Source organism: Aricia agestis, chromosome 9 (assembly GCF_905147365.1).
Source record: "Aricia agestis chromosome 9, ilAriAges1.1, whole genome shotgun sequence".
Lineage (NCBI taxonomy): Eukaryota > Metazoa > Arthropoda > Insecta > Lepidoptera > Lycaenidae > Aricia > Aricia agestis.
Window position 1 is genome coordinate 3,927,562 of NC_056414.1, and position 72,089 is coordinate 3,999,650.

The following is a 72,089-nucleotide window of genomic DNA, read 5'->3' on the forward strand; positions in this document are numbered from 1 at the left end:
AATTATTGTTCTTGACGAAAACTCGTTTGTCACGCGAAAACCGTACATTTTTCAAAGACAAAAGTATTGTAGGTCATTTTCCAGCATTCAAATGTATCTCCATACCCAGCATATCCGGTTAGGCGGTTTGGGCGTGAAGGGGTAACAGACAGACAAACTTTCGCATTTAAATTATTAAGTATGGATATTGTAATCCAAAAAAAATGAAACCTATAGCAAAATACAAGTTTAGCGACCAATAATAGTGTACCAACTTAAACGTAATCTAAGACTTTGTTGACTTAGGACTAAATGAGATGTTTGTTTATAGAGGCAAGGTAATTTCTCAAATCGCTGAACTGTTAAAATATTCGCTTACAAAATAACATCTCTGTGATCATACGGAAATGACAATTTTGTCAACCTTTTGTGTTTAAACACATTGTTGTTGGAAAAAGACAGGCATGAATCGAGCTAATTTATAATTTTAAAGCTACTTTTAAAGAGTATGAAATGAATGGTAATAGATTGTCTGGAATTTTAACCAAGATTTTCGTTAACTGCACTTTCGCTATCTAAATATAACATGCGAAATTTTGACTAAAGTTTACCGAGTTTTCCTTGACAAACTTTATAATTTTATTGCTATCGATTGGACACCAACATTATTTAACATAGCAAATTCATTATGCCCCATTTAATACGTGACACCTTATGACAAAATATTCATTTTAATTACAGTTATATAATTTTTATACGTCTTTGAGTGAGGCTGTATAAGACATAAGATCAGTATGTCCATGTTCAAATAATATAATATGAGAGAGTAGAACATGAGCCATGTCAATATCTGGTGATATCTCATTCCTCGCGAACACCGAGGGATCACCATTCAATTCAAGCAAATAATGTGTGGTACAAGTCATAAACTTACGCGTGCGATAAATAAAAGAAATAATCTACACAATATTATCACTAGAAAAACAAAACCCCCAACTTAATGCGCCATTGTGGTGTACTCAGTACAAATCTGCAGACTCCTCTCATTTCAATGTGTCTTTTGGGTCTTAAAACGTGATACAAGTAATGAAAACATTTGACAATTTGACCATTTTGTTCAAAGACAACTTGACCATTTAGGTCAAATTTTCAAGTTATATTGCAATATATTATGAATTACAGGTTAGGTTAGGTTAGGTTAGGCTTTATTATTTAAAAAATCTTTTTGGCAATCAACTCTACTTTACTGCCAAATTTAAGTACAACACTGCCTCAATTTTATGCGTCTCTAAGAAATGTAAACGCCAGCATCTCCAATATTGTACCAAACATATTATGAAGCAGCAACTTACATCGAACATTGAATTCCCGGCCCTGGGAAACACCACCTTTAGCGAAATAACAAACACTCACTGAGTAGCCCTTGCACTTCCATCATCATATTATTAACATCGAAGAAATTGATAAATAGGAATGTTCTTATGAATCAGCGGACCTACGTCATTTGGGCGGGCTACATAAATTAATTTTAGTTTTGACAGCTGTTTTCTACTCTTCTTCAGAGCTGCTACTTTCACAGTATAATAAGGGACACATACATACCCTAAAGTTTTATCAAAACGCCTCCGTGGTCTAGTGGTATAGAGTGCGGCTCTTGACTCGGAGGTCGTGGGTTCGATTCCCGCGTTGAAAACATGTTATTTCCAAGTTTGGTTAGGACCTTATTTTCATGTTCTGAGGTTAGGACAATGCAGGCTGATCACCTGATTGTCTGACAAGTAAGATGATCCATGCGTCGGATGGGCATGTAAAAAGTCGGTCCTGCGCCTGATCTCTCGCCAGTCGTGTCGGTCTTCCGTCCCACTGGGTTATGAGAGTAAAGGAATAGAGAGTGCTCTTGTGTACTGCGCACACACTTGGGCACTATAAAATTACTCCTGCGTAGCTGGCCTGGTTTCAATGAAACCGGCCAAAGTCACCGAAACCGGTGTGGGAGCTATTATTATTATTATAAAGTTTTATTAGTTATCACTTAGTTTTGTTACATCCTGTATAATATTATATAGCTATACAAAATGTCGTTTTTGTCTGGCAAAGCGCTTTTTTAACATATCAGACAAAGAAACAATCGTATGACTATAATAAAGTCATACACTGTGTGGATCTTTTTAAATTATAATTTATTTTTTTCGCCTGAAACTGTGTTGAAAAAAACATTTGCGCTCAAATACTATCGCGTAACTATTCCACCTCGATGAAATTTAAAAACAAACAATCGATACACAGGCGAGTGGACGCAAAAGGCCGAATAGAAGATTGAACAATGCTTTGCGAAATTTCCAAAAAAAAAACATTATCTCGTTGGTGAAAAAATAAACCCCGTTCTACACTGTCACCTCCAATCCACTTTCAATTAACGTGGCCAGAGAAGCGTTAACGCCGCCTCTATACACGCCGCGCCCTGATTCCAGGCGGAGGACACACTGGTGTCTGTTTTATTTTTACATACCTAAAGATATTTCCTAAATTCAGAGTATACCGTCTAGCGTTTTAGTATTGTTTTAAAAGTTTCTTTGGTGGATTGAAAAATAAAACTTTCATGAATCAATAGTTTAATTATGTCTTGGATTGTCTGTATATTAACAAAATTGTGAAATAAGGAAATAAATTATTATTATTATTATTATGTCTTGAATTTGTATAATTGTTGTTTACAATAATTATAATCATTGTAATTTGCGTTAAATTGGACACTACACACACTTGAATTAACGAAATAAATATAATAATATTATAATTTGTAAATTTTACCTTGTATTTGTAATATTACCTAGATTCACTTATAAAGAAGGAGGAAAATGCTCAGGATAAGCAAATTTCTACTTAATATTATAAATACGAAAGGACATTGAATACTTTTATCACGAAAAAATGTATGGTTCCCGTTAACGTTGGTCTGTCAATTGCATAGGAATCAACTTCCTTGATGGTACAATATTTACGCGGAGCCGAAGACCAAATCTAGTTAGTAATTTCTGGCAATCGCACGCATGCGGCTGCGACATTTAATTAGCTCGTGTACACTCCGCCGTACAGCTCCGCCCCGGCGTTATTCAAATATCTCTCAGACAGGGCGCGATGCTAATTACAGGGGTGTCGGCCTATTCAGTACAGTAATGAAGTACTAAATATTATAAATCCTGCAACTTCTACCTTGATGATCTATTTAAAATGATGTTTCAAGTTTTTATGAATCACTTTTTTTTAGGGTTCCGTACCCAAAGGGTAAAAACGGGACCCTATTACTGAGACTTCGATGTCTCTCCGTCTGTCTGTCTGTCCCCAGGCTGTAACTCAAGAACGGTAATTGCTAGACTCAAGGGGGTTGAAATTTTCACAGATTGCCTTATCTGTTGCTGCTATAACAACAAATACTAAGAACAAAATAAAGTATTTAATTAAAATATTTAAGGGGGACTTCCATACAACACTTTTTTTTCACTTTTTTGCTCGTAATCCATAATGGCAACAGGTAGGCACTTGAAATATTCACAAAATCCCTATTTTTATATTTTTTAATTTAATATTTAATAATAAAATTAAAATAAATTAAATAATTAAAGGGGGTTTCATACAAAAAACACTATTTTTTGGTTTATAACGGTACGGGACCCTTCGTGCAAGGGTCCGACTCGCACTTGGCCGATTTTTATAGAATTTAATTTGATTTTAGACAAGTATGAATCTGACATAATCTTATACTAACTGGAGGCACGGTCGTGCCCCGCCCAGACGAGCCAAGCGAAGCGCAAGGTCACTATACCTGCATTTTCTCGAATTTCTGGTTTTCTAGAAATAGAATCAAATCATGAGTGGCGCTTGTGGCGGACAGTACTCGCCCTCGAAATGAGAGTGTTATAGCTACTTCAGTATAAGTGATAAGTTAAAAAACTGACTCGACAATGTAAAAAAATATAAAACTAAGGGCCTGACGTTTCACCACTTTCTGATAAAGTGCCGAATAGGCTATTCACAACTTTTTTGACAGATTCTCCATACTAATTGATCTGTCAAGTTAGTTGGTCGATAGCCTATTCGTCACTTACCAGGAAGTGGTGATACAGGCCCTTAAAAAAATATACCCTACTAGATAACGCCTGCAACCACCATAGCAACCTGCATTGCGCCAAAATTAGTTTATCATGCGAGAACGCTTTCGCATTTATAATATTAGTATAAATAATTACTACTGTAGCCTATGGTATCCTATTTGGTCAGAAGTAGCTCGCAAAAATCATGGCCTTCCTTTTGGCTTGACAGTCGGGTAAAAAAGTCACGCATCATGAACTCTATTTACATGGTAAACGCTCGCTATAAAATCAATATTTCCTCTTTGAATTTGATACCGGATAGGTACGGTAATTGACTTTGCGCTTCGAAAACGAAAGTAATGTTATTATACACAAGCTTTTAGCCCCGGCTCCCCCGTCTAACCTCGTTATAACTGTGAAACGAAGAGCGGACTTAACGTAGCCTTTTTAGCGCTGATATTGTTGTTTTAATTTGATTTTCGGCTTTGGAATAACCTTTTTGGTGCGCGGAATCAAAAAAAGATTAAGTTCTTTTTTTAAACGCGAGGCAAGATGTTTAATTGGTAGAAATGGTAGAATAAAAACATAGATATTAAAATTTAAATCCTCTTTTAGGACTACGCGCTAAAATAATGGATAGATATTTTTCCTTTACTATTTTGGTGGCGGAACCCTTTGAAGCAGCGACTTTTTTGACGGGCCCCCAATGAAAAGAATGTATTCTCTTTGAATGACTTGTCTCCATGCTGGTGTTTGATGACATTTCTAAAAACAATGTAGTTATCGGTCGCGAATCCTCTGAAAAGCCTTTTCGAAGCCCCAGGGCCCGCGGAACACACTTTGAGAATGACTGGTATATTCTAATCGATTAAGGTGATTGTTTCATTAAAAAAGATACGTCTTGATGATGAATCACACTAAACGACATAGCATATTAGTGGCTAGAAACTTTTCCCGTGTACCCCATTATGTTTGTGGCCCTCTATAAATCGCTAGGCCTGACTTTAGTGGCCCACGTTTTATCACTCTTACTTAGCCACTTACGACCGCACTCGCACATTTAATGATGATTAATCTTTAATTGAATGAAGAATTTGACAGTTAATGTTGGTTTTGTCAAAAATATTCGTTTAATTACAGTTAAGTAATTAATATTCGTTGAGTGCGGCAAAATGCCTTACCTCTTTTAGCTAAGCTTTTTATGACGATAATAATATCATCATCTAAATTCTAATCTTATGTTCCACGAAGTCAAGAACGTTTATTCAGCAATCATTTAGGGTGTGTCCGTATTTTTGTCCGTTATAGAGAGTTCACTGTGAAAGTAGCGGCGCTGAAAAAGCTTTTTTGTGATTTGTAGGAGCAATGTAGGAGCAAGCGCCCCAGTGGCCAGTGTCATGACCATTTGCCTATGCAAAAGTTAAAAAAGTTAATACTTTAGTTGTATATGAGAACTCTATATAGAGGACTCATACACAAGCAAATGATGAGTATAAGTACAGGGTGTAACAAAATCGCTTTATTTTGTTACACCCTGTACTTATACTCATCATCTTGGTAACATTGTAAATATTTTCGTTGGGTCTTATTTACAAAACAAACATGGCAACTATTCGATGGAAATTATCCCGAACCGAACCGTGACGGTGACCAATGTGGCGTGGCGGCTGTGGCAATATAAACAAGCCAAGAGTGTTCACAGAATAATATGCCAGAATATTCCATAACTAGACGTTCCGCGTGGCACCGCCCGTAAAAAGGAATTTCACTGGAACAAACAAAACGTAGTCATAGCCGATATTCGATTTAATCCTGGTAACATTTAGAATCATAATTTGCATGCTTTTCTAAGTTCAACCCCATTCACAGACGACGTGGGAGAGCCATGCTTCGGCACGAATGGGTCGGCTCGACCGGAGAAATACCACGGGCTCACAGAAAACCGGCGTGAAACAGCGCTTGCACTGTGTTTCGCTGAGTGAGTGAGTTTACCGGAGGCCCAATCCCCTACCCTTTTCCCTTCCCTACCCTCCCATATTTCCTTCCCTACCCTAAGTAATAAAAATAATAAAAAACTAATTGTAAGCTGTCGCATCGGCCTTGAAGATATAATAATAGGGACATTTTCAGTTAAGCAGGCTACCGTAAACTAAGGTTAGTAGGTTACGGGCCCAGGACAGGTGTTTTCACGGCAAAAATTATTGCGTGTCACGCGATTGTTACATAAATTTTAGCTTAAAGGGTTTATGCTGCCACAGGTAAAATATTGTCCCCAAACTCGATTTACATACTGACGACTTAAACCAATTTATTAAGGGATTTTTTTGTTCTGTGGCTAAATTGTTAGCCTGAACATTAATGTACAGTGAATTTATGTGACGTATTCGATAAGAACTGTATAATAATGGTGTTTATTTTATAATTTCCCTTGTAATTAAAGGATATATGTAGGCTACTGTTCCGGGTGACGATAAAGGAAACGAAATAGCGGGAAAACCGTAGGTATAAATGGTGGAAAATCAATTACATAATACTGTTCTAATTTCAAAAACATTTCTTGAACTTGAATTCGAAATATGAAAATTTCACGCACAGCTACAAAATATTTTGCTCTTTTGAAAATGACATAAAATTAAAAAAAACTAAATTCTAGGTAAGTAAATACAACATTTTAGAAACTTGAAAAAAAATCAACTTACTTAAATTTCAAATATAGTGCGTCAAGAAAGTGAAGAAATTAAAAAGAGGCAACATCGTAGTGTCATCCTTTTTTTCTTAGATTGATTTGAAAGGGATGACACTACGATGTTGCCACTTTTTAATTTCTTCACTTTCTTGACGCACTGTAAATTAATGTTCCATAAAATCTTCCTATTGATATTATTGTCATAAAAAATAATACAATCAATAAAAAAAGTCGTAAATGTTTTACGGGGTTCCCTGATAACGTTTTTCACTACATTTCTTTTGTAACAGGTTGTAAAGCGGTTCCTTTTCCTCCCCCATTTGATAACAGTATTGGCTGCTTATCGGAGCGTCTATAGGGGCGTTGCAACGAGATTGCAATGTCCAAATTTGTATTGGTATTTCGTTTTTTCCGCGCCAATTGCTGGGGACGCCATATTGCTTAGTTTAAGATCTGCAGGTCTAAGACATATTATGACAAGTGAATCGTACAATGTTTTGGAAGAAAGGCCTTGCTGGAATTCTTCTAATTTGCATTGCAGAACTACTTAATATTGTGTTAAATGTGTGTATTGAAATGTACTTTTACAGTAATTGAAATGAATCAATCCATAAGGTCACTGTAGATATTCGACCAATGCCAACGGCTGAATAGCGGCTGGCTAATGGCTGAACAGGGCGAGACAATTCTTCAGTCCGTACCAGCGCCTACAACTCTACAAGGCGCAGGTTTGGCCACATATGGAATATTGTTCTCATCTCTGGGCAGGGGCGCTAAAATACCAGCTGCTCCCTCTGGATCGTATCCAACGAAGGGCCGCTCGAATTGTTGACTGCCATAGTGTTTCAAACAGCTTGGACCCCTTGGAATTACGCCGAGATGTAGCTTCACTCTGCATCCTCTATCGGTTGTATCACGGGGAGTGCTCTGAGGAATTGTTCGGAATCATACCACCAGCAAATTTTCGCCATCGTCCCACGCGAAAAATATACCATCCTCATCACCTTGATGAGTGGCAGTCTTCCACCGTGCGTTTCTTGCGTAACTTTCTGCCGCGCACTGTAAAACTCTGGAACAAACTGTCACCGGGAGTATTTCCGGCCCTATACTGCAAACCTTCAAGAAAAGAGCGTATTCCCTCTTAAAAGGCCGGCGACGCACCTGCAACCTGCACCTCTTCTGATGTTGCGAGTGTCCATGGGCAACGGTAGTTGCTTTCCATCAGGCGACCCGTTTGCTCGTTTGCCCCCATATTTCATAAAAAAAATAAAGCCAGCGCGTTGAGCCAGTACCGTACGTGTAAAGACCTCCTTGGGTCCTAAGTTGGACATTCCGAACTCTACACGTCGAGTTGGCCCAATACCCTGGCTTCACGCATTGGCCCAAAGTGTATAACAGCGGCCTTTATTCAAACACTATGTTTCAAACAAACAGACACTTTATTCCATAGTGTCTGTATGTCTGCTGTCTATTATAGTAGGGGAGGGGAAGATGCTAATTGTGTAGTCACTCGAGCGCCATGGAGACCTAGTAGGTTTTTTACATCAGGTAAAACTGATAAAAAAATAACAAATGCGTTTTTTATTTTAGCGGTGGGTTCAGAACCTGCAGCCATTTTAAATTTAAATTTAAAGATTTGAAAAAGAAAATATTTTCAGAAAATTGCTTATTTAGGTAAATTATAAATATATTTTAGACAAAAAGAACTAAATCATTTAGTTTAGTGCAAAATAAAATATCTGCGAAGCTTAGTTAGGAAAATATGAAGCTTTATTTTTTATATTTTAAAAATATGTCCCTACAGGCTTATCTGACCTTTGAATCGTCAGAGCTTCATATGGAAGCTTCTTGGGGTATACTAAACATCCCCTATCTTAATCTGACAGATCGGATGACATTTCAATTTTTAAAAAAAATAACCCACCACGTGAGAAATCTGATTTCTATACCGTGATATACAAGCTTAATCTGACACGCTCGAGCTTGTTCCGAAATCCCCTCTTCCCCCTCCCCAACTATTACCTCTTGACCATAAATAGATTCAGATGAAATGTGTTATGGAAATATTTTGAGAGATGGGATGGACATAGGATAGTGATATGGAAAAATTTGTCCCCACAACAAACGGATTTCGGTACAAGAGGCATCATTCGGTTTAATATCAAACCAAGTACAAAACACTCACTGTGACCGTTTTTGCCCCACTCTTACTGAAAATCTTACAAAAAAAGATGAAGTTTTCTAAATAAAATAATATATATTTCAAAGCTTGTTCCTGAAACTAAAACATTGTTTGTCGACACAGACGATGATGTGTTCTACCACGTATAACGTAGCTACGTCAAACTGAAACAATATTTGCTTACATGGCTTTTGAGTAAAGTGGTAGGGTGGCCCGACTACGCTGCTAACGAGTGTCATAAGTTGAAATACAACCTAACCTAACATAACCTTGTAGCGTAAAATTTTATGAACCAGTTATTACTTATTAGGTACTAATACAAGTTGCCTCAGTTTTACAGTATAAAAAGTGGAATAAACTATATTATTAAGGGTGGGTTGCACCAAAGGCGTATTTATAGTTAAGGTTAAGGTTATCGTCAAATATGGCCTTTTACTAGGGATTTGACAGTTCATTTGACATTTTGTTATGGTTAAAGTTAAAGTCATAGTTAAAGTAAGTTGGTAAAACCCACCTTTAAATACCTAATGACTCCATTACGCAGAAATTCGTTTGTCGCGCGGAAACCGTACATTTTTTGGGATAAAATGTATCCTATATCCTTTCCCAAGACTCAAAGCACCTATCTCCATACCAAATTTCATAAATATCCGTTCAATGGTTTAAACTTTAACACCTCCATCGTGGGTATCGCAAACACAATAGATTTTCAATAATTGTTATGCGGCAGCCGGCTGCTGCTTGGGGATTGATGGGTTAAGCGTGAAGAGGTAACAGACAGTTCTGTCTGTCTGTCTGTTAACTATTTACGCCCAAGCCGCTGAAATGATTTTGCTGAAATTTGGTATGGAGAAACTTGGAGCCACGGGAAAAGAGTTAGGAGATAGGATACCTTTTACCCGGAAAAATGTACAGTTCGGCGATACTGGAATTTTGTCGCAGCGGAGTTTCAGGCGTCATCTAGTTTACTATTTTCAAATTCGCCTTGTGGGATGAAGACATGTAAATTTGCTGCCTGAATATTAACAACTAATTAACCAACAAAATTAACTAACAAAATGTGGCACACTGTACGCACAAGTAATTTCAAGTTGAAATTGAAAACTTAATTATGAGATGTAGGTAAGTAATTAACTAATTAATGTGCTCCAAACATACTTTGATGATGAATTAATTTGAACACTACCTCATATATGTAAATATGTACCTACGAACCTATATAGTATATATGTAAATATGTACCTACCTGTACCTACGAACTTTGATTGGTAGATACCTAATACCTTATGTGCCTGTCATGACTTACTTCAGTTTAAAAGTTGAGAGTTGCAATTAGTATTTGTTGAATACAACATTAATACTAAAAATCAGCCAAGTGCGCGTTGGACTCGCGCACGAAGGGTTCCGTACCATTATAGAACAAAAATAGGTGAAAAATATTGTGTTTTTTTCTGTAATTTTTAAATTTTATTATTAACTAGCTTGACATTTTCCAAAAATGATTCCTAGCTCTAAGATCGATTTATCGCCCCCGAAACCCTCTATATACCTACTAAATTTCATGAAAATCGCTGGAGCCGATTCCGAGATTCCAATTATATAATATATACAAAAATTGCTCGTTTTAAGATATAATATTATTAAATTATAAATATGACTGAGTATTTTGGGGAATATTTTAAATGCCTGCCTAGTGCCATTATTGATATCGAGCAAAAAATTGCAAAATAATCGGTCAAGTGCGAGTCGGATTCGCGCACGAAGGGTACCGTACCATTATAGAGCAAAATTGGGCTTAAAATTATTGTGTTTCTTGTATGGCAGCCCACCATATTTTTTATTTTAATAATATTATTTATTATAAAATATTAAATTACACAATATATAAATACTAAGGATTTTGTGAAAATTTCAAGTACCTACCTGTTGCCATTATTGATATAAGTAGAGCAAAAAAAGGCCAAAAAAAATAATCACGTTTATTGTATGAGAGCCCCCCTTAAATATTAATTTTATGTTCTTTTTAGTATTTGTTGTTATAGCGGCAACAGCTGATATACACAACCTGTGAAAATTTTAACTCTCTAACTATTACCGTTCTTGAGTTACAGCTTGGAGACATACAGACGGACAGACGGACAGAACGAATTCTTAGTAATAGGGTCCCGTTTTTACCCTTTGGGTACGGAACCCTAAAAATATATTTGTTGTATGGGAGGCCCCCCTTAAATATTTAATTTATTTTATTTATATTTGTTGCTATATCGGCAACAGATACAGTCACAATCTGTGAAAATTTCAGAATTCTAGCTATGGCGGTTCTTGAGACACACAGACGGACAGACAGACATCGAAGTCTTGGTAATAGGGTCCCGTTACCCTTTGGGTACGGAACCCCAAAAATTGGAAATTACTCAAATAAAATATGTTTAAGTGGGGCTCCCATACATCAAACAAAATATTATGTTTTGTTATTTTTAGCTCTGTATCAATTATTATTAATGGTACGCCGTACGGACCCAGCTTCGACCCCCAATTGGAACTTGGCCGGCCGATTTAAAACAATAATTTACAGTTTTAACCCAAAGTTGCACAAGACGTAGAGTTGGCATCTGTACTAAACACGTTTTAACCCAGAGTCGGACAAGTCCCAGTATATTCAGATTAACCTAGGGCAAGTTGGCATCTGTACCGAATAAGGACACACGTACGGAATCACGGCGTGTAAATGTGCCGAACGTGATCAAACACGGCACAAAATACGTGACGTAGAGCACGACGTGACGGTAAGATATTTGGTACAAGGTATGTAGGTACAAGGTGTATTTTTTACAGTCTGCCAGCCATTTTTTTGCCAGGCTCTTAATTATTATGGTTTGTAGTTTGTACATATCACAAAGCATGAGTTAGGTACGCATTTTTTCCTTTATAATGAAAATAGCACCCTCACAAATCATAATGCTTAGTATCAACTATCACGTATATTGTATGTAATATTATAATATAGTACGAGCTTTTGCCCGCGGCTTCGCTCGCGTTAGCAAGTATTATTATCTTCAAACTTTCATCCCCTATCTTGACCCCTTGGGGGTAGAATTGATCAAAATCCTTTCTTAGCGAATGCCTACGTCATAACATCTACCTACATGCCAAATTTCAGCCCGATCCGTCCAGTGGTTTTAATTGTGCGTTGATAGATCACCATGTTAGTCAGTCAGACCTTTGAGTTTTTTAAATATTATGTATAGATTGTACTGTACACAGTAAAAAGCTACTTGCAATACAGCTGTAGACTAGTTTTTCGAGAAAGTCCCCAAAACAAAATCCAATTTATCAGTTTCAAATCCACCATAGCAGTTTCCTTCTTAAACTAAAATATAGAGCGACAAAGAGCGTTTGTTTGCATTAGATAAGAAGAGTCATGCTCGCGGGGGTAATGGAATACCCTTGTCGTAATAAGCGCCTTGTCTCAGTGCTGCCCTCTGTGAAAAATACAATTACACCGCTATATTTACGTCCTGCGGCGATTTGTACTCGTTTCCGATCAAAAGTAATAAAGAGGGAAAGTTTGATGGTTTATTTATTGGAACAAGAGGAATAAATAAAAAAAATATTACAAAAATAAAATATATTTATAGTAAGTAGGTATTTTAATATTGTTACTTTATAGAATAAAATATAGTTCGACCTTAAGTATATTTTTTGTTCTGAATAATATTTAAAAACAAAATAATTACCTAATAAGTTGTATGTACCTACACAATAATAATATTTTACACGTGTCGATGTTTTTATTTTATTATGATTTATGACTATTTTATAATAGTAGGTAGGTACCTACTAAATACTAATATTATTTATTCAAAACGGTTTTACCAAATGTAATTTCAAGTGTTCAATAAAAATATATGAATTGCAAGAAAATGGCCTCTGGCGAACCAATGTAGTAACAATAAAATAAATACCACAACCGGGTCGCGAGTGCCGAGTGCACCGCAAAATCAAAAAAATAGCCTTGCAGTGCCATCTAGTACAGAGCCACTAAACTATTTTAGCCATGTAGTGCTTACAATCTGAGGAGAAGGAGAAGTGATGGGATATTTTGTCAGTGTTATATTTTGTCATTTTGACAATGACAAAATATAACATTTGACAGGTGTTTGACAGCAAACAGCAAACTGGTGAATGTTTACAATTTTAGAATTATTTTGCACATAAATTTCAAATTCAATCAAAAAAGTGTAAATTTACCCTCTAAAAGAAAAACCCACAAACATTTCAAATTTTAAATGTGTCTGCGTGAGATAATAATTATTTTTATAGCTTTAAACCATCTTTGTAGAGACGAAAAAACAAAATTATTTTCCATGGATCTCAGCAAATTTCCTGTACCTTGCTACACTTGAATGACGTTGGTGAAGAGTTATCGATCTCAAAAAAACTATATAAACACTTGTAGCACGACGATAAGCTCCGTCGGCGTTGCGTATGTTATTACCGTGAATATAAAAATTATCGACGTGGTGCTAAAATATATTCTCGGGGGAACAACCGTTGAAAAAGTGTACCAAACGTACAATGATGGCATACAACGCAGTGTACTCCGTGTTTTTCGCATTTTGTGTTTGTGTTTTTAAGGTTTTTGCCTATGAAGTAGACACATACGACTTCTTAATGCCCAATGTTTGGCCACATAAGGTAAATATACATTTTAAATAGCATGCAGAAGAAAAAAGTAAAACTTACATGATCAACTTTAAAGTACCTAATGCAATACTTAAATCCATACTTCCATACTAATATTATAAATGGGAATGTGTGTCTGTCTGCCTGTCTGTCTGTCACCTCTTCACGCCCAAACCACTGAACCGATTTTGCTGAATTTGGCATGGAGATACCTTGAGTCCCGGGAAAGGACATAGGATACTTTTTAGTATGATAGATGATAGATAAACTAAATTTGGCGCACTGGAGTTGCGGGCATTTTAATATTTAATTAATATTTAACCAACACTCTTTCAAAACATACAAGTAGGTAAGTAAGTACATAAATCCTTTAGTTTTTTTTTATATTCAAGCTTGTCCTTGAAGGATGTAGTTCAGATAAAATCATAGATTTGCCATTCATCTTAGTAGCCAATAATGCAGTTGATAATAATGTCATCTACACTGGATAATTAAATTCTAGTTTTTAGTTTCACTGATAGGGTCAGCTATGTGGTGTTATTTATTTGGTTCTCTAGCCTTGGTAAAAATAGTCTATCTCCTGCTTTTCTTTTCAGTGGAATAGATGGCATTAGCCATGTATTACTTAACAATTCTTTATTTCTATATTGTAAACAAAACACACTTTTTCTAGAGACTGGATTCTTAGAATCAATTCTTAAACTGCAAATTTTAAGGGCCACAAAAATAACAGGCTGTTCATGCCAAGCATATGCAAATGATATCAAATAAGAATGAAAAGAAGTAACTTGATTTTTTTCTTACTTTAAAAGCTACCTAGGTTCCTTTTCCATTCCTCAAAAGGAACAAAATATGGTATTTTCTCTGACATTTTAACGTAAAAGAGTACATTAAATGCTAATCAGTATTGATTTTCAATCCACTCGAGATAATCTCTCATGTGGGTGTACTAACATTGAACTTATCTATAGCCCATTGAAAAAATCAATAAGATATAATCAGATGAACTGAATTGCACTTTTTTTTCCTTTTATCTTATAAGAAGAGATAAAAGAAAGACATAGATAGAGTTGCATGGAAAGACTTAACTGTTGTGGCTGTGGGCTTTTGAGAATATTATTAAGTTACACAGTCTGGTAATTAATAGGATATATTAATGCAAGGTTTTCATGCTAGATGGCCTCTGGCACAGACAGTAAACAAAAAGTTTTGTTTCAGGATGAGCTGTATCTGTGCACACCAATAAGGATCTCACCCTATCATGACTATTACATAGGTAAGCAAGTAGCAAGTTGTTGGTTTGAAATGTTTTTACAAAAAATAGTGTCTCAATATAAGTCTTCGAGTCTATAGCTGTATTAAGACATCTTGGCTTCATAAAAAACGATTTGGCTTCATAAAAACCTGGCTTAGCCAAATCTTCTCCCTTTAGATTCTCATAATCCCAAAGATTTTTGTAACAGAAAACTTTTAAACTATGTACATACAAAAATAATTAATAGATAAAATCATTATAAATTATTTGTATGTAATATTCAACTTAATAATTAATATTCTTTCATCTATATATACTGTTTTTTTACCATTTGATATTTGGTTATTATAAATGCAGTGCATTATCATTATTTCTTAGTCTTCCTTAGTTTTATGCAAAATTATACTACTTAATATTTTTATTTTTGCAGTTGGCTTCCAACCGAATGCGACAATGCATACTGCTCATCATATGCTGCTGTATGGATGTTCAGAACCTGGGTCCGACGATCCTGTATGGTATGGAAATTTGTCATGTTATTAATAACTTTCATTCACAAATTAATACTTATTCATTTTGAGCTATATAATTTTTGAGAGTTTGTTTTGGCCTGGGGTAAATAATGTCAGTTACTGATGACTTTCATGTAAATTCCCAAATTAACAAATTTAATTACTAAATAGTTGAGTTAATTTCAGAATAGTCCTCTTGCAAGTTTTTCAAAAAAAAACTAGACAATGAGACTGCAACCTATTGGTTGGTTTCAGACATTGAGATTTTGGTAATGAACATGCAACATTAAAACCCAGTAAAATCTAAAAGCAGTAAAATCATCTCAAATTATTAAATTGTAGATTATCAAAAACATTAACAAGGTAAATAGTGGTGTATAATAATTCGTTATTACAAGTACCTACATAATTATAATATTTTTCTGCAATTACTAGGTAGTAGGTAGTAGGTACATAATTATCATATTTATGTTTATAGTATAAAATTATGTACTAGTGCATGAACAAATTTCATGCTTGTTAACACTGAATAATACTCAATAATAGGGATGTTGACAAGGTCAAAGATTTGCAGAATTTTTAAATAAAGTAAAGATATATTATATGACGATGAAAAATAAGCATTTTTAGAGTCTGTCAAAAAAGTGAAGAAATTAAAAAGTGGCAACATCGTAGTGTCATCTCTTTCAAATCAATCTAAGAAATAAAAAACCGGCCAAGTGCGAGTTGGACTCGCCCATGAATTGCAGCATTAAGGTTTATTTTTATCAAATTAAGAGGTTTTTGATTTATTTTCATATTTCAGTTGATTTAATGAAAGTTAAATTAAGGTTTACCATTTATGACGTATAAAAAAACTACTGGCTAGATCTCGTTCGAACTAATTTTCGTTGGTAGGTTTTGTAGTAATGTACATCATATATTTTTTTTAGACTTATCATGCCCCTTTAGAAGTTAGAGGGGGGGACACACATTTTACCACTTTGGAAGAGTGTCTCTCGCAAACTATTCAGGTTAGAAAAAAAAGATTTTAGAAACCTCAATATGATTTTTGAAGACCTATCCATAGATACCCCACACTCATAGGTTAGATGATTTTTTTTTTTTTGTTTCAGTTGTATCTATGGGGACCCCGAAAATTTTTAATAATTTTTCTATTTTTGTATCAAAATCTTAAAACGGTTCACAGACTACATCTACTTACCAAGTTTCAATTATAGTTTCGGAGAAAAGTGGCTGTGACATACGGACGGAAAGACAGACAGACAGACAGATATGACGAATCTACATTACCGTTTTTTGCCATTTGGCTACGGAACCCTAAAAAGGGATGACACTATATGAACGCGGGGTATATATCACATAGTTCAAGACATAGTGTTTGGTCTACAACAGACTACAAGAAATAAAACCATATTATACGCAATAGTATTTATAGTGCCCAAGTGTGTGCACAGTATGCAACCCTCGAAAGGCATCTGGCGTAGCTACCAAACAGAAAAAGGCATTTTTATTTTGTTTTTTGGTTACACAGTCGAATTCATCATCATCAGCTTTTGAATTTTACTTAAATGTTAATACATATTATAATTTCAGGAGTTGCGGTGAAATGCAGAGTAATGAGATTGACAAAAAGTATAACACAGCCAACCCCTGCAAGTCTGGATCACAGGTATACTTTGTAATTAGATTATTAAGCTGATCGCACATTTATCAGCACCGTACGCGTCGAACGCACTGCACAGTGCACGAAATGCAGCGCGTACGGTGCGGACGAATGTGCGAGGTTTCACATCATAGTCTGGTTAAGCAATAACTCAAGGAAGGGTATAAAGTGCATGAGCAGGAACCTAAGCGATTTCTGCAGGAATTTATTCTGGGTGGTTAGGGACAAAACATACTAAAAGTCCTGATGTCTAGGAGGTGAGTTGGAGGGACAAAGGTCTCATCTCTCAATTTTTGTTTTTTCGCCAATAACCAAAAAACTATGCGTTGTAGCAATAATATTCTATGATGAAATTAAAGCTTATTAAATTCTCTATCATTAAATTATTTACAGTTTTTCCAAATTCTCATCCGTTTTCGAACTACACGCTCAGGAAAAGAATTAAAAAAAGCTTTAAAGAATCAATTCCCGCAGAAATCGCTTAGGTTCCCGCCCACGCATTCCACAACTACATAGTACATACTTTGTTAACTGAACTATCATTTCATACAATAAATTATAAAATGTGGGGCGTTCGGCGCGTGCTTGCTGATAAATGTGTGATCACCTTTACCGCTTAGACATAATTATTATAGCTTTACAAGTACTGTTCGCGCCAAACTTTAGCGCGACGAATGTGGCAGTTGGCAACACTGCGCATGAGTCTGCGCTGTCAGCTGTCGTACGTTTGACGCAAGTTCGACACAGTCCATTACAGGCGCGCGATCGTTACATACGAAAAATATCGGCTAGCCGTTCCCGTGATTCGCGATAAATCCTCAGCTCAGTGAAATAGAAGGTGACAGTGTCGTGTGACTAGGAGCATCAGCACATCAGCACATCAGCCCTATCAGCCCATCTGCCCAGCTGTCTCAGCCACCAGGTAACCCCAGTTTCCTTTCCGCCCATCGTTGTAGTGTAGGGGTCCTCGCCCCTACATTTTCTGGTCCTTTCGAGCCGTCCAGTGACCTTTCTGGTACTTTCGAGCCTTTCAGCACACTCCCTGGTCCATAGCGAGCCTAGGAATATTTTTTTCACCCACCCGCTTTAATGCCCCGCCCGGCGAAAATTAAAACTACAGTTCATTCTGCTCATATTTCTGCCTTATCTTATTAGAATCCCATTTTATTACTAATATTCTATCGAATAAAGTAGCCTCCGCCCATTTTTTACCCACTTACGGCAATATTTTTGCAAAGTTTGCCAAATACGATTTTGTTCGTCCGCCATATTAAGTAATAATTTGCATAGGTAATTTAATCCCCTATCATCTTATTGTATAATTGTAATCTCATTATTTTCAGCCCATATATTGCGTCTATATTGCATTTAAATTAAATTACCGAATATATTTCAGCCCAAATACCAATATAAAAATATCTTCAACATAATTCCGTCGGGTTGTAGGAACAAAGAAACTTTCATACATCACATAGTTTGTGCCTATTACATTAAGTGTTATTACTGTTCAGCTCATTGAAATATTTACAGTTGTTTTTGTTAACTTAGCACTTAGGTACTTCGACTTAATTACTCGCCTTACCGCGATCGATCTTTCGCCGCGCGCGCATACCTCAGCACCTCCGCTCCGATAAGAAACATCTGTTAATTTTTTTTAACTATTACAATAACAAGCGTCTTAGGTATCGCATTTAAATGTTTTATGTCTCCGCTCATTACATAATATTGCGGTTACCGTGTTATACTTGCGTTAAAATTCAGATATACTGACTCAGCACATTACTATACCACTTTACTATTTTTTCAACATAGTTTATTAACTACTTATATACATTTTTATCAGCTCGTTAAGGTTCCTTTACACTAGTATGCCTACTAAATCGCAAGCTGCCGTTTTCAGAGAGGCCGTCAAAGCTTTCAGTCGGCTCAAAGAAATTGCGACAGCACTTTCTAGTGGCGACTCCAAGGAGTCTTCTCAAACATTAAGAAAGGAGTTTAATGCGCGTCTTAAGGAAGTCCCCTATCAAAAAACAAGGTTAGAAAATATTTATCATGAGATTCTAGACGACCCAAACTTATCCCAAGATAACGAAAAACTATATACGTCCAATTACGACAGTGCGATTTCGGACTATTATTTTATTTTAACGGCGGCCGAAAATACACAAAGTACTTCGGAGACTCCTCAGCTCACTTCTTCCGTTTTGCCTAAAATTGAGCTTCCTAAGTTTAATTCGTTGGTTGAAGAATGGCCTTCTTTTATTACGATTTTCCGTAGTCTGATGGACGACATGGCAACGTTGTCGGACGCGGTAAAATTACATTACCTGCTCTCATGCCTGTCGGGGGAGGCATTATCCATGGTTTCTCATCTAAAAATCACTAACGAGAATTATAGTGTTGCGCTCGACATATTAACACGTCGATATGAAAACCGTCGCGTGTTGATCGACAGGTTTGTCGATATTATACTCGGTCTGCCCAACATACATATACGCTCGAGTATTCGAGCTACTTTTCTCACTCCGCTCATCTCAGCTCAAAGCGCATTAAAGAACTTAAACTTGCCTATGGACAGCAATTATGTTTTTGTTTCAATTGTAGTCCGTAAACTACAGGGGGAGCTCCGCACATTATTCGAGAGGAGATACGGCGCATCTGATGTCCTGCCCACTTTAGATAATTTAATCTCTTTTTTAGAAGAGCACGCGCGCTGCATCGAGACAGAATGTCCGACGCCAGCGCGCACTGAGTTTCAAGGTCAAGCGGGACCTTCCCGTCAACAACCCCCCTCCCCCCGCTCTCCGCGCAGTCTCCGCTTTAGACCCATAAGCCCCGCGTATCAGCGCTCGCCTTCAGCACATACCATGCGTACCCCGCATGTCAGCCCAGCTCCATCTCATTCTCGCCAACACTATGCACTACCCTCTCCCCCCCGACAAGTTCAGCACGTATACTCAGCTCAAGCCAGTTTTAAATCTAAGTTTTACTGCCCATATTGTAGGTCCACAGAGCACAAATTAATAGCTTGTCCCAAGTATAACCATCAGCCCATTCAAGGACGTTGGGACTTTATCGAGTCAAAAGGTAGATGTCGTAAATGTTTAGGTCCGCACTACGAAAATGAATGTAGGTCAACTGGCGCCTGCAAGGATTGTGGTAGTCCAAATCATCACACTTCTCTTCATCGTCATGATGCACCACGCTCGCCAACATCATCAGCTCATTTACTTCCTGCTCACCTGCGCGCGCAGCCCCGTCGTCGTGATAATCATAATAATGCTCATACCTACACATCTAATACAAACCATACGATCGTTCATCATCAACCATCTACATCTCATCAGTCGCATTCATCTTCGCCTCATAATAATAATAATAACAAACAATGACTACCTACCATCACGGAGCATTCAGAGTTAGAAAATCAGCCCAATAATTTAAATAATAATTTTTCTCATCATAAATCCGCTCATAACTCAGCTCATAATTCAGCTCATAATGATTCCGCTCAAGTTAATACTACTCAGCATAATAATAACTCATTACAAACTCCCATATTATTACCTACAGTTGTTTTGAAAATTTCAGATAAATATGGTAACTATCATAAAGCACGCGCATTACTTGATTGTGGTAGTATGATAACTTTAATTACTCAACGCTTAGTAAAAACACTTAATTTACAACCGAAACATTGCTCATTAAAAATTACAGGCGTTGGAGATCAGCACATACAAAATTCTAAAGGTCATGTTTCGATTACTTTTCGGCCCACACGTAGTGACACGCCTTCCATCACAACTTCCGCTCATATTTTGAAGGATGTCACAGGTTACCTACCTATGCAAAAAATTCCCGATGTAGTACATGACTCGGAAAGTCAGCTTATTCCTTTAGCGGATCACAATTATCATACTCCTGCGCCCATCGATCTCATTTTAGGCTCAGATGTTTTAGGCCATGTGTTAGATGGTACTAAGGTGACTTTGGGCCCGGGGAAGCCCATAGCCTTCGGCACGATTTTTGATTTTGCACTCATAGGTCCCATTAAACAATTATATGATAATTCAGTAGTTCAAGTTAACTCCGCTCATATCGCTCATTTGACTCATTCCGCTCAATCCGCTCATTCTGTTCATTCTCATTCTCATCAAGATATAAATAAAAGTCTAGAACGATTCTGGGAGTCAGAAGAACCCCAGCCGCGTCCAACTCACTCAAACCCATTACATGAACAAGGTGAAGACTTATTCCGCTCAACTACTACTCGTAACCGATCGGGACGTTATATCGTAACTCTTCCATTTTTATCGAATGCTCCGCAATTAGGTAGTACACATGCTATTGCTCTCCGTAGATTTCTCAACTTAGAAAAGCGATTACAATCCGACCATTCATTCCGCTCAAAATACATAGAATTTATGAACGAATACATAAACTTAGGCCACATGACACCTTGTCATCCTTCTACTTTTACACATAAACCTCATTATTATATTCCTCATCATGGTATATTTAAATCAGGTACTGATAAACTCCGCACAGTATTCGATGGCAGTTGTAAGTCATCCAATGGTGTCAGCCTTAATGATTGCCTACATACAGGCCCCGCCCTTCAGCGTGATATTGTCGATATAATTCTGACATTCAGGACACATCGTGTAGTCTTTACCACAGATATAAAAATGATGTTTAGAAATATTATTATCAATCCAGATCAACGTTATTATCAGCTCATACTCTGGAGATCGTCTCCTGATCGACCTTTACTCACATATGCGCTCAACACTGTTACATACGGATTACGTTCAAGTCCTTATCATGCTATCCGCACATTATTACAACTAGCTGATGATGAAGGTCATCGCTATCCCCAAGCTGCTCATGTATTACGTAACTCCATATTCGTAGATGATATTCTCTGTGGTCATGACTCCATAGAAGAAGCTTCAGCTCTTCAAACTCAACTCATTAATTTATTATCGCTTGGTGGTTTCCAGCTCAGTAAATGGAAATCTAACACTCCTCGACTCTTACAACGTTTCCCAGATGATCAATGCGAAATGCCTAAGGACTTTGACATCAGCTCAGACTCTCCATCTGTTAAGGTTTTAGGTATTAGATGGATTCCGCAGTCTGATGAATTTACATATCACATTTCACTACCGCCAATTACTCACATAACAAAGCGATCCATACTCAGCACTGTAGCTTCTCTTTATGATCCAAACGGTTGGATCACTCCTGTAATATTCCGCGCGAAGTTACTTCTACAAAAATTATGGTTGCTCAAATTGGATTGGGACGACCCCACTCCAGATAACATTACACAAGACTGGCAGCGCATTTCTCATGATCTTCCGCACATCTCAAACATACATTTTCCCAGACACGTAGCTCCGCACAAATTAACTTCTACATACTCACTTCATGGCTTCGCAGACGCCTCAGAAAATGGTTTTGCTGCAGTCGTATATTTACACGAATTAAATCACGATGGATCAGCTAACGTTCAGCTCATAATAGCTAAATCTAAGGTAGCCCCTATTAAAAATAAACTCACAATTCCTAAATTAGAATTATCCGCGGCTACACTTTTATCTCAACTCATGTCTCGTGTCTCTCAACATCTCTCCGCTCATCTCACAATATCTCAACACGTCTGTTGGTCAGACAGCACCATTGTACTCGCGTGGATTAAAACTCCTACTCATCGTTTACAAACATTTGAAGCTAACAGAGTAACCAAAATTACTAATAACTCTCTTTCACTCATCTGGCGTCATGTACCTACACATTTAAACTCTGCTGATTGTGCCAGCAGAGGAATCTCAGCACATTCTCTTCTTTCGCATAGTTTATGGTGGTCTCCTCCTTGGCTCAAACTGCCAGAGGATACCTGGCCCAAGATGCCTTCAGCTCACACTCGACAGGAATTACCTGGACTCAAACCTAAACAAGTTCCATGTCATTTCACAATCCCCGGTATAGATAGTGATTTTCTTACACGATTCAGCTCATTAGATAAACTTATCGGCGTCACAGCTTACATGCGACGATTTATCTCTAACTGTAAATTACCTACACACTCGCGAGAACTAGGTCCGCTAACTGTAAATGAACGTAGACAAGCTCTGCTCTTCTGGATCCGCTCTGTTCAACAGAACTCATTCGCAGAAGACATTCACCGCCTGCAAATTAACAAACTCTGCACAGTTAGGTTACAACGATTATCACCTTTTATGCAGGACGGTCTCCTTCGAGTAGGTGGTAGACTCACTCGCTCGGAACTCACATACGATGCACAGCATCCATTCATACTGCCTAGTTTAAGTCCTCTCACAGACCTTATCATCGATCACTATCACCGTATTCATTGTCACCCTGGCACCGATACATTACACGCTATATTACGTCAACAATTCTGGATATTATCAGCACGCCGCATCATTCGACATAAAACGTATAAATGTATAAGATGTTTCCGTTGCCGCGCTCAGCCCGAAATGCCTGTCATGGCTGACCTTCCAGCCGACAGAGTTATACCTCAGCCCGTATTTAGTCACGTGTCAACAGACTTCGCCGGTCCATTTTTACTTAAATCAAGTCAACTACGGAATGCTAAGTTAATCAAAGGTTATTTTTGTATATTCGTTTGTCTCACTACAAAGGCGGTTCACTTGGAACCCGTATCCGCACTTTCTACAGATGCATTTATTGCCACGTTACAAAGATTTTGCTCACGTCGCGGTGTTCCCGTTTTAATACGTTCCGATTGCGGCACAAACTATGTAGGTGCTAGGAATCAGCTCCTAGAAGTTCAACAATTTCTCAATGACAATAATGACGCCATTTCCCATAAACTCTCAGCTCAAAATATAACTTGGTTACTTAATCCGCCCAAGGCCCCGTGGATGGGAGGCATCCACGAGATTAATGTTAAATCTACCAAGCAACTTCTCTACCGTGTAATCGGTGAACAACGCCTCACATTTGAGGAATTCTCAACTCTGCTCGCTAGAATTGAGGCCGTATTAAATTCTCGGCCTATCAGCCCACTATCGTCCGATCCTACGGACTATCAGCCCCTCACAGCCGGCCATTTCCTCATAGGCCGTCCGCTCACAGCTCTTCCCGAGCACACAATAGATGACAGAGTCATCTCCCCCCTTAAGCGCTTTCAGCTCATTCAATCTCTCTCTCAGCGTTTTTGGGCTCTCTGGACCAAGTCCTACCTCCATACCCTTCAAATCCGCTCCAAATGGCTTTCCTCTTCCTCTCCACCCAAAATTGGGGAACTGGTTCTGCTCAAAGAAGACAATCTGCCTCCGCTCCAATGGAAGATGGGAAGAATCACACGCCTACTACCTGGGAAGGATGGAGTCATCAGAGTTGTGGACTTGGCCACCTCACAAGGCCAGCTGCGGAGACCTGTCGGCAAGATTGCCCGGCTTCCACTGGATTCAGCTCAAGATGGGGATCAGCTCACGCCCATTGCCGGGCCCCCCCAGGATGTTCGCGCCAAACTTTAGCGCGACGAATGTGGCAGTTGGCAACACTGCGCATGAGTCTGCGCTGTCAGCTGTCATACGTTTGACGCAAGTTCGACACAGTCCATTACAGGCGCGCGATCGTTACATACGAAAAATATCGGCTAGCCGTTCCCGTGATTCGCGATAAATCCTCAGCTCAGTGAAATAGAAGGTGACAGTGTCGTGTGACTAGGAGCATCAGCACATCAGCACATCAGCCCTATCAGCCCATCTGCCCAGCTGTCTCAGCCACCAGGTAACCCCAGTTTCCTTTCTGCCCATCGTTGTAGTGTAGGGGTCCTCGCCCCTACAAGTACCTAAATGTCACACATAGCCATATTAATTATTATTTGTGCCGATAGGCTACTTAAGGCAATCAGTACCACTTGAGTCTCTAAAACATTATAGATTTTGTAATTATCCGACCAAATAAAATATGACCTTGTAAAATAAAAAGAGAGGCCGGTTATATGGTATAGCTATGCAGTGTGCTGTATGAGATACTTACATTAAGAAACTAATACCGCGACAGCTCGTAATAAAATACGGCGTAGTTTTTACCGACTTCCAAAAAGGAGGAGGTTATACGTTCGGCTGTATGTATTTTTTTTTTTTGTATGTTCAACGATAACTCAGCCATTTGTGATCTGATTTTCAAAATTCTTTTTGTGTTGTATAGGGTTTAACTCAAATTTGGTACCATGTTCACAAAAGTGGTGATCTGATGATGGGATCCTGGAGGAATCGAGGGGGCTCCTTGAAATTTGTATGGAAAAATATAGTGATTTCAATTTTTTCTGAAGCACTCGAGGTAAATGCTACCAAAAAGTAAGATTTCGCACCCTGGATCCGAAGGTACCCAAAAGAACTTTTGAATCCTTATAGATACAGGTTCGGGGATTTCGGCGTTATTTAAACAACTGAAAACATAAGCCAACACATAAATTTATTTGATAATCATCATCAAAATCATAATTATGACATGGGTCATCACATTATGACCCAATTATTGATGCTTTTCGTGATATTTTGCATCGAAGCAGATGTTTTTGATGATTATTTCGCTGTTTGTAGACCGATTTTCAAAATTCTTGTGTTGTTGTATAGGATATAATCTTGATTTTGTATAATAATTACGAAAGTGGTGAGCTGATGATGGGATCTATGAGCAATCGAGGGAAATCCTTGAAATTTATCAAAAGACTCATAGTGGTTAAAATGTTGTTTCTAGTAACTTAAACATATGTTACGAATCAGAGAAAGTTCATACGAAGGTGTCTCTTGGTCTAAAGGCACTGAACAGAACTCCTGAACCTTTAAATTACATTTGATAGTACATACACGGCAGTCAGCAAGGCGTAGTTTTACTGGCCTATCTTTGTTATTTTCCTGAATTATGTGATATCTCTTTATATGATCATCATTAATATTATTGTAAGTGGTGCAAGGTTAAAGGATTGAGTTGTTTACATGATACAATAATAATATGTTGTTCAAACAATACTCTAAAGTATGTAAATATAACACAACATGGTTTTGTGTTAACAACATTAAACAATGTGATCATTGTTATAACTTTAATATACATCCATTTTAACCGAACATAATTTACTTTCCTTGTGACCTAGAGGCCATAGTCTATTTAATTTAAGGGCTAGGAATAAAACAGAAAAATCGTGGAACTTTTTTTTTCCTTCAGAAGGGTAGAGTTACATCTCTAAATGGTAAATGCATAGCAAGGCAAAAAAATATTGTAGTGATTTGCCAACCTACCTATGCAGATAGCGTAGTAGATTTGTTGTTTAGAAATCCTAATTAATTTATCGTTTAGCAAGTATGGTTAGCGTTGCGAGGCATACAATCTAGCAACTTGCTAACCTCTTTTGCATGTGATACAATATACCAACTGAAAAGTGAAACGATAGCATTATATACCAACTTTCCAACCTCCTTTGCAGATGTATGTACTATGTAGTTGAAATCCATTTTTTTTTAATGAAATAAGGGGGCAAACGAGCAAACGGGTCACCTGATGGTAAGCAATTTCCGTCGCCCATGGACACTCGCAGCATCAGAAGAGCTGCAGGTGCGTTGCCGGCCTTTTAAGAGGGAATAGGGTAATAGGGGAGGGTAGGGATGAGAAGGAATTAGGGGAGGGTAGGGAAGGGAATAAAGTAGGGGATTGGGCCTCCGGTAAACTCACTCACTCGGCGAAACACAGCGCTAGCGCTGTTTCACGCCGGTTTTCTGTGAGAACGTGGTATTTCTCCGGTCGAGCCGGCCCATTCGTGGCATGGCTCTCCCACGTATATAAATTATTTATTAAGCGTACAATAATATACAATAGTCTATACTATATATATATATATATATATATATATATATATATATATATATATATATATATATATATATATATATATTTCCACCCCGGAGTTGATATTGCGTCCTACATGGCGGTTTTTACCGATGATATTGCGTCCGACTGACTTGTTGCATCCTGTATACGGACGCAAGATTGACCATCTCTCAAATTCAGCCAGAAGTAGTGTTAAGGTTAGTACAATGGCTGGGTGAAATATTGGCATGGACGTTGTTTTGTCACCGGAGTGCTTTTCGGCGTATTTCTTAGTTCCGCTATTTGGCGCGCGAATTTTGGAGGTCGCTACTGTGCGCCGTATATCGGTGGCGTATATTCGATACTTTGTTTACGTATAACACGCCGATAATGTGGATTCCTGTATATAATAAAGTTTTTATCAATTCTAATGTGTGATTTAATTACGTCCCACAAAACGACATCGTCCCAGAGGAGACGCGGGGGTGACAGAGGCGAGGGGGCGGAGTTCGCACGCGACATGCAAGGGCATGTTTTTGTTTATATTTTTTGCCGGCCAGCGCGGACGTAATGACGCTTGTGGTATAAATATTGTGTAGTGGGGCGAATATTTGAGAGAGACTAAATTCATGTCTTCAAAGTTGGGTTCACAACGCCTTCGTAAATTCAATGTAACATTACACATTTCAATGTCTAATTAACTTACAAAAATGCTGCTAAAACTATTTGAAAGTAGAGTTAATATTTCAAAAGTTATTATAAAAAAAAGTACCAAATTATGAAATTTTTGCGTGTCGTTTCGATACTGCCGCTTACAATTTATTATTTATAAAAAAAAATGAGCTAGAAAGGATTAAAAATTTAATGTTAATTTGAAGATAAAGAAGAGAAGAATCCGATACCAACAAATAACACATCAACTTACATTAAATAACTAAAAATTATATTTTTAAAATGTTCATAAAATTCGCGTCATTGTCCTGCGCATTGTTTGTTTTGAATGCCTTGCCGATATACTCAACGTGACGGGTTGAAACCTATTTTGCGATAAAATCTGCTGGCTCACTTTATTTGATCGCAGTGCTTTGGTGTGGATAGAGGTCTTCGTTTTATGCTCTCTCTCTCTCTCTTTGAAATACGTTCTACAAAAATTTCCAAATAAGACGTCATTTACATTTCTCGACTGTGCCAACATTTGTCTGTTTTTCACTACTTTTTTTATACCAAGTTATAAAGGCCCGCAACATTTATAAGTTCTTAATAATTTTCTTTATATCAATACTTAATTATAAACGAATTTAGTGAATTCCTCATTTTCCTGAACGTCTTTTTCCTGAATAGCCCTAAAAACATAATGACGATCATTCAGAATAATGATCAAATCTGTAACTGTATTTCAGGAAAACAGGAACAAATATATCGAATCGATGCAATGTCGATATTACAATTAGGTAGTTATTTGACACATTTTCGAAAAATAGTAGTAGAATAGTAAGAAAAGTAGTAAAAATGTTATCTACACTTCAATATTATAAAGCAGGAGAGGTTGTTTGTTTGTTTGAACGCGTTAATCTCAGGAACTACTGGTTCGATTTGAAAAATTCTTTCAGTGTTAGATAGCCCATTTATCGAGGAAGGCTATAAGCAATATTTTATCACGCTAAGAATAATAGAAGCGAAGAAATAGAGGAAAATGTGGAAAAAACGGAGGGAAATTATTTGAAAGGGCTTATTTGAACGCGCTTATCTCAGGAACTACTGGTCCGATTTGAAAAATTCTTTCAGTGTTAGATTGTCGTGTCAATGGTTGTCGTGATTGATGTAGATCGTTTTTTTTAAAAGAAGTGATTTTAAAAACTATTTTAAAGACAAAATAAAATGGCCTTGGCCGTCGACCCATTTTGTAATACAAAAAAAATGTTTTAATTGTGGTGCAACGACCAAGAATAATATCAATATTATTACAAATAATTTTGTTCTACCTATGAAACGAAAGAACATAAAATCGCTTTATAAATCTTCATTTTTCTGGTGCAGCATATTTATTTACAAATAAATATGCAATTTACGATCATTATCCTGACGTTTATATACTTACCTGTCTAAAAGTATTTTGGATCGATTGTATTAACTACTATGTCCCTACCTACATACCTACGTATATGATTTTCTTTGATAAGTACTTACCTATTGTATATTTTAAACAAAAGCCCATCAGTGACTGAGTTTAGACTGCGAATTGGGTTGGGACTAATGTATTTTTAAATATCTATACTTACTAATATTGTAGAGACGAAATATTTAATCGTTTGCTTATTACTATTTAACTTACGAGTTACGAGACTACTGAACCAATTTAAATAATTCTTTCGCTATTAGAAAGCCACGGTAATGAGAAAATAGCCCAAACAAGTGCATCGAAACTCAACGTCACGTGGTTACCGGGTCATGGGCTAGGCTGTACACTGTACAGTGTTCTGAGATTTTTTTTAAATCTTGACCTTCTTCATTCATAAATCGACACCCTTGACAAGATTTATAGTAACTGTGATGGCATACTTATAATAATAATAATGTACTTTTATTCAGCTCGATAACATAAAAACCTTAATCTAGACAATTACAACATGCAAATTATTTTATTTTCAATGGTTTTTTATATTAGAATGTTAAGATCGCAACCGGCAGCTTAGCTAGGTTACAGTATAACCTGTGTTAAAGCCACCGGACCCTTTCCCAACTACTGATCGCATATCGCTGATTTTACATTTCAGGCAATTAAAATTAGATTACAAATCAAATCAATGTTTAAAATTAATCAAACTTGATACAATAAACGGGGGCGGTGGTTACTCGCGTCCGTAGGAATTACCTTTTACTACCCTACACGTGTCCCCCGGGTGGTGCTAAACGAGTAACAACGCCGAGTCTCAGGCGGCGGATATGATAACCTGACTCCTAGGCAGTAGTGGCCTTGAGGACTAAATACCCTCAAAAAGTCTAGCGCGGAAAGCAACGGGAAACTACCGCGACTATAATCCCAAGAAAACCACCATGATTAAGAACGCCACCAGAGATAATATGATGTCATGCGACCCGACTAACGCTCGGCGCCAGCTTGGTTCCGGGCCGACTGGTGTGAAATTGGCTACCGGCTGCAGTTGGAAACATAACATCTTACTCTAGCAAACTAACACCCAAGGGAAGGGCAATAACAATAGGAACCTGGAATGTCCGTGGACTTTTAAGGCCAGGAAAAATCGAAGTTGTTGAAGCGGAGATGGAGCGCTATAATCTGGCTATACTAGGATTGAGTGAGACCCATGTCAAAGATAACGGATACCACATCACCCCTGAAGGAAATATGGTAATCTACTCTGACAGGCAAGACAATAGTTTTAGTGATGTGGGCTTCATAGTTGCTAGCTGGCTACGAGACAAGGTATTGGGGTATAATACCATCAACAATAGAATTATATCCTTAAAAATTTCAGCCCATCCACACCCAATTAACTTTGTACAGGTCCATGCGCCGACCACTGCAGCCACCGAAGAAGAGATGGAGGAATTTTACCACGAGCTAGAATTAACCTGCAAAGCGTTACCAAAGAAGGAATGTACTATCATCCTGGGAGACTTTAATGCTAAGATAGGGCACACTGATAATGATCAACACCTAAGGAATATTATTGGGGAATACGGCTTAGGAGCCCGCAACAGTCGAGGTGAGATGTTGTTAGAGTTTTGCATTGAAAAAGGACTATTCGTAACTAACACGGCATATAAACAACATCCAAGACGCTTATGGACATGGCGATCGCCAACAGGTCATAAAAATCAGATTGACTTCATATTAATCAGCAGCAGATGGAAGTCGTGCATAACTCTCTCAAAGACTTTTCCGGGTGCAGATTGTGGCAGCGACCATCAGCTGTTAATAGCTCAATACAGAGTCCGCCTCAAAGTAGTTTCAAAGCCTCCACCATCCAAAAATATTCTTCTAACACAAGAAGCGAAAGCTTTTGAGGACACACTACAAACTCGACTGGACAGTGAAACGTATTGCCCATTTGACTCAGCCAATACATCATGGAATCAGCTTAAGGCCGCATTAGAAGAGACAACTAGAACAATCACAAATGGAAAGTAAAACACCCTAGATCTGAGTGGATGACCACTTGGGAGGCAATCGCACAAAGAAAGGCTCTAAAGACTGGAGGAATTCGTTCAAAGGAAGAACAACAGCGATACTCTGAACTTGACTCACTAGTACAGCGTCTCTGTAGACATGACAAGAATGCATATATCAATTCCATATGTAGAGATATACAAACACACTCTGATACCCTACATCCAAGAGACATGTTCCAAAAGGTGAAAATTCTCACACGGGAACGAAAATCAAAATCTTGGAACATAGAAGATGAAAAGGGTAACCTGATTTTAGACAAGAACCAAGTGATGACAAGATGGAGGAACTACTGCCAAGACCTGTACAAATATGACGCTGATGAACCTGAAACTAGATTAGATTTTACAGATAAAGAACCCGACATCGTTCTCCATGAAGTAGAAGCAGCTATAAATAAGCTCAAAACAAAAGCTTGCGGTGGAGATGGTATACAGGCACAAGTGCTTAAGAGCTTGGGTAAGTCTGGAATCAGAGTAATGCATTCAATATGTCTTAAAGTATGGAGAACAGGACAGTGGCCAGACGATTGGACAGAATCTCTCGTGATACCACTACATAAGAAAGGGTCGACTAAAAAGTGTGGAAATTATCGGACCATCTCACTAATTTCACACGCCAGTAAGATTCTTCTCCATGTTATAAACAACAGATTGACACTATATAACTAGACAGATATCCAAAGAGCAGGCGGGATTCGTAAAGGGCAGGGGTACCCGAGAACAAATCCTAAACATCCGTCAGCTGATAGAAAAGAGCAGAGAATTCAATGTCCCAATAGTACTCTGTTTTGTGGATTACGCTAAGGCCTTTGACTGCATCGTCTGGTCCAAAATGCTGGAGGTGATGAGAGAGTTGGGCGTCCCCGATCATCTCATATTTTTGGTACAAAACCTCTATCTGGAATGTCGATCAAGGGTGCGATTAGACAATGATCTGTCAGAGCCGTTTGCTACAGAGCGTGGTGTCAGACAGGGTTGCATCCTCTCTCCACAGCTGTTCAACCTCGTAGGCGAATATATAATGCGTCGAGTGTTGGAAGATTGGGAGGATGGTATTAAAATTAACGGATACCTTCTCAACAACCTAAGGTTCGCTGACGACACCACGCTTATAAGTACTTGCGAAGTGAAACTTGATGAACTTCTAGCGCGGCTCGAAAAGATTAGTCGAGAATTTGGCCTCCAAATCAATCGCAATAAAACCAAACTGATGTACGTCGATAAGCTGAACCAAATACAAAAGATATCCTTACTACAAGATCTCCAACCCGTAGAGGAGTTTGTCTACCTGGGATCGTTGATTAGCAACAATGGTAACTGCGAGAGGGAGGTTGTCCGACGGGCTCAGATGGCTAAATCTGCGGTTGGGCGCTTAGAAAAGATATGGAAGAATAAGAACATCTATCGTAGCACAAAAATAACACTAATGCGTTCCCTAATCTTTTCAATATTTTTATATGCCTCCGAGACATGGACACTAAAAGCACGTACTCGAGCTAAGATTGACGCTTTTGAAATGTGGTGCTGGCGTAAAATGCTCGGCATCCCTTGGACCGCATACCGGACCAACACGCCTATACTTCAGCAACTCAAAATTACCACCCGCCTGTCCACGCTTTGTCTACAACGATCACTTGCCTTTTTTGGCCACATAGCCCGCCGGGAGCCTAATAATCTTGAGAGTCTCATACTAGCTGGGTAATAAGAGGGGAAAAGAGGCAGAGGCAGAGTGGCTACACGATGGACAGACGCGATTGTCAAGGCTGCTGACTGCACGTTCCAGGAGGCATTTCATCAGGCCAAAAATAGAGACAAGTGGAGAGCCCTATCCCAAAAAGCAAATTTTGGTGGTCACGTCCCTCAGCCATGAGGATACGACTAGGAAGAAGAAGATACAATAAACAATACAAAAAACGATCGAAACGATCTACATCAATCACGACAACCATGATTGACTATGACTATCACAGCACAGAACGCAACGTCGCGTCGTGTTTGTTTACGCGCGCGCGTTAACCAACTACTTACGAAAAAAATTATTATTATTGTGAACTTGTATTATAATCAAATACCGTCCTCTTTTTGTACAAAACAAATAAACAGAAATAATAGGTACTATTATAGATAATAACCATAATTTAAATTTACAAACAAAGTATATATATTGTTGTGTAATTTTTGTGTAGTTGTGTAATTTTTTGAGATTTTGGACTGTTTTATCTTATTTTTGATAGGTACGTTAATAATTTTTTAAACGTTTTTATTTTTCTTTTCGACGCCTAAAGGGCCTTTTTTTGAGACTTTGTACTGATAGGTATGTCTGATATGTGATTCTTCAGGTTAATATTTTTCTAAGCATTTTTGTTTTATTTTTTTAACGTCTAAACGGCTAATAACGAATTTCAATTTGTTAAATTTTATCAACTTGTCACGTGGGCAGAGCCACGATTGAAAACTAGTATTGCTTACATACACAAGTTAACTATAGTCAATGTCAGAGTAAATTAGCCTCTCAACTGGTCGTTCTTAAAATTGTTAATTTCTTAAATTACTTTTATGTTCCTATTTCGGTGTATTTGATCTGTCCGACACTTTGATTATTATGACTATGGGTTTATTATTATACCTACTTGATTTTAAACAATAAAACTTAAAAATACCTACTACCGAAACAATTGTTTTATTTTGTGTTCATACTTAAGTTCAGAAGAAACACGCTCACATAAATAAAATGATCATATCTATCATAATTATTCTTAATATTTTTTAGTTAGCCTAGCGGACTTACCTAATTATAATTTAAAATTTAATTAATGTATGTAATATAGGGATAATTTGTTTTTAATGTCTGTTATGTACTCCAAGTTATAGAAATAAGTATTTCATTTTAATCGACTTCATAAAGAGGGATGATTCTCTATTTATACATACATATCGTCACTCCTGTCCCTCTATGGGGTAGACGGTATGAATTTATTGGGATCTATTATATAGGTACCTATGTATGTATCGATATAACATATAAGGTTAGGAGGAAGCAACAAACTCAACAGTTTATGGCGTACATACAAAAATAATATACGGTACCGATATAATCTCAAATATAGTAAGGAGTCATTTAATTAGTAGAATGCATGGAATTAATATAGTACAATATACGGTATCAATATAACCATACATTTAAATGGATGTAGGAAAAACGATTAAATGCATGGAACGAATACAAAAATATACAATGTGTCACATGATTTCCATCGAGAACGGAAGCAATAAACCAGCGAGAATTATTTCAAATTGAATATCTTATTTTCGTACGTAAACAAAATTTCTCGTCGACAATAGAATTCACATGACAGCAATGTAACTACGACGCCATAGGGTTCGACTTTGAAAAGACGCAACAAGTCTTCGGCGATTTAAATATATATATATATATATATATATATATATATATATATATATATATATATATATATATATATATATATATATATATATATATATATATATATATATATATATATATATATACTTCCAAAAAACGAGGAGGTTATATATTCGGCTGTGGATATTTTATGGATTATACTTGACATTATTTGTACAGGGACTTCCCCAACCCCCTTAGGTGGTGTAATAAATTGCTGAACGATTAAATACATAAATCTAATTATTTGATCATGTAGCAAGTATTAAACATAATTGAGTAATAATTATGCTACAGAATAAATCACATATTCTATTGTAATGCATGTATACTTAGCGACTAGCGTAGCGAGACATCAAATGTATGGAACCTTGCTAATCTGCTTTGCAGGTGGTGTACGCGTGGGCGCGGGATGCCCCCAGCCTGCAGCTGCCGGCGGACGTGGGCTTCCTGGTGGGCCGCTCCTCCCCCGTCAAGTACCTGGTGCTGCAGGTCCACTACATGGCGCGGTTCCCGGGTGAGTGACCTGCCCCTGGTGGGGTACGCGTGGGCATGCGACGCCCCCAGCCTGCAGCTGCCGGCGGACATGGGTTTCCTGGTGGGCCGCTCCTCCCTCGTCAAGTACATGGTGCTGCAGGTCCACTACATGGCGCGGTTCCCGGGTGAGTGACCTCCCCCTGGTGGGGTACGCGTGGGCACGCGACGCCCCCAGTCTGCAGCTGTTGGCGGACGTGGGTTTCCTGGTGGGCCGCTTCTTCCCCGTCTGCTGCAGGTTCACTACATGGCGCGGTTCCCGGGTGAGTGACCTCCCCCTGGTGGGGTACGCGTGGGCACGCGACGCCCCCAGTCTGCAGCTGTCGGCGGACGTGGGTTTCCTGGTGGGCCGCTCCTCCCCCGTCAAGTACCTGGTGCTGCAGGTTCACTACACGGCGCGGTTCCCGGGTGAGTGACCTCCCCCTGGTGGGGTAAGCGTGGGCACGCGACGCCCCCAGTCTGCAGCTGCCGGCGGACGTGGGTTTCCTGGTGGGCCGCTCCTCCCTCGTCAAGTACATGGTGGTGCAGGTCCACTACATGGCGCGGTTTCCGGGTGAGAGACTTCCCCTGGTGGGGTACGCGTGGGCTCGCGCTGTCCAGTGTGTGAGTATGACTAGTACTGTCCAATCTACTAGTCATTTACCCTATTCTCATAATATGGTCTATAAAATATCCATATTTTTAAGTATTGTTTATTACAAACTGTCGAGAAAGTATTTTGATTATATATTTAATTTGTTATTTCATCTTGGGTCTTAACTTTTTCAGAATACCAAACGGACAATTCCGGGGTGATCCTGCAATACACTCAAGAAAGGTAAACATTACATATTATAAAAAATACGTGTGCCCGACCGGCACAGTGGTGCGGTGTTGGTAACAAAAATAAACCTAACACCCCCCGTGTTAGGTTTATTTTCGTTACGGAGCTTGATTCGGTCGCCGCGCTGAAACCCAGCTATGCAAAATACTTGCACTTACTTTGAGTACGGTAAAAGCCAATAAAACAGTTTTTATTCCAGAATTTTCTCGTGAAATAAAAAAATATACTTACAAAAAGGTTTTAAAGATTCATTTTATCATCATCATTATTCCAGGATGCCGCGTCAAGCGGGCGTGATTCTCCTCGGCACGAGCGGGTACATCGCGCCGCAACGTCTCGAGTATATGGAGACCGCCTGCAGGATCGAGGAACAGAAGACCATACATCCCTTCGCGTTCAGGACGCACACTCATAGCTTAGGTGATTACCTGCTAAAACCTACTGTATAGTAGGCAGTAGCTAGCATCATGTAGATTATACAGGGTAAGGGTGCGAAAGGTGATAATACTTTAGGATGTGTAATGTGTATCCCCTGTATACATATTATACGTACTTATAGATTTTTTTGAATACTTTCGCATTAACAATGCCTATTTCCTTATATTACTTATCGAATAAAATTAAGATGACATAACTTTTTTGAAGTAAACGGCAAAACCCGCCATAAAAGCTATGCAGTAGCTTAAAACTGTGTGTACAACTGTACACAAAACGAATATTTTGCCCAAACCTAATTTATTCCATCAAAATCATTTCAGGCAAACAAGTCTCGGGCTACGTGGTCCGTCAGACCCCAACAGGCGATAGCTGGCAACTACTCGGTACGAAGGACCCGCTCAAACCGCAGATGTTCTACCCAGTGACCAACACGGACCCGGTGCACTATAACGACGTGCTCGCCGCGCGATGCGTCATGAACAACACGCACGATCATGTTGTTAAGATCGGGTAAGAGATTTTTAATAAGTAATATGAACGTGTGATGGGCCCACTTAGGGCGCATTAGGCGGCCAGGTCGCGCGGCCATGTCGCTGCGGCCAGCCCGCGCACTTTACGGCCAAGATTGCGACCACAGTCAGTCGAATTCACTTCGTGCTCCAAAATTGACGTTGAAGAAAAAATTATTGTTGCGCTAGTTTGTTCATTATTACAAAAGAGAGAAAAAAAGGACCAAGAAATTTTGGATTTATCCATTGTTACGGGAGAGGCTTACGAAAGGAATATCATATCACACATACTTTCCAGACGTACTGCAATATGAAGTTCATTTTTAACCGACTTCCTTTAACCATATGAGAATGTCTAAAAAACCCCATATTACCATTATATTACTTTTTTTTTATGAGATGAGGGGGCAAACGAGCAAACAGGTCACCTGATGGAAAGCAACTTCCGTCGCCGTCGCCCATGGACACTCGCAGCATCAGAAGAGCGTTGCCAGCCTTTTAAGAGGGAATAGGGAAGGGTAGGAATGGGAAGGGAATAGGGTAGGGTAGGGAATAGGGGATTGGGCCTCCGGTAAACTCACTCACTCGGCGAAACACAGTGCAAGTGCTGTTTCACGCCGGTTTTTTGTGAGAACGTGGTATTTCTCCGGTCGAGCCGGCCCATTCGTGCCGAAGCATGGCTCTCCCACGTATAACATTACTGAATACTGGATACAAAAAACGTGTGGCCGCGGCGCCCAAGTGGCCGCGTGTGTCGCAATGTTTTTCGTTGGCCGCGCGGCCAGAGCGTGGTCGCTGGCCGCTGGTCACGTAATTCGCGCACCTACATATATCATAGAAGAATTTGTTGGCCGCAGCGACCTGCCCTTAGAGATATTTAAGCATTACTTAACTTTAATTTAATGAAACCTTTTGGCTTATATTTTAAATTAATTTAATTCAATGACATTTTTAATCGATTTTATTAATAGTAGATTTGGCTACTATTTTAATGTATCATCATCAAAGTTTGTTTCTATTATTATGCTAAGTACTGATATACGGTTTTGCTCGATAGTTTTACTCCAAATCGAGCAATAACCACCCACACGGTGGTTATTGCTCCGACCGAGACCGCAAAACTGACAGCTCGAAGGCTCGCTTCGAGCCGGCTCCGATAGAATTAAATATGTCAAATATGTAATTTCCTTCGATTCGGGGTAAAACTATCGAGCAAAACCGTACTTAGCATTATTCTATCTTTTTCTGTCAAGCTACATACTCATAAAATGTCAAACCAAGAAACGGCCAAAGCGTTCTAATTGGTCAAAAGTCAAAACTCCAAAATTACTTGAACTCGTATTCGTCAAACAATTCGTTTTGTTCTTGTCTGTCAGGAGACTATTTCTAACGTATTAGACACGGACAAAACAGTGTAATCTTTGTATCCTCCTAACTAATAGAAATAAGAACACAAATCACAATGGATACTCTATACATTATTTTATTCCTAGCCTGTCAAGTGACTTCCCAAACTTATGATCATGTCAAGTCGGATGGGTATGCATACATTATATTATGAGTGTAAAGAGAAAAGTACTCTTGTGTACTGCGCACACACTTGGGCACTATAAAATTACACCTGTGTAACCGGTGCGAGAGTTATTATTGTTAAGTCAAGTCACTGTTCATCCCATAAAGTTAATTGTACCTAGCAGAATAGAGTAACAATCTCGAGCTGTCAAACGGAACCGAAATTAGTTTTTATCTGTGTGAAAAATATTATGTGTACGTAATACGTATACACTTACACAAGCATGATTTAACATGAATTCTATGAGCTTAAATTGTTAACGTGCGGCACGTGCCGACTGGACGTCAAAAAAAGAGGGCTGTGTGTATCACACGTCTCTTTTTACCACGCAGTATTACTGATAGTGACATCTCGCTTGCTCAGGTCTTCCGTTTCTCTATTCCGCTAGATTATTAACTTTATGGTTCATCCATACTGTATTTTTTTAATGAGTTGTTATACCACAAAATTTTCAGAGCAACCAACAAGGATGAGATGTGCAACTTCTATCTCATGTACTGGGTGGAAAACGACACGCCTCTAGAACAGAAGTACTGCTTCTCCATGGGCCCCCCCTACTACTACTGGAACAACGCACCAGAGAACTTCGAGCATATACCCGATTCGATTCTCGACGAGAATAAAATTAATTAAATTTATGGTTGCGCAACCAGTAATATTAATGCAATTATATACAAAATCATAGTGATAGTAATGCAATTTTAACCTTACAATTTGAATATTATGTTTTTAAGCTATAGCTTTTGTCTCGGGCTTTGGACCGAATCAAGAAATTCCGTAACGAAAATTAACCTAACACCCCCACTCCGACCGCCATAGCGGTGCGGCGTTAAAGCCGTGCATCGTCTAACGTCGTTTCAGTTTGACGGACTTCGGCACGGTGTTTGTGTGCGTGCGACTAGAAGTCTTTCGAAATATAATTCCATTAATTGATAAAAATGCTATGTTTATAATAATGGATGTTGCTAGTCGTCCTTAATGAACTTTAATTTCTTAGCTTTAGTCATTGCTGAGAAAAATCGATATTGCTACAGCCAAATTACTGATACATTCCTTTTCTAATTAAAGATAAGTAGCGATACACACCAAACAATGAACTGAGCAAGCGAGATGTCACTATCGTCTATCAGTAACATCACTAATACTTCGTGGTAGGAAGGGATGCGTGATTTGAAGTGGCAGAACCCTTTTTTCATCAGTTTTGACAGTTATCGGCACGTTGACAATTTGAGCTCTAAGAAAAATGTATGTAGGAACATCATTTACACTCACACGTAAACATACACAGATATAGTTCAATTTTGGAATTGTTGCTCTATTCCGCTAGCTATATTAACTTTGTTGCGGTAGATTGATCGTGCCTATAACTATGCCTAGGCGGGGAATGGAACACCAGTGGGTACTTCCTCGGAGAGTCCCATAAACCCCGGCCCATGTCCCCAATCCGCCGGGGATCCAGATCCGCAAAGCATTTCCAAATGGGCATTCCCATTTGGAAATGTCTGGATCGTGGGAATCACAGACACAATAGATTTTCAATGTTATGCGACAACCGGGTGCCGCTTGGGGATTGAGGGGTAAAAAAAAAGAATACGTATTCTGTTAATCTGTAGAGCTCGATAACGCTTTAAATGAACTTGGCGAAAAAAAGAACTAACGCTGCCATCATACAAAAACGCCGTTTTTAACAGTTCTCCTTTACCAGCAGCGCCCCGCCCAAGTTAATTTATGTCCGGTTTATAATATTGTATTATTTTTCTCAATACCGGGGTAATTGGAATAAAACATTTTGATCCTTTTTTTCTTATAACAGCTGATTCTGTGTGTGGGGAACATGCAAATATATAATATATTTTTTCAATGATACGGATAATAATTATTCATCCACTTACCGGACGACTAGATAATCTATTCGTCCGATAATCGGACGACTAAGATTTATTTTATTCATCCGGTAATCGGACGACTAGACACTTCGTATAATAATAATATAATATATTTAATAACAAATAACATTATTACTTTGCTGATAAGACGCAATACAATTTACATAATATTATTATTTTATGGCTCTAAATGATTTGTCAGCGACACTAAGAATCGGCCATAAAGTTAATATACCTAGCGGAATAGAGAAACAAAGGCCTAAGCAAGCGAGATGTCACTATAACACTGCATGGTAAAAAGAGATGCGTGATACAAGACAGCAGAACTCTTTTTTGACGTCCAGTCGGCACCTGTCGGCACGTTGACAATTTACTCTCATAGAATTCACGTTCAATTATGCTTGTGTACTCAGCTAAGTGTATACGTACACATATTTTACACACAGATTAGATCAATTTCGGTTTCGTTTGACAGCTCGAGATTGTTGCTCTATTCCGCTAGGTATATTAACTCTATGGAATCGGCACACTTCATGAGTATTCCTTGCAAAAAAGTGATTATAATATGAAAATTCAACTGCTTCTTCTTCATAAATCTGGTTGCGCAATCGTAAAAATATTATTATGTATCATTATAATTTTACACACGTCATACTTTTAACTTTACTTGAATGTGTAAATAAGTTAAAAGAAGTAGGTGAATGTTCCTATAATATTTGGACAAGAAATTACATAATAATTCGTAAGTGGTACATTTTGCCCTCTGTGTCGTGTCATGCTAAAATTGTTCATTAATTATTATGTATTTGACGTTGAAACCTTTTTCGTACAAAATTGTGAAGAAAAAATAAAGAGAAAAATCTCGTTAAAAAGAGATGTATATTTACAATTTAATATATTTATTTATTTTATTAAGTAGAAAAAGATGGCACTAGTATTCTAAAAAGGACATTACGATCTGACAAAAATGTGTGTTATATTTAAAAACATTCCTGAAACTTTCGTTTGAGACTGTTCACAGATCTTTTTTATTTACAAAATATGTTATTTATACAATTATATTTTAATTTTGTGTGCCTCTTATAATATTTTATATAATATTATGTTTTAAAATAATCAATCATAAAATATGTAAATTGTATATAAGTAATTATTTTATTTTAGTGCATTTTCAATTGATACTAATTTGTAGTAATTTTTTTCAAGGTACTTAATTCTATCATCTAGTCAAACTACATCCCTTTTCATACATTTGTAATACTAAATATCATTCGTCCTAAAATATATAGATCTGATTTAGTACTATTTAACGATTCAACGAGAAATTTGTACATTGACCTAATGCTTTTATCTCTTTCACACATTTGTGTGAAAGAGATAAAAGCATTAGGTTCAAGCAAGCATTAGGTACAAAAGCAGTAGGTAGGCTCTCTCGTTCTATCACGTATAAAAGAAAAACTAGATCAAATAATATTCTTCCTGCGTGAAATAACAACAAGGTCATTGTTTAATTTTGTCCATGATTCGTTACTTGACTTTAAATTATAAACATTCCATTTTTAAAACTTTACTTAAATGTTTTTTTTTTACTATGGTAACCTAATGGCATATCAAATGGATCATGAAAATTGAAATATATACCTATACAAAAACACGGTTGCAAATACTGTAATAGAAATGTGCTAATATTTGAATGAAATGTATTTTACAAGCAATCAGGCACGGACGTAAAAAAAGTACGGACGTAACCTTCTCTAATCACGAGTGAAGCCTAGTTATGGCCGCCCGTGTAGGACGTGTGCGTGATATGAGGGTTGCCATATAAATCATAAATTTCCCGACTTTTGAATTTTGTAAACTCAGACAAGTTAAATGTATTTTTTATACTTAAACATATTTTTATGTTTTTTTCGCTTCAGAAATGTAAGCGGTTGTTAAAGATGTCATAATGAAAATATTATTTTTATGACACTATAGATAGAAAAAAAAACACATATTACGTACAGAGAAGTATATTATTTACATAACATTATTAGTAATAATGATTATGTACAAACATTTACAATAATAAAATTATTACTAGCTATTTGACCGAGCTTAGCTCGGTATTCGATGAAACACGAATAAAATGACATTTTCTAAAAATAATTCCTAGCTAGACAGATTTATCGCCCCCGAAACCTATATAAGAAACCTGTATACGAAAAGATATAAGATACTTAAGTCCCGTAACCCGTTTCATCAAACAATCAAGTAATGTTAAATAAATAATGGCTTGTTAAATCAGTTAACGGCCTGTTAGAGCTATCGAGAGTTCTACCATGCGCTAACGTCAAATCAAATCACCTAACATGGTGTTAAATTTATTCCTGGTCTAGAGGTCCATTCAATATTTTCATTCCTACTAGGTCTCAATGACGCTCGGGTGACTACACCAATAGCACCTTCCCTCCCCTACTACTGAAGGAAATCTAAGACAACAATTTTATCTATGGACGCTTCACACCACGTCAGTCTGACCCCGTGCTAAGTACCTGAAGGACTTGTGTTACGGGTACCAGACAACGGAAATATATTTAATACTGTTATACTATACATATATTTAAGATTTTTATTATATGATACACATATTTAATACACACCCATGACCCAGGAACTTTAAAAACTTTTTGTTCCGTCGGCAGGATTCGAACCCGCAACCCCCGGCTTGAGCCACCGACAGCCCACCCACTGAGTCACAGAGGTCGTCAAACAACAGTTATATCCACTTTTGTAAATTAAGAAATTAATAGGGGTGTAGACTATTTTTAGGAAATATATTTATTTTACAGATGTACCATCAAGGAAGTTGATTCCTATGCAATTGACATTTGACAAACCAACGTTATTTGGTCGAATACTTATGTCAATTCAATGTTAATTGTGATCTGTCGGCTGGGTTTGACGTAACGCAACCAAACTACTTATGTCCCCGATTTGCATAGGAATCAACTTCTCTGATAGTACATAAGTATTTTGTTACACCTAAAAATATGTATAAAAAATAAATACACTCTTATTTCAATTTAAAAAATCACTTATTAAATATAAAAAATATTATAAAGTTATTAAGTAAAATATGTCCATTTTCGGTAATTCTATAATACAAACTCTCAAAAAAACAATACTTTGTATAAGATTTCGTTTACTGTCTACACCCCTATTATTGTATTCCTGCCTAATTACTGGTCAATAGTATGCTAAATACTTACATGACACTAATAAAAGACAATAAAATTAATTATTTGATTATTTAAAAATAATTTAAAATTTTCCCCGGTTTGGGGAAAATTTCCCCACTTTGTTATGGACATTATTGACCTGTTGAAGTTAAATTAATATTTACATTATTTTATCAAAATACTTTAAAAATATGTTATCTTACCTATGAAATATTATTCCTTGATGTTTTTTGTGTAAGGTTGTATTGTTCTTGCACCATTTTACAACACAAGATGGCATATTTATTTTTATTTATGAATGACAAAGATGTGTCACCGCGATGCAGTCTAATTGCGTAATGGCGGTACGATCGGCTTATTACAGTGCGAGTGTTTGTGCAAGATGTGTACATATGATCGCCTGGGCTTATTAAGGGTGCTTCACTCATTTCTTAATGGCGATCCGTCCGTATTTTTTTTACGTCCGTGCAATCAGGTAACAAAAATAGCTACTGTCAGTCAAGAAAGTGAAGAAATTAAAAAGTGGCAACATCGTAGATGGATTTGAAAGGGATGACACTACGATGTTTCCACTTTTTAATTTCTTCACTTTCTTGACAGACTGTATTTACATTTCTATTTTTAGCATCTTATGTACCAGTGTTTGCAACTTGTAGCATTAGAGAAATTGATAGGCAAATGGCGCACCTACGTTATTTGTTCGGATTATGTTGGCTGATCTTGAAAACACGACCAAATTATGTAGGATGACCTATGAATAAATGTCTCTAATGGTACATTATGAAATAGTTTAAATGTAAGTGTGTAATATAAATATGTACCTTCCTCAAACGACTAAAGGCTTGAATTACGGATTCTGATATATTTTAAAGATATGAATTTACTAAATATTATGACTTATTCTGATGCTTTTGGTTTTAGTCATCAAAAGAATTAGAATGAAAGATTTTAAGACATAGAATATAAGAATATTTTGTTTACTAAAATAATGTACTGTACTGGATAGTTGTGTATTAGTTGTTGGGAAATGGGAATACTAAATATTCTTTAGTAGTAATAGATTTTTCAAATGTTTTGTACACTTCTTAATTTTTGATAAAGAAGCAAATTATGTGCAGAAAATAGGAAAATATTATTATTTAATGCTTACTTATCTATATTATCCAATTTTTTTAAAGAAATATTTGTTTTATATTGTGCTATTCTAGTAGCTTAATACTTGCTTTAAAGCTTATAATCTAAACGATATAAAAACAAGTCTGATTTACTCTAAAACATTTTGTAACTAATATTCAATACTTACAATAAAACAAAATTATTATTTTTGTAAACATCTAGAAAGCTAAAATAATGCAATTAAAATAAACTTAAATTTTCGTTCAACATAGCTCAAAAATAGTTAATTCTTATTAAATTTTATTTTAGTCATCAATTTTTTTTTCTCATAGTGGTACCTTATAGATCCCATTAAATAATTATGTGTGAATGTCGTTAATATACTGATATTGTAAAAGATTAATATTCATAATAGTTACTTTACACTATTATTTTCTCTTTTCGTAAGCAAAGCTGCCTTTTCGAGATTAGATTTATGAATGAGGCGTTAATTTAAAGCACAATAAGCCATGCCTAACATAATTTGCATATTAATTGTTTACCTTATTCATCAGTATTATAAGTTTGAAGTCCAATGTATTTATAATTTTAAGTTTAGGTGCTAAACTTGAATGTGAAACATTGTAAAAATATTGTTATGCGTGTCAATGTAAAAAAAAAAGTTTTGTTCAATTTTGAGTTTAGGTACTTGGTCCACAAAGTTTTTGAAAGTGTGCTCTTTTAGGGCTATAAGAATGTACAAAACGGAAGCCACAAAATTCACAAATATAATTTTGTTTTTAAAAAATGATTTACAATTCGCAGTTTTATTTACATTAAACATGTTTTATAAAACTTTGGTATCTGATTGTCGAGCCACGGAGTAGAGCTCACGCGTTCTCGCGACTCGGCAACGGGAAGACGAAGAGTACCGACGGGTTTTAGTGGGTAGGGCTGCGGTCACTTACCATCCTTACCGCCGCAGCGAGCCCCGCATACTCGTGGGGGAGTCCCCAATTCCCCCGAGATGCGTCAATGCATTTCTCGTCGCAAAAAAAGGATTAATTACCGAATTTTTTAACAATACTAGACTCAATTTTGAACAAAATCAATTTTATAAAAGATCTATAAAAAATCGTAATTGTTGAGTGTTAAACCTTTTAATATATTTCTTTTAAGTTATCAAATGTATTAAATCTATATTATCGAATATTTTTCTAATCCTTGTCATTGATGTTAAGACTGGGGACACATCTGCATAGTGTCAACAGTGTTTGGTTAAAAATACTGGCAGTGTTTTAGCCCGGCCGCACATTGTCCGAATTCTGATCGAGCTCGCCGAAAGGATATCCGAAATATCCTTTCGGCGAGTTCGAGCTCACTCGGCTCAGTACAAAATGTAAGAGACAGCGCGGACGTTTTACTTTTTCTGATCAGAAATTTCGGACAATGTGAGGCCGGGCTTAAGCAGAAACTAATGTCAATACAAATGCCAGTTACCCAGCTGGGTAACCATTCTTGAAAATTAAACATTTAACTTGTAACATACAATTCTGTATGTGTAATGTGTAAGTATGACTGATTAAGTTTATCTAGTATAAAGATTGCTACTTTATTATTACTAGCTATTTGACCGAGCTTTGCTCGGTATTCGATTAAACACGAATAAAATGAGATTTTCTAAAAATAATTCCTAGCTAGATCGATTTATCGTCCCCCTAAACTATAATATACTAAATTTCATGAAAATCATTGGAGCCGATTCCGAGATTCCAATTATATATATACAAGAATTGCTTGTTTAAAGATATAAGATTTAGAGCTTAGACTGCTCATTCTGCCTTGAGGCTGTAGTTAAAACCATGGAAGTTGTTGGACATTGTGCAGATGTATACCGACTCTGAGCTATGTGTATTGATGTCCATGATAGCTAAATGTGAATCCTAATGTGTGATCCTCATGTTAACTGTAGATGTGACTGCAAAGAGAAAAATAAAAATTGTATTTTAAGTTCTGCCTTTTATTAAACTAAAATTGTAATGAACATTTAACACACATCAAAATTAAATAGCTTGAGAATATAGATAAATCGAGTCATAATAAACAAATTTTTTAAATAGTACAGACAGAAAATTAATGATTTAAAAGTGGAAAAATTTAATAACTATCACATAGACTTTACGTTATTTTATGGGTGGGCGTGAATTTCAAAATTGTTTAACATCACTAGGGCCACGGGTGGGGACTTGGGGATAACGGGTACAGACTATTTTGGTTTCTGATTTCATTAAGAAAACTCTTACAAAGCTGACAAGCAGACCCTACATTTAAATGTTACAAAATTCACCATGCAATAAAGTAAATGTTGTTGTATTAAAGTAAATGTTATTGATTACAATAGCATTGACACTGATTAATGAAAGAAAAGACTAGCAGCTGTAAGCTGAGTAAATAAAAGATAATATGACATCCCCATGCTATTCCATAAAACCATACCCCAGAAAAACTTACATAATAATCCTAGAAACAATGAAATAACTGGTGACAATAAATTTTAATACTTATGTAATACTAACTGCAAAATTACAGTTAATCATATTCAACAATATTAGTTACATTTAAATAACATGTTTAAATATTATGCAGAAATATAAATGCATGAACATTCTAGATGCAAACTGAATATCACAGTCTTCTCAAAATAAAATGAAAATGAGAATAAAATGAATTGGTCTAATATACTTAAAATATTATATTGCGTGTTATTCTGACTTTAGCCTTGTATCAGTTTGTTCCGTGTTTTTGTCTGGTTCCTCAGTTTCTAGAGCCTTCTTTTGTTTGCCACTGAACGCGCATACTCCACCTTCGCACTTGAACGGGAATTCTGTTGTCACATTGCCATCAGCGTCTTTCACGGCCCAAGGATTCCAGAATCGTAGAACGTAAGGCTGTACGAATTTATGCCACAGAAACAACAGCACTGGAATGATAAAACACGGTACACAAACCATTTTCTCTCTTGACTTCTTTATGGGTAACGGTTAAGTAGATTTCAGAATTTTAGGTAATAGGTAGGTAGTGATAAAATTCAATTAAACTCGCAATAGTCTACACAGAATATAATAAAATGCAGGAAAACATGAAAATGTTTACAAATTTTTAATTTTTTGTATTTTGACATTGACATTTGACGGCGCTTGACATTCATGTCAGAAAGTGACAGTTTGTTGTTTTTATAACATACTTTAAGGCTTTGGAAGGTAGAGTCTGTCAAGAAAGTGCAGAAATTAAAAAGTGGCAAGATCCCTTTTTTCTTAGAATACGACCAAAGAAACCAGGGCTGTAGCTAGAGTCAAATTTGAGGTAGGGCAGCGTCGGTTACAGGTAGGGCGGAAGCAAAAAAAATCGGTCAAGTGCGAGTCGGATTCGTGCACGAAGGGTTTCGTACCGTTATAGATAAAAAATAGGCCAAAATTGTGTTTTTTGTAATTGAGCCCCCTTTAAATATAAATGTTATTTTAATTGTATTATTAATTAATTAAGTGATTTCGCAAAAATGTCCAGTGCTTACTGTTGCCATTAATATCAATATGCAGCAAAAAAGGCCAAAAAACACGAATCCTTAAATATTGATTTTATTTTGTTTTTAGTATTTGTTGTTTTGATTTATCTCTAGGTCAATGATGTATTCAATTCATTCAATAGTTATTCTTAGATACTTAAAAAAATTCTGTGACAAAGCATGAGCACTATATCTAAGAACTACATATTATTAAATCCTCAATTACGAAGAACAAGCGAACAATATGGTTAAATTTCTGGATGTAGCGATCCACGTGTGAGTGAGAGTAAGGAAATAATAATTAATTGTTGGGTTGGGTGATACGAGTCAATAGATACGACTAAAAATATATTTAGATTATTATTGTTTCTGCAAACTTATTAAAATAATAATTAATAATAAAATATCATAAAATATTTAAAACAGCTGAATTCTACGATTCGTCATAATATTTTTTGTTCTTTTTTTTTCAAAGGCCAGAAATACCATACCAGCCATTCTTTCGTGACCCATTGACAGTCTTTGAGGCCTATTAATTGCAGTTAAAGTTGAAAACGTAGACTCGCACACTGCAGCACTACATCTTTTTTTTTCATTAAGATTATAATTAAATGGACGCATCGCTTCATGTAATCGTGATTCAAATGCCATCTATATGTGGTAGGATTATTTGATAAATCGAATTTTTGCGAAAATTCTAGGGATTTTTCGAAAACACGGATAATTAGATAATGGTGATAACATTTTTTCAATTATCCTAAAAAAAATAGGTTTTTTGGGAAAACGCGAGTTGCCTTAGTAACATTGCACATTCTTAACGCTGATTGGCTTGATTTTTGCTTACTGGCCAACTCTTATTCTATTGGTTACTATTTTTTCCTATGTATCTTTGAGGTAATACACCATAGAATTATAAACGACATAACCTCAGAATTAGTTTCTGGTTCTGTTAAACTTTCAGCACTAATTTCACATGTATCACTAAGTATTTACAGACATACTTTTAGCACTTATTTTCAAGTCCAACTGCAATTTTAAACACATTAAATATCAAAAACTGCTAGCTCGCTTACAAAAACAACCACAAACAAAACAACGCGTGACAACGAATTGACATTTAAAACGTCAAATCTTCAACCAATCAGAGAAGATGTTGTTGTGAGGCGCTTAAACCGACCAATCAGTGATTTTTTTCGATAATAACTAACGATTCGTTTCGCAATCGTACTAAAGCGACTCGCATTTTCGCGAAAACACTAAATTTTGTCAGTAAGATTGAAAAATGTTATCAACATTATCTAATTATCCGTGTTTTCGCGAAAACCCTAGAATTTTCGTGAAAATTCGATTTATCAAATTATCCTACGACATATACACAGAACAAAGAATTATTATCGACGACTTCTGTGGCCCAATGGTTGGGCGTGTGGCAGCTTAATCCGGGGGACGCGGGTTCGAATCCTGCCAACGGAACAAAAAGTTTTTAAAGGTATACTTAATAAAAATCTTAACTATATAATGTATAGTTTATATAAGAATAAAGTATATTTCTGTTGTCTAATACCTGTAATGCAAGTCCTTTAGGTCTTCCTTTTTAGGGTTCCGTACCCAAAGGGTAAAAACGGGACCCTATTACTGAGACTTCGATGTCTGTCCGTCTATCCGTCTGTCCGTCTGTTTCCAGGCTGTAACTCAAGAACGGCAATAGCTAGAGAAATGAAATTTTCACAGATTATGTATTTCTGTTGCCGCTATAACAACAAATACTAAAAACAAAATAAATTAAATATTTAAGGAGGGCTCCCATACAACAAACGTGATTTTTCTAACATTTTTTGCTTAACTATCAATGATGAAAACAGGTAGGCACTTGAAATTTTCACAAAGGCCTTAATAATATATGTAATTTAATAAATAATAATAAAAGTTAAAAAAAAATTAAGGGTTAGGTAGGTAGGTAGGTCCCATACTATTTTTGCTCTATAACGGTACGTGCGCGGTATAACCCTTCGTGCGCGGGTCCGACTCGCACTTGGCCGATTATTGGTATTTTTAAGGTAGGGCATTGTGATTTTAAGGTAGGGCATTGCCCCACTATGCCCCCCCCTAGCTACGGCCCTGAAAGAAACTCAGGAAAATGTGGACTAAGACTAATACGACCAAAGAAACTCAGGAAAATGTGGGAAAAACGGGGGAAATATTAGAAAGGGTTTATCTCACGAACTACTGGAGCAATTTTTATGGCAATATATTTTGGCACAGATATAGAGTAGATCACGTGAAGGAAGTATAGCTATTTTTTATGGGAAAATGTACGTAAAATTCCTAATTATCGCGGGCGAAGCCGCGCGGGACATCTAGTTTATGATATTTTGACTTGTTTAGTTTTTGATAGATTTTGTCATTACATTAAAATTATTCAGCTTGAACATCGAGCGTGTAATTTATTACTTTCTCCTTTGCACCTTCTCAACTAAAAGTCGGGCAAGCGACCACCCTCGCATTCCCGCGAGGACCTTGCCCACTTCACTGTCAAACAGCAAACTGACAAAATATTTCAATTTAGTACGAATCACTTACCTACTAGACATGAATTGCAAGAATATTTGCATTTTGCGATTTAAAAAAATGAACCATAATAATATTATGATTCACAATAATATTATGATTCTCCAAAGCGACCATTTTAGCCCCTAGTTGTAGTTGGGTAAATCCGCCGCGCCGTGGGCGGGTAAATCCACCGTAGTGGGGTAAAAACCTCGAGTACCCACTTGTTAGTTGTCCAGTTTGATTGCGTCGGTATTGCGGCGTGATTGAGGGTGAGACAGGGTGGTGCGCGCGCCCCCCGCTGCGTCCCCCGCCGAGCCATGCATGGGTCAGTTCAGTGGTATGGAGTAGGAATATATTATTTTGTCTCTTTATGGTCTCTTTATACGAAAATTTAATTAATTACTTCATTTTCACCAGTCGATAACAATCCTTGATACGAGTGTTCAAAAAAATACTTATTTAATAAACAAAAAAGTTTTTATTTCATAAAAAAAAATAAGAACATTACTTACTGCCGCACTCAGAGTGGAACATCAATTACAATGTAATTAATTCAAAATTTTGACATACGCACCACACATTATATTCTGTCAAACTCTTCATTAAATTGAAGGTTAATTAAATGTCTCTGAGTACGGCGGTCACAGTGCAACATTAACTACCTATTTAATTGTAATTAATTCAAAATTTTGAGGTAAGCCCCCATACAGTAGATAGGTAACTGCCAAACTCTTCAAATTGAAGGTTAATTTTAACAGACTCAGTTCAGCAGCATATGCAGTAAGTAAGATTAGACAATTTTCAGATGAAACAACAGCACGTCTAGTGTATTTTAGTTACTTTCATAGTATTATGTCCTACGGCATTTTGCTGTGGGGCAATGCTGCAGATATAAATACAATTTTTGTGCTGCAGAAGCGAGCTGTGCGGGCAATCTACAAGTTGGCCCGTAATACTTCACTTAGAGAAAAATTTAAGGAAACTGGAATCTTAACTGTTGCTTCTCAATATGTCCTATCAAATGTATTATATGTTAAAAAGAATATATATCAATTCACGAAAAAATGTGATACCCATGGGAGAAATACTCGTAATAAACATAAGCTTGAAATTCCGGTGACTAGACTAGTCAAAAATTCTTTTAAAGGTCAATGTATACGCCTTTATAATAAGATCCCAGAAAGCGTTCAAAATCTCTCAATTAATAGATTTAAAAAAGTTGTTAAAGAACGTTTGTGTACCAAAGCGTACTATAAAGTTACTGATTTCATGAATGATAGTACGCCATGGGAATAAGGTCGCCCCCTGCAGAGCTGTTTCATTATAATATGTATAATAATTATTGTACATTCGTTGTATTTTATTTAGTCATAATGACACTGCTATTTTATAATATATTTTTTGTAATTTTCCATCTTTTTAGAAAAAGATGGCCCCGTGCGAGTTTCTTACGCCGGTTCTTCTCGCCGGGTTAGTTCCCGAACCGGTGGTAGGCATCTGTGTAGCCCCGACGTTCAGAGAATATTTTAAAAAATTTATTCTGAATAAAAAATTTTGAGTTGAGTTGAGTTGAGTAGAGGATTCCACACCGCCCTTTTTTCCATACAAATTTTGTCCCCTGTTTCCTCCCTGGATAATGCTAGTAGAGTTATAATTTTTTTCCTGAATATCTACGGCCACTAAAACAATGTCCCTATGTTTTCTTTTTTTTCATAATTTAATTATTAAATAAGATATGAACGTTCAAAAACCCAAAAAAATGGCCAGATTTTCCACTGTGTTCAAACGGCCAGAAAACAGATTTGGCTAGATTATACAAAAAAAGCAAAACATAGGAACACAGCTCAAGCCTTTTTTTAATCTTTAATGAAAAAAGTACTTAAATCGGTTAAATTTTGGAGAAGGAATCAGGGGACAACGAATCGTTGATTTTCTGGATTTTCTGCAGTTGTCTCTATCGCGTTCTGCGGTATAGGCTTGAGGTAAGGGAGACAGCTATAGATATTACACGTACTTTTTTTTCATTTCTCTAGCCGCTGTTGTATCCTCTTAAAAGTTAAGTTTTTGATGATTATTTCGCTGTTTGTGGACCGATTTTTAAAATTATTATTGTGTTGTTGTATAGGATGATACCTATAATCTAAATTTTGTATAACAATTACATAAGTGGTGATCTATCAGATGGGATCTATGAGCGGTCGAGGTAAATGATATCCTTGAAATTTATTAAAAATCAAATGGCAGGAAGTTGTTTCTAGTAGCTAACTTAAACCTATATTAAAATATGTGAAAAAAGGTGTCTCTTGATCTGAATGTACTAAACAAAACTCCTGAACCTTTAAATATAAAAGTTTGGAAGCATCGCTTAGATAACGGCAAGCATATTTTACCACAATTCCGCTTACAGTACCTAACAAAATGTGAATATGCAGTTAACATTCGTAGTGGTTATTTACGCATGAAGCCTTATCTTTTAGAGAGTAAAATTATTATTTTTTAAACAAAAAATTTAAACCGACTTCCAAGGTTTAACAATACTTATTCTAAAAATATTATGATCTAAAAAGTATGAAATAATTCTTATTCTTCATTAGCGCCTTTTTCGAAATTCGACTAAACCTCAACCAATTCTGTTCTCAATTTTCATTCTTTTGAAGTCGGAAAAAAAAAAAACAAAGAACTGGCTAAGTTCTTTGTTTTTTTTAGTGTTATTTCATTCTTTTTAGATCTTTTAGAATATTGTTTCTACCTTGGAAGTTGGTTTAATTTTTTTGTTAATATACAAATGTATTAATATTACTAAATATTTAAAATGCATTGCCGATTTTTAAGGGATGAAAAATTCCCCATAAAAAGCCTCTTCCATACAATACAACATGTATTGACAGGTTTTATTGACGTACAACATATTAATTAGCATTTACTGCCTCCAGGTTTTAAACGGTGGGCGTCCCACCGTGGTAGCCGCCACTGCTAAAATACAGTGTGTCACATGCGTAACGAGTCTATTTATTCAATTTTCAATTGCACAATATACGACAATGATTTTGAAAGTAAGGATAGGCTATCACGTATCATTTTCAGGAAAAATAACATAGAAGTAACGCCAAAAAATAATATTAATATTCTTATCTATCTGTCTATAACTACTACCTATAGTGCGAACTTTTTTACCCCTTTAGCTTGAGACATGTTTCGTATCCTTGTAATAAGAATATTATTATTGTAATATTACAACTACACACGACGACGTAATGGCGCGAGTGGTTTTTGCAAGGCTATAGTTTTTTTAACCAGCTTTTTTTAAGCCTAAATAAAATATATAACTCTAAATTTGAGACGTGGGAGAGCCATGCTTCGGCACGAATGGGCCGGCTTGGCCGGAGAAATACCACGGGCTCACTGAAAACGGGCGTGAAACAGCGCTTGCGCTGTGTTTCGCCGAGTGAGTGAGTTTACCGGAGGCCCAATCCTCTATACCCTTTTCCCTTCCCTACCCTCTCCTATTACCTACCCTATTCCCTCTTAAAAGGCCGGCAACGCACCTGCAGCTCTTCTGATGCTGCGAGTGTCCATGGGCGACGAAAGTTGCTTTCCATCAGGTGACCCGTTTGCTCGTTTGCCCCCTTATTTCATAAAAAAAGTCTATAGCCTCCGATTTTAACCGACTCACAATAAGGGAGGTACCATATTCGTCCCATGTATTTTTTATGGTCAGCTCAGTACAAGTAACCCAAAAGATGGTTAGCAGGTAGCAAGGAGGTCTGTTAGTAAAAAATATTTCACAATCAACATAAGCTTAGCACATGTGCGTATTGGGAGTTAGCTTAACGGGGTAGCAAAAAAGTCGTTAATAACCTTTAAAAAAATTGTTTCTTGAAAAAACTAAATCCTCATTGCGATGTACTGTCAAAGATAAGCTATGTCCACACTGTGCACTTTCATCTTCAATTTTCGTCATCAATTTTCATATTGGCGCATTTAATAATTGAATGCGTCAAAGAACGCAACGCCAATGTTGTTTTAGTGTACAAAGGCTGGGGGTCTACAAATTAAATACTGGATGAGCTGAATCACTTTATTCGCACAAGTTAGGTAGGCGATGGGCAGACGACTGACTCTCGCAGGAGTTAACTCGCCGCGTTACAAATATCGCTGAATTTACAATATGCAATTACCGAGAAATATAACACACACTACATTGTCATTTTTGAAGTTTTGGATACGGTCAGAGGGCATGCGTCGCGGGCATGCCTCACGTTCGCTGTTGACTGCGCTATAAGGCATGCCCTTGACGAACAGAAAAAGGCACAGTGTGGACAAAGCTATTGATTCATATTATAGTCTGTTCGGGGACTTCGTAACTCGGCTGGGTTATGTCATTGAAGGGTAATCGTGAATTCGTGACCAGTCATCTAGGCTTGATCAAGTCATCAAGTCAGATAGGACTAACTATGAATAACTATGAAATAGATCTGCCTATGAATCAATTTCTCTGAGTGCCGGTTGGCAGTGGGCGACACGAAGCGGCAGGCGGCAGCAGACGACGTGTCGTCGCGACACTACTGTTTCTATGTATTTCTATGACTGTCGCGAGCTTCGTGTCGCTAGCTGCGCAGGGTATTTCATAGAAATACATAGTAACCAGTAGTGTCGCAACAACAAATCGTCTGCTGCCGCTTCATGTCGCCGGCTTCCAACTTGTATCTTTACGCTCAAAACAGTTACAAATCAGTCTAGTCATTAGGCCTTAGAATCTAAAGTGAAAAGTCTAGGATCTAGATTATACTTTAGAACAAGGGTGGCCAACACACGGCCCGCGGACCACATACGGCCCGCTGTCTGTTAACTTGTGGCCCGCGCAGCCGATCACATTTTTAAAGTAAAAAAAGTTAATAATAAAAATATTACCTTATCATACCTACTATAAAAAGCAAACACTTTTCTTTTACTTTCCTTTTACTTTTAAAATCAACGCAATATGCTTTATCTACATAAAGTGGGGCTGACTTTAAAATAACTTAGGTACTGAGAACGTGACTGGGGTGTTTTCTTTGCTTATTACAGAACATTTTTTGTTCTAAGCTCTAAGTAAGTTCTAATAGGAAAAATTTGTATACGATTATGACTGTGCGCAGACTTATCTGGCGCGCACTTCGAGTAATATAAGTACATAAAATAGTGCGGCCCGGTGTAAAATTTTACTTCCGAATTTTGCCTCAAGTGTCGAAAAGGTTGGCCACCCTTGCTTTAGAACGTAGTAATTAGTACAAAAACCCGTTTATCTATCTAATCGTAATTTAATTAACTTGTGATTGATAATAATTATTATACATGGGGGTGAGTTATTATGTATGTTTGAAGGTTTCAGCTCCAAGGTTCCGTACGTACTCAAGGGCATCGATTTTGAGTCAATATAAAGTAAACAGATATTTTCTGAATACCCATTGTTCCTAACACGTTCTAATGACTCCCGGGGCTTTTCATTCTGTCATCATGTTACCGAATGTGATTAAGAAAGTCGTATTTCCATTTTAACTTTTTCAAAGTTTTATAAAATTATAATATATTTATTAATAACAAAACAAAATGATAATACTTTAGGGTATGTATGAGTTTCTATACACACCCTAAATACAATAATATACAGGGGGTATAGTTACTGTGAAAGTAGCAGCGCTTTCTTTTAACTTTTGTACGGGCAAATTCAGGACGCTTGGAAGCTTGACCACACAAATTACAAAAAAAATGCTCTTTTTGTGCTGCTACTTTCACAGTGAACTTAGAACACGTACACACTCTAAAGTAATATCACTTTGTTTTGTTTTACCTTGGTTTTACCCAGTAGATCACATCATGGGCATGGGCATGGGCATGGGCATCAGCTGAAGGACCATGTTGACGTCCCTATTAAGTAGTTATCTAGTACTTTTATCTATAAAAATTAAAAATTAAGAAAACGAATTTTTGCCATTTGTTTTTACAACTAAAAATTATTAATTTTTTATTCTAAACACCTAGCTTATGAAAAATCTGATTTGCCCCCCCCCCCCTGGCCCAGAACCTGGGTAATTTGCCCCCCCCCCCCCTGGCAGCAGAACCTGGGTAATTTGCCCCCCCCCCCTTTTGGCCCAGAACCTGGGTACGCCCATGGTTCACATCGTACTTTCAAATACTTAATATTAGTCAAATACATTACAAAGTTAGTTTGTGAATGTGTGTTGGATTACTTCTTTATGCAAAAACTACTAAAAGGATTATGATAAAATTTAAAATAGGTAATGGTCGCTGAGGATCTGGATTAAGCTGTTTGCTATTTTTTATCCCCAAAAGTACAATTTCCCGTAGAATAGATACTGAAAGCTGATAGCAACAAAAACTATTTTATCTTAGAATGGCTATAGGAGGACCGCAGCGGTCCTTCTAAAATGGTCACATTTAGCAATTCCTCTCAATCAATTCAGCAAATGAATTGTCAAAACTGTGAAACTGACAAATGTCAAATCAGTACAAAAATACAGAAATGAATTGCAAGCAGAGTTGCATTTTGCGATTTTAGAAAAATGAATCATATTTTGATTTATATCATGATTCTTCAAAGCGGCCATTTTAGCCCCGCAGGTTGCAGTCGCCAGACCGGTCGCGTTGTTTGCCCCTGACCGCTCAAGAACTGCTCGAGCGGTCCGTGTATTGCAGATATTAATTTAGCATGGAAACTGCAGATCACCGTGCGGCGACCGCATTGCAGTCGGTTTCGACTGCAAGATGCGGTTCGTCTATGGCCGGCCATAAACTCAAAAAAGGAAGTTAAGGTTACTCTCATCCTCTACCTAACCGCACAAAAATTTCAATAGAATATTTCATACTTTATGCCTATATACAACCTATATAGCTGAAATAAAACATCTTAAACTTTTTTCTTTTACAACCATCATCAAATTTCGCCTCTAATACATTATATTACAGTTCAAAATGGCATGCGCGATTAGATGCTTAGACAGAGCACCCGTATAATGAGCTAAGGATACGTCTTTCTCAAGTTCAGAACTTCAGGCAACTTTACAAAGGCCGATTTGGTACCCGATTAATGACTACACTCCATGACGTCACGGCTTCCTACGCAAATACTCGGAATAATTAAAATTATATTCAACTCTATTCCATTGTGGTAAAGTTTAAAATTTAATACAGCAAACGTAGTGGAATAACACATTGGAATTTGAATTCTAGGTGGAGGGAATAAGGTTAGATTTGAAGTAGAGAGTTCCGCATGACGCATAAACGTGTTTACGGGGAATTATTATAATGACAGGTGTACAATATAAAATCAGCGCCGCTCCTGGCGGTGGTGGAAATTGGAACTATGTTGGAGGTACAGGAAAGTTTGTTATTCAAGGCTAAAATGTCTGTAGCGTTATTAATTTTGCTAAGAAAATATTAAATACATTTTATCCGTACTATTACATTTTTTACGTGGTGGAGCCATGCTTCTCCACGAATGGGCCGGTTCGACCGGAGAAATAGCACGAGCTCACAGAAAACCGGCGTGAAACAGCGCTGTGTTTTGCCGCGTGAGTCAGTTTTCCGGAGGCCCAATCCCCTACCCTTTTCCCTTCCTTACCCTCCCCTATTCCCTTCCTTACCTCCCCTACCCTGTAATCCTATTCCCTCTTAAAAGGCCGGCAACGCACACGCAGCTCTTCTGATGTTGCGTGAGTCCATGGGCGTCGGAAGGTGCTTTCCATCAGGTGACCCTTTTGCTCGTTTGCCCCCTTATTTCATTAAAAAAAAAACCATACCAATATGTATTATGAATGAGAATGTATGTCTGTCTGTCCGTCTGTCTGTCTGTACCTTTTGACGACTAAACCGCTGAACCGATTTTTCTGAAATTGTGTATGGAGATACTTTGGGTCCCGGAAAAGGACATAAGTATATGATACTTTTTATCCCGGAGAAATGTTCGTCTCCCGCGAGATAAAGGAATTCTTAGTTTTTTTTTTTCATATTTTTAATATTTGACAGTTCGAACAATTTCAATATTTATTTTCTAACTTGACCGTTATTCGAGTTTTGCCAGAGGTTTGGCCAATCATGACTATTTTGGTTGACAGCTGTAGCCAATCGTAAAGGTACAATTCCGTGCATCGCGACACTCGTAAGCCGCGCGCGTCTGTCAAAGTTAGAAACGGTATCATACATTTTCATACAATGACTATTGTCGCGAGCGGCCGACGACAGTTGTAGGTCGCGCGCGGCTTACGACTATCGCGATGCACGGTACCTTTAAACCGGTTTAGCCAATAGTAAATACCGAACTTCTGCGATTCGTAGCACCACGAGGTCTGACCGTAGCGCTCGTAGAACGTCTACGAATTCGTAGCAAGTAAAAACTAAAGCACATAATTTAAATTAGTTTTAACTTGTACCAAACTAAAGTGACGAAATATGAATATAATAGCATTTGAAAATCCTCGTTTATTATATAGAAATACATTTCATAGAAATACATAATACAAACCTGTAGCGTCGCTGCGACACGTCGTCTGCGGTTGCTTCATGTTGCGCTGCCAACCGGCACCTTAATTTACTAGCTTTTGCCCGCGGCTTCGCCCCCGTGGAATCCTCAGAACCATACAAACCAGTAGTGTCGGTGCGACACGTCGTCTGCGGTTGCTTCGACATGTCGCGCGCTGCCGACCAGCATCTTAATTTACTTGCTTTTGCCCGCGGCTTCGCCCGCGTGGAATCCTCAGAACCACATAATTTCAGGAAAAAAACATAACTTTTTGTACATAAAATTTGTACATGAAATAGCCTATGCCACTCCAGCTTTCTATCGGTTGTATCGGATCAGTAGTTTCAGAGATTACCTCCTACAAACAAAAATACAAACTTTACCTCTTTAAATTAAGTTTAGATTCATAGTTTGAGTACGACAAATTATGCCTAATCGTTTTTATGGGTCAAATGCTCAAAGTATCTGTATTATGATTCGCAGTTTTAACTATGAGTAGTTATTCAAGGTAACATACTCGTAGAAGCACGTCGATAGTGGGATAAGTAGCTATAGCAACGTGAGATTCTGTTCCCATGGGGATCCCGGGGATCTTTGCTCCGACTCTAACGAACGGGGAAAAAAATAATTATTATTATAATATAATGGGACATTATAATTAATATAATAATATTATTATTATGTTAGTCTCATCTTCCTCGTTATGTATGTGATAATCCCTCAGTTAAATAGCCTATGTGGTACTCCGTTGTCTATAATATTAATTATGTGTAAAATTTCAATTCAAGTAATGTTTTTTCGCCTATTTGTTGCAATGAAAACCAAATATAAAAACTTATTTATTGATACTTTATTAATGACAACAATATTTTGCCAGTGAATTTAGATATTAGAAAATCTCGTTAGAACTATTTAAATACATTTTGTGGCGATATAATCACCCTATTTATGTTTTCTCTAGGTGTGCAAAACTTTATCAACGAACTATTTAATTTATAGTGCACAATAAGTGCAACAAACATTGTCTTTCTGCAATTTAATATTATATTTACATACTAAACTGCATCTCTGTCTTACTTCTTCGCACTCAAGCTGATAAACGGGCTTGGATATTTTATGACAATAATAATAATATAATAGTTATTTTTGTCACATTTTTTTTAATTATTGCAATAAAACGAATTTCCTGGCAACATCTAGTATGAGTACATAAGACAATCTAATATGAATAATTAAGCAAGACTTACAAGATAATAAGTGTGGCTTCTGAAGAACAATCAACAAGGTCCGCTAATGGCATTAGGGCGGGTGCAGATGCGTTGGCGCCGGCTTATTGGATTGCGGCTTGCGTAATGTGCACACACCTTTATTCACACGTTTATATCCGGGTCATAAGGCTTTGATATGTGGTGATCGTTTCAAGCATATAAATCCATACTAATCTATATATATAAAACTCAAAGGTGACTGACTGACTGATTAACATAGTGATCTATCAACGCACAGCCCAAACCACTGGATGGATCGGGCTGAAATTTGGCATGCGGGAAGATGTTATAACGTAGGCATCCGCTAAGAAAGGATTTTGATAAATTCCAACCCCAAGGGGTTCAAATAGGGGATGAAAGTTTGTATATAATAATACTTAATAACGCGAGCGAAGCCGCGGGCAAAAGCTCGTATTATTATACACGTGTGTCAGTATGTCTGTCACCTCTTCACGCCCAAACAGATACGTAGCTACCAAACGGCTTGCCCCACTTTCTGTTGACCTCTCTTACCAAGAAGAGGTCACTAAATAAATAAATAATGAATGCTTCGATATTAGCTACTAATAATTAAATAATAGAACAAAGATGGTGGCGCCACCCCGCGAAATTAATAATGTCCGTACAAAGATAAATATAATTAGCGGATAATAAGTTATTTGCAGATAATTGTGGTAAATAGTGAGGATATTGTTATAAAACACAGTTGTGTCAGTTTAAATTATTTATATTGTAGCTTGGGCTAATAAATGTGTTTAGGTAAAGGCAGTGTTTTGTCCTTGATACGTTAGAAAAGGGACACGAAAGACAACTATAATTATGCGGATATAAGTGATGGGCCTCCTATACAGAGTTCGCTGTGAAAGTAGCAGCACTGAAAGAGTCACTTTTTTCACCTTTATATGGAAAAATTAATGACGGACCGCTTGCTTATACAAATCACAAAAAAATACTCTTTCAACGCTGCTACTTTCACAGTGAACTTAATGAAAGGGACACATACACACCCTAAAGTATTATCACTTAGTTTTGTTACACCCTGTATACAGTTGATTAACTTCAAGGTAAACACAGTTAAGATGGCCTCTCAGTACCTACGGAAATTATAACTACAGAATCCCATATTTAACTGCGGGATCCTAATATTTTCAATTCAGGAGCATTTCCCAATTTTACTTACAAGTTTTCTGAATGGTTGCTCATTGGTTTATCTCGGAAGCACGCTTTGACATTTAAAAGAAAAGCCAATACCCGTGCCAATACTGATTATTGCTTTCAGTGCGACTCCCACACGATCAGCCAAATTGTACCAAATACGGTTACTGCTAGTCCCTTCTTAAAATATCATGCTTTCTCTTTTTTAAATACAGACGTGAGTGGATGAAATGGATAACTAACAATTGGAAAATATTGTTTTTTTTTTCATAAATGGAGGCTCTAGGACCGGAAAAATGATTTAAAATTAGGAAACTGTGGATTTTATGTGTAGCCAGATGATGATAGATCTTACTATGATATAAGATAGAACTTTATGATAGAACTTTAACTTATTTATATGATAGAACTTACCTAAGTTACAAGGTTTGTTCAAACTATGAAGAGATACGTGGGAGAGCCATGCTTCGGCACAAATGGGCCGGCTCGACCGAAGAAATACCACGTTCTTACAGAAAACCGGCGTGAAACAGCGCTTGCGCTGTGTTTCGCCGAGTGAGTGAGTTTACCGGAGGCCCAATCCCCTACCCTATTCCCTTCCCTACTATCCCCTATTCCCTTCCCTACCCTCCCCTATTACCCTATTCCCTCTTAAAAGGCTGGCAATGCACTTGTAGCTCTACTGATGCTGCGAGTGTCCATGGGCGACGGAAGTTGCTTTCCATCAGGTGACCCGTTTGCTCGTTTGCCCCCTTATGAGTTGAATAAAGTTAATTATTCAACTCATCTATACTTACGTCTTCAAATTTGAGGAATAAAAAAGACAACATGAAAGCCACGATTAACGTTAACCAAGTTTGACGATAATGAGCCGTTCCCACTTTCATCGGATTTTATTTAACTGGGATTAAAATGTTGCGTCAGAATTGTTTGATGCTAATTATAGGAATTTTATTGTTTGAATATTTTAATTTTGTTGTATTAGAACCCTAAATGAGCAGATGGATCAGCTGATAGTAAGTAACTATGTAGCCGATTGATTCCCTCTGTCCCTATATCCTTATAATTACTGCATCGTATTATTTTGCTTTTTTTAATAGATATAGTGATTGATGGAAGGTTATAATATAACGTACGTGGCAAAACAAATTTTGCCGGGTCAGCTTTATTTACTAATAAAATGTAACTCGTTTAGAATATTCTAGTAGCTTATTATCATCTTGCGATTTACCTCTGTTGCAACAAGAACTTATTAAAGTTCTTGTAAACTTACGTTCTATTTTGAGAATACGATTTTCACCATGCACTTATGTAAGTTCTGTATGGGGAAGCTATTTTAGTACCTACTATAACTACCTACTTACATACATACAATATGAGCTTTGAGAACAATATTATACCTACTTACCGTTATATTTTGTAACTGCAATTTCGTTAAACTAAAAAAAAGTGTTCTATACTTTTGGGGACGGTAAAGCATACAGTCAAACACTAAAATTGCAGGAGACAGAGAGAGAGTGATAGAGATAGACAGAGTACAGACACACTTTCGTAATAATATTCAGTTTTTTTTATTTTATTAATTTTTCTTGTTCCCCCGTACAGTATACAGGTAAATTATAACATTTATTTATCTTATCACAATTGAACATTTTTTGGAGTTTTCTATACATTTTCGTTTAAATTTTTGCTTACTACTTTTTACCTTTAATTTTACAACCCTCAATTTGCAATACATATTTCCTAGGATATTAAGTTTAGATTGTAGGAGCTTAAGAAACTTACACTTCTGGGATCCTATCTCTCGTCAAGACATCAACTCAGAATCAAACAAGATCAGAAGATTGGCCTATTCGAGCTATTTTTTTTTCTATATGTATGAACATAATTAATTAATTATATTGTGCTTTCAATAAATAAATAGTACTTATATTAATATTATGTTTCTAAAATCCTACAACACTAATTAAGACGTATTTAACCTCTAGTTAGAATAACTTGCAAACAAGCTACGTAAAATTGTTTCATGTTGTTAAAAACACTTACAATTATACACCTGAAAGCAAAAAATGTGAAATAAACTAGATTTACATACGAAAACAAAATCGACGCATCCCAACGCAGGAACCGTCTTTCGCCGGGCTAGTCAGCTGTTGAGTTCAAGGTCTGGCGGGTGGCCCGGGTCAATGTTGAGGGGTGGGGAGTGAACCCCCGGCCGGCGGGGAGGGCGGAAGGAGTGCGTAGGTGTTACCATGGCAACGGGCCCACGCCTCCCACGCGCAGGTAGTCAATCAATTACCGGGACCACTTTTTTAATCTAGTTTATAAATTTGCAGTGATTTTTAAACGCGATGACGTTGTAATTTATTTTTTTATTGTGTGTACAAATAATATAGGGCAAACTATAGAACTAACATAATATCGTTATTCTGATGTACCTACATAGATTTTTTGTAGTACGAACTGAAACGTGCCAATAATTATTATGTCTAACTAGTCTATCCTTGTATTTTTATTTGTTAGGGAATCTTGAAATGATGAAATGTTAATCATTTCAAAAACTTGAATTCAGAATTCTTCTCTTTATTACTACAAGATGGCGCTAGCTGGTGCTGAAAATAGTTCGAAATTTAAACACAACGTAACGCGTAGCCATCGCGTAGCTGTTATGAAAAAAAAATTAAAAATGATTGCAGGACTGTAATATTCTGTGATATTGAACGTTTTTATACCGTTAATATTGGTTTATCATCGATATCACCAACAGATAAAGCCTTTAATTAGTTAAGTTGTTATGGATACAAATTAAAGTAATAAACATACTTAGGAGGTAGGTGAAGTAAGTAGTATTAAACTAAGCAGGTTACGCCGTTTCTTCTAGCTTTATATGGCTTTATAACAAAGTTCCTTTATCGGAAGAAGGCGTCAATCTCATATTAAATTGTGGTTCATCTTCTCTTCTATATAAAAATGGATTTTCAAATGTGTTAGTCGCGCTAAAACTCGAAAACGGCTGAACGGATTGGGTTGATTTTAGTATTAAAATATTCGTAGAAGTCCAGGGAAGGTTTTAAAGTGACACGAAGTTCGCCGGGACGCAGATATTTCTTTAATTTGGTATGAATATTGTCATTTAGGCAAGACTTTTTTCGTTATCACTTCGTTATAGAATCGCAGATCAAAATGTATTTGACAATTATAAGCGTTCGTTAATATGACGTTGACGTTCGACTCGTCTTATGTCAATTCCATACATTTTGATCGGCGATTCTATAAAGAAGCTATAAAGAAAAGATCTTGCCTCACCCCCGGGATATATTTTTTATTCGAGAAAATGGAAATTTTCCGAGCAATAAGAATTTCATGATAAAAGCGCGGAAAATATTAAGCATATAACACAACAATAGACGGATTTTTGCGAAAATAAGCTGGAAAAACATATATGCATATTATACAAAAACATAAAGGACTGCGCGTTATATATATACATATAGGGTACTCGTATACATATTATATTATTATCCTACAATGAGTTCTCTCTAAAGGTCACAGGGTGGCATTCTCGTGAGTATTCGAACATTTCAAAGCTTTTCACAGAGGGTTATATACATGAAGTTGTCCAGATCAATACAATACAATACATAATTACTATTCAAGCCTGACGCGGTAGCCAATTATTAACGTTTACGTGGGAGAGCCATGCTTCGGCAGGAATGGGCCGGCTTGACCGGAGAAATACCACGTTCTAACAGAAAACCGGCGTGAAACAGCGCTAGCGCTGTGTTTCGCCGAGTGAGTGAGTTTACCGGAGGCCCAATCCCCTACCCTTATCCCTTCTCTACCCTCCCCTATTCCCTTCCCATCCCTACCCTCCCCTATTACCCTATTCCCTCTTAAAAGGCCGGCAACGCACCCGCAGCTCTTCTGATGCTGCGAGTGTCCATGGGCGACGGAAGTTGCTTTCCATCAGGTGACCCGTTTGCTCGTTTGCCCCCTTATTTCATTTAAAAAAAAACTGACGTTTCAGGTTGGTCCACCCTACCACCAGTTACCACTGCATCTTCTAAGATCGACAGCACTCAAGTAATGAACCCATGATAATATAATTTTTGCAAAATTGATTGCGTGGCACTTATCTTGTTCCGATGTTTATTCTTTCCAGCGGCCGTGGTCACAACTGAGAAATTCCAACCCTTTGTTATTATGATCTCCGACACCTGAAGGCTATGCTGAAGCTTACTGTCACTTCGATATTATCTGTCCGTCTGTCCCTCTGTCTGTCCATCTGTCTGTCTGTCTGTCTGTCTGGCTTCAGACTGTATCTCAAGAACCAATAGCGTTAGCGCTAGCGGTAGCTAGACTTCTAAAATTTTCACAGATTATATTGTATGTCTGTTGTCGCTATACCAACAAATACTAAAAACAAAATAAAATTAATATTTTACAAACGTGATTATTTTGTTTTTTTTTGCTCGATATCAATAATGGCAACAGGTAGGGACTTGAAATTTTCACAAAATCCTTAATTACTTATACATATACATATATTTTATTTCTTATTTAATAATAATATTAAAATAAAATAAAAATTTAAGGGAGGCTCCCATACAAAAAGCACAAGTTTTGGCCTATTTTTGCTCTATAACGATACAGAACCCTTCGTGCGCGAGTCCGACTCGCACGTTGCCGATTATTTCTAAACTCATGAAAGGCCTATGCCGTCCAGCTAGTTATGAACATTTCTTGATAACCGACCGCATGCACATGATCACTAAGTAGGGCGCTGTGCACACGCATGAGATGTATTCCGACACGTTTAGTATATAGAGCAGGGGGACAGCCCCCCCTGCACTTCCCCCTAGTTCCAGGGGGGTAAGGGGAAACACCTTGCGGCCGCGGTATATGCAATTAATGGGAAAAATCTTGTTACCGTCATTCGATTCTTTACACATGAGATCATGGTGTTTTTTGCATGTTTATTAGTTTGTAAATAAGAGCCGTAGATTGCATGTATTTAAAAACAGACAGACAGACAGACACGTCAAACTTATAACACCCCTCTTTTTTGTCGGGGGTTCAAAATCCAAATATTTTTTAATCTATACACTCTATTCTGAAAGTATTAGCTAAAGTATTATATAGATAAAGTATAAAGTAATAAAGTATATAAAGTAATAAAGTATTTTAAAGTAATAAAGTATAGTAGGATTAATTATCTGTTCACTAAACAATGCTGGCATGTCTTGTATGGCAAAAGCCCTTATTAGAATAAAGATTTTAAAAAAATCTCTTTGTCGCGGGACAGAAAACTATATTAAGTCTATGCAGAAAACCGACAACAATCGGGGAACGGGCCGCGAAGTGCGAAACATATGCGAATCGGATCTCTCACTCATGCTGATACTTTCAGAGTGTATTTTAAAACTGATCGGTCGAAAATTAACCCAGGTAGAAAAAAATTGCGTAAGAAACTTGCAATTTAGCGTGTTTAGTATGTTTTAACCTTGAATAATCACAATACAATATTATGTTATTTGACTATAGTACCACTAGTATCTAACTTATCGAACTCAAAGGTTTTTTTTAATCAAAATAGATATTTTCCATATACTTAGGGCCTGTTTCACCACTTTCTGATAAAGTGCCTAATAGGCACTATTCACAACTTTCTTGACAGATTCTCCATACTTTATCTGTTAATTGGCGGATAGCCTTTCAGGAAGTGGTAAAACAGGCCCTTACTCTTTTAATAATGACATTACCTGATAGTGCCTGATACCTGTCACCCGGCGAGAAAAATCGGCGTACAGTGCTCCCAAAGAGATAATGCGCATAGAAATTTTCGTAATTTTTCGGTAACGGTCGTATTTCCCGAGCGTCGGAAGACGTCGCTGCAAGCGCTGTTTTAAACTTTAAGAAAAGTAGCGCTTCGCAGCGACGTAGAGGCGTCTGACGTTGCTTGGACGCGACGTTACCAGGTGGGTGTCATAAGTCCAGCGTACTTGTATAATGGAGGTCAGTAGTTATAGCATATTGACGGACCGGCAACAGCGGACAGCCACCGGCTACATGATATTTACTTGTATTTCCTTTGAACAATGGTGCAAAATGCAAGTACATTGTTTGGGGCTCTTACGTTTCATAGATTCGGGTGTTTTCGTGATTATGACAATCAGCGAAGATTTGCATGCGCATTATTAATTTGGGAGTACTGTAACATGCATTTTAGCGTAAGAAATATTCACCCGTCTCACTTCTGAATAGTTTCGGGCTTTCTATCGATTGAACACGACTAAGACCCAGTTTCATCAAGCAATGTTAAATAAATAATGGCTTGTTAAATCAGTTAACGGCCTGTTAGAGATATCGATAGATCATGTCAAATCGCCCAACACGGTGTTAAATTTTATTTCCTGCTAGGGAGGTCCGTTAAATATATAACAGGCCGTTATAATAGTCAAAACAAAAACTGTCAATGACAATATCCAATATCAATAAAAGAATCTGTTTTGACTTTTGAGTGTTGCCGCCATGTTTCGCCGCATCCTTACATCTTATTTATTATTTTTCATGTTATGCATAATTATTTAGTTTCATTTTGTCAAAAATTCAGCCCTCGGATTTTCCTTGACATTGCAAATACACTGACTTGTATCAAAATTACCAAACCGAAATAAGTAAATAAAAGTTTGTATCATGATTCATGTTTTCAGCTTTGACAGATCATAATTATCAACCTGGTAAATTAAAAAGAACTATTTTAGTGTAAAAAATGTATGCGATCAGAGATATTTTAATTTGGTCGCTTTATCTACCAGATGACGTATAATACGAATAAGGTGAAAATGACACATTGCAGCCAACATGCCGTATTAAACTTGTATATTGCAATTTCGTCGCCTTATAGCAAGAACGAACGAATTGTATGTTATTCACTTGTTGTTCACTTAACATTGCATTTACTAATCCGCTGTTAAATTTTTACTGTGGGACATAAGTATTTTAACAGTCTGTTTAATTTTCCAAGGTCCGTTAAGTAATGCCTTGTTAGGATTTAACAAACAGAGGTTGGTGAAATTGGGTCTAAATGTTCTACCTGTTGGTGATATCGATGATAAGCCAACATTATCGGCATAAAAACGCTCAATATCACAGAATATCACAGTCTCACGCACTGTGAGCATGCAATGACCCATGCCCCGCACGCCTCGAAGCCTGCATAGGAAAGGTGTTTTATTTTTATACTATACACTGTAATTTTTCTTGCCTATTCGAATGTAAAATAGTATTAGAGACGTTACGTTAAATATTACAGGCAAAGTGTTAGATGCTGTTTTATTAATAATTAATTTATTAAAGTAAACCTATTTTTTTTCTAATGACCATTGGCAAATAACAATATATTGTTATTTGCCAATGGTCATCAGAAATCAGGAATTCAATTCTTTAATAATTCATACGAAAGAGTTAGCATGATAATTGATATCTAATCCAAAGTGAACACAAACCTAAATTTCCCCAAGTCAACCTTATATCCGATTTCCAAGGATTTTGACAGAAGTATATCATTTTATTTTTTTATTAGTGCTGTTGGTTGGCTTAAGTTTTCGACATATAAAAAGTAATAGTAAATACATAAACTCCAGTCCAAAACCTTAGAATCCCTGCATTAGATATTCAAAATCATTAAAATCAAAAACAGTATCAAAGAAAGTAATACAGTAACATAAGTACCAGTAAGTACTTGTACGTACTTTAATCTCTACTCAAGTAAAAGGCGCCGGCGCTCGCAGCATTGAACTTAAGAAACCATTCAAGCTATCAGTAATTACTATATACCTTGTAACAGATTATAACTAAATGTTATTAGTTATTGAAATATGTGGCCTGAAAAAAGGTTATTTAGTTATTATGTACTAAGATGTTGTTCGCAACATTGTTGACAAAAATTCCGCTTTATTCCGCGCGCAAATATTTCAAAGTTGCATTAACTTTGAAATATTTGGCCGTAATAAAAACGACGCTGAATTGCATTAAGTAGTTCAACCTTTTTTACACTTAAAAGCCGAGCTTTGTGAGGGGGGTTGCATCGTTTTTCTGCGTGGTAATAATATTTAAGGCAGTTTTTTTTTATATTTTAATGGTGACGAAATCTTGACTGATCGATGATAACACATCTACATAATATAAATAAAAAAATACCATGTTAAAGCACAAATCAATAGGCATGAAATTTTTCCGTAAAGTGTACCACAAAAGTGCTCAGTTTGTGGGATATACTAGGGCTCGCTTCGTTCACCCTGATAAAATCCTAATTTTATTTTTATATACACTGTATATAAAAATAAAATTAGTAATAATAATTATATTTGCCTCCTAAGGCAAATGAGCAAACGGGATATGATAGAAAGTAACTAGCGTCGCTCAAGGACTCGTAATAGTTGCAGATGTGCTATGCCGGCCTTTTAAGAGGGAATGCGCTTTCTTCTTGATGGTTTGCAGGTCATTATGCTCCGGGAATACTGCTGGCAAAAGAAGAAGCTGTATATTAAAGTAAAGAAGTAACAATCAAACTGACAGATAAACAGGTAGTTCCTACAGTATCTACATTTGATATTTAACCCATCAAGCCCCATAAGCTCACCGGTGAACGAGACACAATAGAATAACAATAGATTTCCAAGATCCCACGATCAAAGGATTAATATAATTATTATTATGTATTGATTTTTTATATTAACGTTTCAATGGCAATAAATTCTAAGTAACTAACAAAGAAATCATATATGCGTCACATAACACATCACTTACCATTCGACGATCCATCAGCTCGTTAATTTTACAATGAACAAAGCTTGGGGCGGGGATAGCGCGCGATTGGCTGGCCGACATGACCATATCTGGCATTCGCTACTGGATCATGTTTCAACGATACTATAGAGGCGGCTCGTGTCTGTGACCGGAAATCTCGGGGAACCGTACATTTTATTACACTAAAAAGTAATTATATAATACCCTTCTCCGTAATTTACTCTATATTATAGCAAAAATTTAATTAGATCGGTCCAGTAGTAAGCTTTTCGATGAAACCAAACGAACCCTTCGTTTCTTACAACTACCTGTTATAAAGATTTATTCGCACAAAATGATATTTAAATATGAAAGGATACGTGACCCAGCTTAGTAATTTTATTGTACAAACGACTGAATAGGAGAATTACTTTGTACAATAAAGAAAATTTTGGGAAATTATTGTAGGACAAAACTTACATAGTCTAATTATTACAACCGTTAGAAAACATTTGTATACAGTACTAACAATATTATTGTTTGCCATGTAAGAAAAATATCATTTTATTATTATTTATTACGTTCAGTTCGGGATCTTCAATAATTATAATCATAAAAAACGAAAAATAATACTAAGCATCAATTCATACTTTCGTACCAATATAAATGCGAAAGTGTTTTTTTTTTATGAAATAAGGGGGCAAACGAGCAAACGGGTCACCTGATGGAAAGCAACTTCCGTCGCCCATGGTCACTCACAGCATCAGAAGAGCTGCAGGTGCGTTGCCGGCCTTTTAAGAGGGAACAGAGTAATAGGGGAGGGTAGGGATGGGAATCGAAGGGAAGAGAATAGGGGAGGGTAGGGAAGGGAATAGGGAAGGGGATTGGGCCTCCGGTAAACTCACTCACTCGGCGAAACACAGCGCAAGCGCTGTTTCACGCCGGTTTTCTGTGAGAACGTGGTATTTCTCTGGTCGAGCATGCCCATTCGTGCCGAAGCATGGCTATCCCACTTATCTCACACATAAGTGTGTCTTATCTGTCATCTATTAGTTCTTCACGCCCAAACCGCTGAACCAATTTTGACATACTTTGAGTCCCGGGAAAGGACATAGGATACTTTTCATTCCGGAAAAATGTACGGTTCCCGCGCGATAAACGAATTTAGGGGCAACGGAGTTGCGGGCGACATCTAGTACCTTATAAATCAGGAACAAAACGTAGGTACGAGTATATATTATATTTAGAAAGTTTATGTGTTTTCATAAAAACGTAATATAAATCAAGAACAAAACGTAGGTATACGGCAAGTTTACGTGGCGTTTCCTCCATCGGAAACGTGAGACGGCGGGCGGAGGCGGGGGCGCGGGGGGCGCCCCATATACGGCGTGCGCAAACGCAATGCTACTGTCATGAAGAGAATAGGTTAGGTTTTGAAAGTTGTTTTCTAGTTTTTTTTTTATGAAATAAGGGGGCAAACGAGCTAACGGGTCACCTGATGGAAAGCAACTTCCGTAGCCCTGGACACTCGCAGCATCAGAAGAGCTGCAGGTGCGCTGCCGGCCTTAAGAGGGAATAGGATAGTAGGGTAGGGGAGGGTAGGGAAGGGAATAGGCGAGGGT

The 72,089-nt window shown here is 37.1% G+C and overlaps 2 protein-coding genes across 2 annotated transcripts; one reads left to right on the forward strand and one right to left on the reverse strand.

Moving 5' to 3' along the window:
* The first annotated feature begins 13,242 nt into the window (after nt 1-13,242).
* LOC121730431 (peptidylglycine alpha-hydroxylating monooxygenase) lies at nt 13,243-39,391 on the forward strand. Its single transcript, XM_042119458.1, has 9 exons — nt 13,243-13,636; nt 14,843-14,900; nt 15,310-15,397; nt 16,988-17,063; nt 34,936-35,062; nt 35,848-35,896; nt 36,177-36,322; nt 36,661-36,850; nt 38,878-39,391. The coding sequence occupies exons 1-9, from the start codon at nt 13,517-13,519 to the stop codon at nt 39,053-39,055; spliced, it is 1,032 nt and encodes a 343-aa protein (XP_041975392.1). The 5' UTR covers nt 13,243-13,516; the 3' UTR covers nt 39,056-39,391.
* A 7,245-nt stretch (nt 39,392-46,636) lies between these two features.
* LOC121730273 (UPF0729 protein AAEL015238) lies at nt 46,637-47,756 on the reverse strand. Its single transcript, XM_042119247.1, has one exon. The coding sequence runs from the start codon at nt 47,633-47,635 to the stop codon at nt 47,387-47,389; it is 249 nt and encodes an 82-aa protein (XP_041975181.1). The 5' UTR covers nt 47,636-47,756; the 3' UTR covers nt 46,637-47,386.
* Nucleotides 47,757-72,089: the final 24,333 nt, after the last annotated feature.

Coding starts and splice junctions, on each gene's coding strand:
- LOC121730431 (XM_042119458.1), top strand. CDS start 13,517: ATGATGGCATACAACGCAGTGTACTCCGTGTTTTTCGCATTTTGTGTT. Junction 14,901..15,309: donor CTATCATGACTATTACATAG/GTAAGCAAGTAG, acceptor TTATTTTTGCAG/TTGGCTTCCAACCGAATGCG. Junction 17,064..34,935: donor CCTGCAAGTCTGGATCACAG/GTATACTTTGTA, acceptor TCTGCTTTGCAG/GTGGTGTACGCGTGGGCGCG.
- LOC121730273 (XM_042119247.1), bottom strand. CDS start 47,635: ATGGTTTGTGTACCGTGTTTTATCATTCCAGTGCTGTTGTTTCTGTGG.